This window comes from Scardinius erythrophthalmus, assembly GCF_964197995.2.
Source record: "Scardinius erythrophthalmus genome assembly, chromosome: 4".
Taxonomy (NCBI): domain Eukaryota; kingdom Metazoa; phylum Chordata; class Actinopteri; order Cypriniformes; family Leuciscidae; genus Scardinius; species Scardinius erythrophthalmus.
Genome location: NC_138224.1, coordinates 22,785,282 through 22,857,370, shown reverse-complemented (window position 1 = coordinate 22,857,370; position 72,089 = coordinate 22,785,282). Strand labels below are relative to the sequence as shown.

Below are 72,089 nucleotides of genomic sequence, written 5' to 3'. Positions count from 1 at the left end.
CACCTTGGTGAACACTTGCTGGGACCCGGGGGGTATATATGCCTCTTGCAAAAGCTTCAACAGATAAAATTGGGGAACAGCTTTTGACCCCATAGATGGTATATTTTTCCTTCAGATTTAGTCACAGAAAATCACTGGAACAGAACAATACATCCACACAGAGCAAACTTGAACTAATATAAACTTCTTCTTACGATTAATTTTCACACTTTTATCATATAGTGAGCAGTGGTGTAGTAAATACCTAAAGAGTTACATATGCCAAATAAGCATACATGTAAGTGACTACATGTAGTGTGATAGAACTTCAAGACCCTAGGCATAGTTGTCTATAGTAACATGAAAGCAAATAAGAAGAACCTGTCAAAGTCTAGAATTCTTGATTAGTTTGATTCCTTAATAACCCAATGTAAGAAATGCTAAGCAAGTGCATATTGATTATCTGGAGGGCAGGCTAAACGAATAAACAAGGTATGCAAAGGGGCAAAATGGATCGCTGGGTCCTACCACCTTGGTGAAAACTTGCTGGGACTCGAGGGGTATATATGCCTCTTGCAACAGCTTCAGCAGATACCATTGGGGAACAGGCTTTGACCCCATAGGTGATATCTTTTTCCTTCAGAATTAGTCACAGAACATCACTGGAACAGAACAATACATCCACACAGAGCAAACTTGAACTAATATAAACTTATCCTTACGATTAATTTTCACACTTTTATCATATAGTGACCAGTGGTGTTTTAAATACCTAAAGAGTTACATATGCCATGTAAGAATACATGTAAGTGACTACATGTGGTGTGATAGAACTTCAAAACCCTTGGCATAGTTGTCTATAGTAACATGAAAGCAAATAAGAAGAACCTGTCAAAGTCTAGAACTCTTGATTAGTTTGATTCCATAATAACCCAATGGAAAAACTGCTAAGCAAGTACATATTGATTATCTGGAAGGCAGGCTACACGAATAAACAAGATAAGCAAAGGGGCGAAATGGATCGCTGGGTCCTACCACCTTGGTGAAAACTTGCTGGGACCCGAGGGGTATATATGCCTCTTACAAAAGTTTCAGCAGGTGCCATTGGGGAACAGGCTTTGACCCCATAGGTGGTATCTTTTTCCTTCAAATTTAGTCACAGAACATCACTGGAACAGAACAATATATAAACAGAGAGCAAACTTAAACTGATATAAACTTCTTCTTACGATTAATTTTCACACTTTTATCATGTAGTGACCAGTGGTGTTGTAAATACCTAAAGAGTTACATATGCCAAGTAAGCATACATGTAAGTGACTAAATGTGGTGTGATAGAACTTCAAAACCCTAGGCGTAGTTGTCTATAGTAACATGAAAGCAAATAAGAAGAATCTGTCAAAGTCTAGAACTCTTGATTAGTTTGATTCCATAATAACCCAATGGAAAAAATGCTAAGCAAGTGCATATTGATTGTCTGGAGGGCTGGCTACACGAATAAACAAGGTATGCAAAGGGGAAAAAAGGATCGCTGGGTCCTACCACCTTGGTGAAAACTTGCTGGGACCCGAGGGGTATATATGCCTCTTGCAAAAGCTTCAGCAGATACCACTGGGGAACAGGCTTTGACCCCATAGGTGGTATCTTTTTCCTTCAAATTTAGTCACAGAAAATCACTGGAACAGAACAATACATACACAGAGAGCAAACTTGAACTGATATAAACTACTTCTTACGATTAATTTTCACACTTTTATCATATAGTGACCAGTGGTGTTGTAAATACATAAAGAATTACATATGCCAAGTAAGCATACATGTAAGTGACTACATGTGGTGTGATAGAACTTCAAAACCCTAGGCATAGTTGTCTATAGTAACATGAAAGCAAATAAGAAGAACCTGTCAAAGTCTAGAACTCTTGATTAGTTTGATTCTATAATAACCCAATGTAAGAAATGCTAAGCAAGTGCATATTGATTATCTGGAGGGCTGGCAAAAACCCGAAAAAACAAGGTAAGCAAAGGGGCGAAATGGATCGCTGGGTCCTACCACCTTGGTGAAAACTTGCTGGGACCCGAGGGGTATATATGCCTTTTGCAAAAGCTTTAGCACATACCATTGAGGGACAGGCTTTGACCCCACAGGTGATATCTTTTCCCTTCAGATTTAGTCGCAGAACATCACTGGAACAGAACAATACATCCACACAGAGCAAACTTGAACTAATATAAACTTCTTCTTACGATTAATTTTCACACTTTTATCATATAGTGAGCAGTGGTGTAGTAAATACCTAAAGAGTTACATATGCCAAATAAGCATACATGTAAGTGACTACATGTGGTGTGATAGAACTTCAAAACCCTAGGCATAGTTGTCTATAGTAACATGAAAGCAAATAAGAAGAACCTGTCAAAGTCTAGAACTCTTGATTTGTTTGATTCCATAATAACCCAATGGAAAAACTGCTAAGCAAGTGCATATTGATTATCTGGAAGGCAGGCTACACGAATAAACAAGGTAAACAAAGGGGCGAAATGGATCGCTGGGTCCTACCACCTTGGTGAACACTTGCTGGGACCCGGGGGGTATATATGCCTCTTGCAAAAGCTTCAACAGATAAAATTGGGGAACAGCTTTTGACCCAATAGATGGTATATTTTTCCTTCAGATTTAGTCACAGAATATCACTGGAACAGAACAATACATCCACACAGAGCAAACTTGAACTAATATAAACTTCTTCTTACGATTAATTTTCACGCTTTTATCATATAGTGAGCAGTGGTGTAGTAAATACCTAAAGAGTTATATATGCCAAATAAGCATACATGTAAGTGACTGCATGTGGTGTGATAGAACTTCAAAACCCTAGGCATAGTTGTCTACAGTAACATGAAAGCAAATAAGAAGAACCTGTCAAAGTCTATAACTCTTGATTTGTTTGATTCCATAATAACCCAATGGAAAAAAATGCTAAGCATGTGCATATTGATTATCTGGAAGGCAGGCTACACAAATAAACAAGTTATGCAAAGGGAAAAAAATGGATCACTGGGTCCTACCACCTTGGTGAAAACTTGCTGGGCCCCTTGGGGTATATATGCCTCTTGCAAAAGCTTCAGCAGATACCATTGAGGAACAAGCTTTGACCCCATAGGTGATATCTTTTCCCTTCAGATTTAGTCACAGAACATCACTGGAACAGAACAATACATACACAGAGAGTAAACTTGAACTAATATAAACTTCTTCTTACGATTAATTTTCACACTTTTATCATATAGTGACCAGTGGTTTTGTAAATACCTAAAGAGTTACATATGCCAAGTAAGAATACATGTAAGTGACTACATGTGGTGTGATAGAACTTCAAGACCCTAGGCATAGTTGTCTATAGTAACATGAAAGCAAATAAGAAGAACCTGTCAAAGTCTATAACTCTTGATTAGTTTGATTCCATAATAACCCAATGGAAAAACTGCTAAGCAAGTTCATATTGATTATCTGGAAGGCAGGCTACACGAATAAACAAGTTATGCAAAGGGGCGAAATGGATCGTTGGGCCCTACCACCTTGGTGAAAACTTGCTGGGACCCGAGGGGTATATATGCCTCTTACAAAAGTTTCAGCAGGTGCCATTGGGGAACAGGCTTTGACCCCATAGGTGGTATCTTTTTCCTTCAAATTTAGTCACAGAACATAACTGGAACAGAACAATACATACACAGAGAGCAAACTTGAACTAATATAAACTTCTTCTTACGATTAATTTTCACACTTTTATCATACAGTGACCAGTGGTGTTGTAAATACCTAAAGAGTTACATATGCCAAGTAAGAATACATGTAAGTGACTACATGTGGTGTGATAGAACTTCAAGACCCTAGGCATAGTTGTCTATAGTAACATGAAAGCAAATAAGAAGAACCTGTCAAAGTCTAGAATTCTTGATTAGTTTGATTCCTTAATAACCCAATGTAAGAAATGCTAAGCAAGTGCATATTGATTATCTGGAGGGCAGGCTAAACGAATAAACAAGGTATGCAAAGGGGCAAAATGGATCGCTGGGTCCTACCACCTTGGTGAAAACTTGCTGGGACTCGAGGGGTATATATGCCTCTTGCAAAAGCTTCAGCAGATACCATTGGGGAACAGGCTTTGACCCCATAGGTGATATCTTTTTCCTTCAGATTTAGTCACAGAACATCACTGGAACAGAACAATACATCCACACAGAGCAAACTTGAACTAATATAAACTTATCCTTACGATTAATTTTCACACTTTTATCATATAGTGACCAGTGGTGTTTTAAATACCTAAAGAGTTACATATGCCATGTAAGAATACATGTAAGTGACTACATGTTGTGTGATAGAACTTCAAAACCCTAGGCATAGTTGTCTAAAGTAACATGAAAGCAAATAAGAAGAACCTGTCAAAGTCTAGAACTCTTGATTAGTTTGATTCCATAATAACCCAATGGAAAAACTGCTAAGCAATTGCATATTGATTATCTGGAAGGCAGGCTACACGAATAAACAAGGTAAGCAAAGGGGCGAAATGGATCGCTGGGTCCTACCACCTTGGTGAACACTTGCTGGGACCCGGGGGGTATATATGCCTCTTGCAAAATCTTCTACAGATAAAATTGGGGAACAGCTTTTGACCCCATAGATGGTATATTTTTCCTTCAGATTTAGTCACAGAACATCACTGGAACAGAACAATACATCCACACAGAGCAAACTTGAACTAATATAAACTTCTTCTTACGATTAATTTTCACACTTTTATCATATAGTGAACAGTGGTGTAGTAAATACCTAAAGAGTTACATATGCCAAATAAGCATACATGTAAGTGACTACATGTGGTGTGATAGAACTTCAAAACCCTAGGCATAGTGGTCTATAGTAACATGAAAGCAAATAAGAAGAACCTGTCAAAGTCTAGAACTCTTTATTTGTTTTATTCCATAATAACCCAATGGAAAAACTGCTAAGCAAGTGCATATTAATTATCTGGAAGGCAGGCTACACGAATAAACAAGGTAAGCAAAGGGGCGAAATGGATCGCTGGGTCCTACCACCTTGGTGAACACTTGCTGGGACCCGGGGGGTATATATGCCTCTTGCAAAAGCTTCAACAGATAAAATTGGGGAACAGCTTTTGACCCCATAGGTGGTATCTTTTTCCTTCAGATTTAGTCACAGAACATCACTGGAACAGAACAATACATACACAGAGAGTAAACTTGAACTAATATAAACTTCTTCTTACGATTAATTTTCACACTTTTATCATATAGTGACCAGTGGTTTTGTAAATACCTAAAGAGTTACATATACCAAGTAAGCATACATGTAAGTGACTACATGTGGTGTGATAGAACTTCAAGACCATAGGCATAGTTGTCTATAGTAACATGAAAGCAAATAAGAAGAACCTGTCAAAGTCTATAACTCTTGATTAGTTTGATTCCATAATAACCCAATGGAAAAAATGCTAAGCAAGTGCATATTGATTATCTGGAAGGCAGGCTACACGAATAAACAAGTTATGCAAAGGGGCGAAATGGATCGTTGGGCCCTACCACCTTGGTGAAAACTTGCTGGGACCCGAGGGGTTCTTAAAAAATGCCTCTTACAAAAACTTTAGCAGATACCATTGGGGAACAGGCTTTGACCCCATAGGTGGTATCTTTTTCCTTCAAATTTAGTCACAGAACATCACTGGAACAGAACAATACATACACAGAGAGCAAACTTGAACTAATATAAACTTCTTCTTACGATTAATTTTCACACTTTTATCATACAGTGACCAGTGGTGTTGTAAATACCTAAAGAGTTACATATGCCAAGTAAGAATACATGTAAGTGACTACATGTGGTGTGATAGAACTTCAAGACCCTAGGCATAGTTGTCTATAGTAACATGAAAAGCAAATAAGAAGAACCTGTCAAAGTCTATAACTCTTGATTAGTTTGATTCCATAATAACCCAATGGAAAAACTGCTAAGCAAGTACATATTGATTATCTGCAGGCTACACGAATAAACAAGATAAGCAAAGGGGCGAAATGGATCGCTGGGTCCTACCACCTTGGTGAAAACTTGCTGGGACCCGGGGGGTATATATGCCTCTTGCAAAAGCTTCAGCAGATAAAATTGGGAACAGCTTTTGACCCCATAGGTGGTATATTTTTCCTTCAGATTTAGTCACAGAACATCACTGGAACAGAACAATACATCCACACAGAGCAAACTTGAACTAATATAAACTTCTTCTTACGATTAATTTTCACAATTTTATCATATAGTGACCAGTGGTGTTGTAAATACCTAAAGAGTTACATATGCCAAGTAAGCATACATGTAAGTGACTACATGTGGTGTCATAGAACTTCAAAACCCTAGGCATAGTTGTCTATAGTAACATTAAAGCAAATAAGAAGAACCTATCAAAGTCTAGAACTCTTGATTCATTTGATTCCATAATAACCCAATGGAAAAAATGCTAAGCAAGTGCATATTGATTATCTGGAGGGCTGGCTACACGAATAAACAAGGTAAGCAAAGGGGTGAAATGGATCGCTGGGTCCTACCACCTTGGTGAAAACTTGCTGGGACCCGAGGGGTATATATGCCTCTTGCAAGAACTCCAGCAGAGACCATTGGGGAACAGGCTTTTACCCCATAGGTGATATCTTTTCTCTTCAGATTTAGTCACAGAACATCACTGGAACAGAACAATACATCCACACAGAGCAAACTTTAACTAATATAACCTTCTTCTTACAATTAAATTTCTCACTTTTATCATATAGTGAACAATGGTGTTGTAAATACCTAAAGAGTTACAAATGCCAAGTAAGCATACATGTAAGTGACTACATGTGGTGTGATGGAACTTCAAAACCCTAGGCATAGTTGTCTATAGTAACATGAAAGCAAATAAGAAGAACCTGTCAAAGTCTAGAACTCTTGATTAGTTTGATTCCATAATAACCAACTGGAAAAAAATGCTAAGCAAGTGCATATTGATTGTCTGGAGGGCTGGCTACACGAATAAACAAGGTATGCAAAGGGGTGAAATGGATCGCTGGGTCCTACCACCTTGGTGAAAACTTGCTGGGACCCGAGGGGTATATATGCCTCTTGCAAGAACTCCAGCAGAGACCATTGGGGAACAGGCTTTTACCCCATAGGTGATATCTTTTCTCTTCAGATTTAGTCACAGAACATCACTGGAACAGAACAATACATCCACACAGAGCAAACTTTAACTAATATAACCTTCTTCTTACAATTAAATTTCTCACTTTTATCATATAGTGAACAATGGTGTTGTAAATACATAAAGAATTACATATGCCAAGTAAGCATACATGTAAGTGACTACATGTGGTGTGATAGAACTTCAAAACCCTAGGCATAGTTGTCTATAGTAACATGAAAGCAAATAAGAAGAACCTGTCAAAGTCTAGAACTCTTGATTAGTTTGATTCTATAATAACCCAATGTAAGAAATGCTAAGCAAGTGCATATTGATTATCTGGAGGGCTGGCAAAAACCCGAAAAAACAAGGTAAGCAAAGGGGCGAAATGGATCGCTGGGTCCTACCACCTTGGTGAAAACTTGCTGGGACCCGAGGGGTATATATGCCTTTTGCAAAAGCTTTAGCACATACCATTGAGGGACAGGCTTTGACCCCACAGGTGATATCTTTTCCCTTCAGATTTAGTCAAAGAACATCACTGGAACAGAACAATACATCCACACAGAGCAAACTTGAACTAATATAAACTTCTTCTTACGATTAATTTTCACAATTATTTCATTTAGTGACCGGTGGTGTTGTAAATACCTAAAGAGTTACATATGCCAAGTAAGAATACATGTAAGTGACTACATGTGGTGTGATAGAACTTCAAAACCCTAGGCATAGTTGTCTATAGTAACATGAAAGCAAATAAGAAGAACCTGTCAAAGTCTAGAACTCTTGATTAGTTTGATTCCATAATAACCCAATGGAAAAACTGCTAAGCAATTGCATATTGATTATCTGGAAGGCAGGCTACACGAATAAACAAGGTAAGCAAAGGGGCGAAATGGATTGCTGGGTCCTACCACCTTGGTGAACACTTGCTGGGACCCGGGGGGTATATATGCCTCTTGCAAAAGCTTCAACAGATAAAATTGGGGAACAGCTTTTGACCCCATAGATGGTATATTTTTCCTTCAGATTTAGTCACAGAAAATCACTGGAACAGAACAATACATCCACACAGAGCAAACTTGAACTAATATAAACTTCTTCTTACGATTAATTTTCACACTTTTATCATATAGTGAGCAGTGGTGTAGTAAATACCTAAAGAGTTACATATGCCAAATAAGCATACATGTAAGTGACTACATGTAGTGTGATAGAACTTCAAGACCCTAGGCATAGTTGTCTATAGTAACATGAAAGCAAATAAGAAGAACCTGTCAAAGTCTAGAATTCTTGATTAGTTTGATTCCTTAATAACCCAATGTAAGAAATGCTAAGCAAGTGCATATTGATTATCTGGAGGGCAGGCTAAACGAATAAACAAGGTATGCAAAGGGGCAAAATGGATCGCTGGGTCCTACCACCTTGGTGAAAACTTGCTGGGACTCGAGGGGTATATATGCCTCTTGCAACAGCTTCAGCAGATACCATTGGGGAACAGGCTTTGACCCCATAGGTGATATCTTTTTCCTTCAGAATTAGTCACAGAACATCACTGGAACAGAACAATACATCCACACAGAGCAAACTTGAACTAATATAAACTTATCCTTACGATTAATTTTCACACTTTTATCATATAGTGACCAGTGGTGTTTTAAATACCTAAAGAGTTACATATGCCATGTAAGAATACATGTAAGTGACTACATGTGGTGTGATAGAACTTCAAAACCCTTGGCATAGTTGTCTATAGTAACATGAAAGCAAATAAGAAGAACCTGTCAAAGTCTAGAACTCTTGATTAGTTTGATTCCATAATAACCCAATGGAAAAACTGCTAAGCAAGTACATATTGATTATCTGGAAGGCAGGCTACACGAATAAACAAGATAAGCAAAGGGGCGAAATGGATCGCTGGGTCCTACCACCTTGGTGAAAACTTGCTGGGACCCGGGGGGTATATATGCCTCTTGCAAAAGCTTCAACAGATAAAATTGGAAACAGCTTTTGACCCCATAGGTGGTATCTTTTTCCTTCAGATTTAGTCACAGAACATCACTGGAACAGAACAATACATACACAGAGAGTAAACTTGAACTAATATAAACTTCTTCTTACGATTAATTTTCACACTTTTATCATATAGTGACCAGTGGTTTTGTAAATACCTAAAGAGTTACATATGCCAAGTAAGCATACATGTAAGTGACTACATGTGGTGTGATAGAACTTCAAGACCATAGGCATAGTTGTCTATAGTAACATGAAAGCAAATAAGAAGAACCTGTCAAAGTCTATAACTCTTGATTAGTTTGATTCCATAATAACCCAATGGAAAAAATGCTAAGCAACTGCATATTGATTATCTGGAGGGCTGGCTACACGAATAAACAAGGTATGCAAAGGGGAAAAAAGGATCGCTGGGTCCTACCACCTTGGTGAAAACTTGCTGGGACCCGAGGGGTATATATGCCTCTTGCAAAAGCTTCAGCAGATACCACTGGGGAACAGGCTTTGACCCCATAGGTGGTATCTTTTTCCTTCAAATTTAGTCACAGAAAATCACTGGAACAGAACAATACATACACAGAGAGCAAACTTGAACTGATATAAACTACTTCTTACGATTAATTTTCACACTTTTATCATATAGTGACCAGTGGTGTTGTAAATACATAAAGAATTACATATGCCAAGTAAGCATACATGTAAGTGACTACATGTGGTGTGATAGAACTTCAAAACCCTAGGCATAGTTGTCTATAGTAACATGAAAGCAAATAAGAAGAACCTGTCAAAGTCTAGAACTCTTGATTAGTTTGATTCTATAATAACCCAATGTAAGAAATGCTAAGCAAGTGCATATTGATTATCTGGAGGGCTGGCAAAAACCCGAAAAAACAAGGTAAGCAAAGGGGCGAAATGGATCGCTGGGTCCTACCACCTTGGTGAAAACTTGCTGGGACCCGAGGGGTATATATGCCTTTTGCAAAAGCTTTAGCACATACCATTGAGGGACAGGCTTTGACCCCACAGGTGATATCTTTTCCCTTCAGATTTAGTCGCAGAACATCACTGGAACAGAACAATACATCCACACAGAGCAAACTTGAACTAATATAAACTTCTTCTTACGATTAATTTTCACACTTTTATCATATAGTGAGCAGTGGTGTAGTAAATACCTAAAGAGTTACATATGCCAAATAAGCATACATGTAAGTGACTACATGTGGTGTGATAGAACTTCAAAACCCTAGGCATAGTTGTCTATAGTAACATGAAAGCAAATAAGAAGAACCTGTCAAAGTCTAGAACTCTTGATTTGTTTGATTCCATAATAACCCAATGGAAAAACTGCTAAGCAAGTGCATATTGATTATCTGGAAGGCAGGCTACACGAATAAACAAGGTAAACAAAGGGGCGAAATGGATCGCTGGGTCCTACCACCTTGGTGAACACTTGCTGGGACCCGGGGGGTATATATGCCTCTTGCAAAAGCTTCAACAGATAAAATTGGGGAACAGCTTTTGACCCAATAGATGGTATATTTTTCCTTCAGATTTAGTCACAGAACATCACTGGAACAGAACAATACATCCACACAGAGCAAACTTGAACTAATATAAACTTCTTCTTACGATTAATTTTCACGCTTTTATCATATAGTGAGCAGTGGTGTAGTAAATACCTAAAGAGTTATATATGCCAAATAAGCATACATGTAAGTGACTGCATGTGGTGTGATAGAACTTCAAAACCCTAGGCATAGTTGTCTACAGTAACATGAAAGCAAATAAGAAGAACCTGTCAAAGTCTATAACTCTTGATTTGTTTGATTCCATAATAACCCAATGGAAAAAAATGCTAAGCATGTGCATATTGATTATCTGGAAGGCAGGCTACACAAATAAACAAGTTATGCAAAGGGAAAAAAATGGATCACTGGGTCCTACCACCTTGGTGAAAACTTGCTGGGCCCCTTGGGGTATATATGCCTCTTGCAAAAGCTTCAGCAGATACCATTGAGGAACAAGCTTTGACCCCATAGGTGATATCTTTTCCCTTCAGATTTAGTCACAGAACATCACTGGAACAGAACAATACATACACAGAGAGTAAACTTGAACTAATATAAACTTCTTCTTACGATTAATTTTCACACTTTTATCATATAGTGACCAGTGGTTTTGTAAATACCTAAAGAGTTACATATGCCAAGTAAGAATACATGTAAGTGACTACATGTGGTGTGATAGAACTTCAAGACCCTAGGCATAGTTGTCTATAGTAACATGAAAGCAAATAAGAAGAACCTGTCAAAGTCTATAACTCTTGATTAGTTTGATTCCATAATAACCCAATGGAAAAACTGCTAAGCAAGTTCATATTGATTATCTGGAAGGCAGGCTACACGAATAAACAAGTTATGCAAAGGGGCGAAATGGATCGTTGGGCCCTACCACCTTGGTGAAAACTTGCTGGGACCCGAGGGGTATATATGCCTCTTACAAAAGTTTCAGCAGGTGCCATTGGGGAACAGGCTTTGACCCCATAGGTGGTATCTTTTTCCTTCAAATTTAGTCACAGAACATAACTGGAACAGAACAATACATACACAGAGAGCAAACTTGAACTAATATAAACTTCTTCTTACGATTAATTTTCACACTTTTATCATACAGTGACCAGTGGTGTTGTAAATACCTAAAGAGTTACATATGCCAAGTAAGAATACATGTAAGTGACTACATGTGGTGTGATAGAACTTCAAGACCCTAGGCATAGTTGTCTATAGTAACATGAAAGCAAATAAGAAGAACCTGTCAAAGTCTAGAATTCTTGATTAGTTTGATTCCTTAATAACCCAATGTAAGAAATGCTAAGCAAGTGCATATTGATTATCTGGAGGGCAGGCTAAACGAATAAACAAGGTATGCAAAGGGGCAAAATGGATCGCTGGGTCCTACCACCTTGGTGAAAACTTGCTGGGACTCGAGGGGTATATATGCCTCTTGCAAAAGCTTCAGCAGATACCATTGGGGAACAGGCTTTGACCCCATAGGTGATATCTTTTTCCTTCAGATTTAGTCACAGAACATCACTGGAACAGAACAATACATCCACACAGAGCAAACTTGAACTAATATAAACTTATCCTTACGATTAATTTTCACACTTTTATCATATAGTGACCAGTGGTGTTTTAAATACCTAAAGAGTTACATATGCCATGTAAGAATACATGTAAGTGACTACATGTTGTGTGATAGAACTTCAAAACCCTAGGCATAGTTGTCTAAAGTAACATGAAAGCAAATAAGAAGAACCTGTCAAAGTCTAGAACTCTTGATTAGTTTGATTCCATAATAACCCAATGGAAAAACTGCTAAGCAATTGCATATTGATTATCTGGAAGGCAGGCTACACGAATAAACAAGGTAAGCAAAGGGGCGAAATGGATCGCTGGGTCCTACCACCTTGGTGAACACTTGCTGGGACCCGGGGGGTATATATGCCTCTTGCAAAATCTTCTACAGATAAAATTGGGGAACAGCTTTTGACCCCATAGATGGTATATTTTTCCTTCAGATTTAGTCACAGAACATCACTGGAACAGAACAATACATCCACACAGAGCAAACTTGAACTAATATAAACTTCTTCTTACGATTAATTTTCACACTTTTATCATATAGTGAACAGTGGTGTAGTAAATACCTAAAGAGTTACATATGCCAAATAAGCATACATGTAAGTGACTACATGTGGTGTGATAGAACTTCAAAACCCTAGGCATAGTGGTCTATAGTAACATGAAAGCAAATAAGAAGAACCTGTCAAAGTCTAGAACTCTTTATTTGTTTTATTCCATAATAACCCAATGGAAAAACTGCTAAGCAAGTGCATATTAATTATCTGGAAGGCAGGCTACACGAATAAACAAGGTAAGCAAAGGGGCGAAATGGATCGCTGGGTCCTACCACCTTGGTGAACACTTGCTGGGACCCGGGGGGTATATATGCCTCTTGCAAAAGCTTCAACAGATAAAATTGGGGAACAGCTTTTGACCCCATAGGTGGTATCTTTTTCCTTCAGATTTAGTCACAGAACATCACTGGAACAGAACAATACATACACAGAGAGTAAACTTGAACTAATATAAACTTCTTCTTACGATTAATTTTCACACTTTTATCATATAGTGACCAGTGGTTTTGTAAATACCTAAAGAGTTACATATACCAAGTAAGCATACATGTAAGTGACTACATCTGGTGTGATAGAACTTCAAGACCATAGGCATAGTTGTCTATAGTAACATGAAAGCAAATAAGAAGAACCTGTCAAAGTCTATAACTCTTGATTAGTTTGATTCCATAATAACCCAATGGAAAAAATGCTAAGCAAGTGCATATTGATTATCTGGAAGGCAGGCTACACGAATAAACAAGTTATGCAAAGGGGCGAAATGGATCGTTGGGCCCTACCACCTTGGTGAAAACTTGCTGGGACCCGAGGGGTTCTTAAAAAATGCCTCTTACAAAAACTTTAGCAGATACCATTGGGGAACAGGCTTTGACCCCATAGGTGGTATCTTTTTCCTTCAAATTTAGTCACAGAACATCACTGGAACAGAACAATACATACACAGAGAGCAAACTTGAACTAATATAAACTTCTTCTTACGATTAATTTTCACACTTTTATCATACAGTGACCAGTGGTGTTGTAAATACCTAAAGAGTTACATATGCCAAGTAAGAATACATGTAAGTGACTACATGTGGTGTGATAGAACTTCAAGACCCTAGGCATAGTTGTCTATAGTAACATGAAAAGCAAATAAGAAGAACCTGTCAAAGTCTATAACTCTTGATTAGTTTGATTCCATAATAACCCAATGGAAAAACTGCTAAGCAAGTACATATTGATTATCTGCAGGCTACACGAATAAACAAGATAAGCAAAGGGGCGAAATGGATCGCTGGGTCCTACCACCTTGGTGAAAACTTGCTGGGACCCGGGGGGTATATATGCCTCTTGCAAAAGCTTCAGCAGATAAAATTGGGAACAGCTTTTGACCCCATAGGTGGTATATTTTTCCTTCAGATTTAGTCACAGAACATCACTGGAACAGAACAATACATCCACACAGAGCAAACTTGAACTAATATAAACTTCTTCTTACGATTAATTTTCACAATTTTATCATATAGTGACCAGTGGTGTTGTAAATACCTAAAGAGTTACATATGCCAAGTAAGCATACATGTAAGTGACTACATGTGGTGTCATAGAACTTCAAAACCCTAGGCATAGTTGTCTATAGTAACATTAAAGCAAATAAGAAGAACCTATCAAAGTCTAGAACTCTTGATTCATTTGATTCCATAATAACCCAATGGAAAAAATGCTAAGCAAGTGCATATTGATTATCTGGAGGGCTGGCTACACGAATAAACAAGGTAAGCAAAGGGGTGAAATGGATCGCTGGGTCCTACCACCTTGGTGAAAACTTGCTGGGACCCGAGGGGTATATATGCCTCTTGCAAGAACTCCAGCAGAGACCATTGGGGAACAGGCTTTTACCCCATAGGTGATATCTTTTCTCTTCAGATTTAGTCACAGAACATCACTGGAACAGAACAATACATCCACACAGAGCAAACTTTAACTAATATAACCTTCTTCTTACAATTAAATTTCTCACTTTTATCATATAGTGAACAATGGTGTTGTAAATACCTAAAGAGTTACAAATGCCAAGTAAGCATACATGTAAGTGACTACATGTGGTGTGATGGAACTTCAAAACCCTAGGCATAGTTGTCTATAGTAACATGAAAGCAAATAAGAAGAACCTGTCAAAGTCTAGAACTCTTGATTAGTTTGATTCCATAATAACCAACTGGAAAAAAATGCTAAGCAAGTGCATATTGATTGTCTGGAGGGCTGGCTACACGAATAAACAAGGTATGCAAAGGGGTGAAATGGATCGCTGGGTCCTACCACCTTGGTGAAAACTTGCTGGGACCCGAGGGGTATATATGCCTCTTGCAAGAACTCCAGCAGAGACCATTGGGGAACAGGCTTTTACCCCATAGGTGATATCTTTTCTCTTCAGATTTAGTCACAGAACATCACTGGAACAGAACAATACATCCACACAGAGCAAACTTTAACTAATATAACCTTCTTCTTACAATTAAATTTCTCACTTTTATCATATAGTGAACAATGGTGTTGTAAATACATAAAGAATTACATATGCCAAGTAAGCATACATGTAAGTGACTACATGTGGTGTGATAGAACTTCAAAACCCTAGGCATAGTTGTCTATAGTAACATGAAAGCAAATAAGAAGAACCTGTCAAAGTCTAGAACTCTTGATTAGTTTGATTCTATAATAACCCAATGTAAGAAATGCTAAGCAAGTGCATATTGATTATCTGGAGGGCTGGCAAAAACCCGAAAAAACAAGGTAAGCAAAGGGGCGAAATGGATCGCTGGGTCCTACCACCTTGGTGAAAACTTGCTGGGACCCGAGGGGTATATATGCCTTTTGCAAAAGCTTTAGCACATACCATTGAGGGACAGGCTTTGACCCCACAGGTGATATCTTTTCCCTTCAGATTTAGTCAAAGAACATCACTGGAACAGAACAATACATCCACACAGAGCAAACTTGAACTAATATAAACTTCTTCTTACGATTAATTTTCACAATTATTTCATTTAGTGACCGGTGGTGTTGTAAATACCTAAAGAGTTACATATGCCAAGTAAGAATACATGTAAGTGACTACATGTGGTGTGATAGAACTTCAAAACCCTAGGCATAGTTGTCTATAGTAACATGAAAGCAAATAAGAAGAACCTGTCAAAGTCTAGAACTCTTGATTAGTTTGATTCCATAATAACCCAATGGAAAAACTGCTAAGCAATTGCATATTGATTATCTGGAAGGCAGGCTACACGAATAAACAAGGTAAGCAAAGGGGCGAAATGGATTGCTGGGTCCTACCACCTTGGTGAACACTTGCTGGGACCCGGGGGGTATATATGCCTCTTGCAAAAGCTTCAACAGATAAAATTGGGGAACAGCTTTTGACCCCATAGATGGTATATTTTTCCTTCAGATTTAGTCACAGAAAATCACTGGAACAGAACAATACATCCACACAGAGCAAACTTGAACTAATATAAACTTCTTCTTACGATTAATTTTCACACTTTTATCATATAGTGAGCAGTGGTGTAGTAAATACCTAAAGAGTTACATATGCCAAATAAGCATACATGTAAGTGACTACATGTAGTGTGATAGAACTTCAAGACCCTAGGCATAGTTGTCTATAGTAACATGAAAGCAAATAAGAAGAACCTGTCAAAGTCTAGAATTCTTGATTAGTTTGATTCCTTAATAACCCAATGTAAGAAATGCTAAGCAAGTGCATATTGATTATCTGGAGGGCAGGCTAAACGAATAAACAAGGTATGCAAAGGGGCAAAATGGATCGCTGGGTCCTACCACCTTGGTGAAAACTTGCTGGGACTCGAGGGGTATATATGCCTCTTGCAACAGCTTCAGCAGATACCATTGGGGAACAGGCTTTGACCCCATAGGTGATATCTTTTTCCTTCAGAATTAGTCACAGAACATCACTGGAACAGAACAATACATCCACACAGAGCAAACTTGAACTAATATAAACTTATCCTTACGATTAATTTTCACACTTTTATCATATAGTGACCAGTGGTGTTTTAAATACCTAAAGAGTTACATATGCCATGTAAGAATACATGTAAGTGACTACATGTGGTGTGATAGAACTTCAAAACCCTTGGCATAGTTGTCTATAGTAACATGAAAGCAAATAAGAAGAACCTGTCAAAGTCTAGAACTCTTGATTAGTTTGATTCCATAATAACCCAATGGAAAAACTGCTAAGCAAGTACATATTGATTATCTGGAAGGCAGGCTACACGAATAAACAAGATAAGCAAAGGGGCGAAATGGATCGCTGGGTCCTACCACCTTGGTGAAAACTTGCTGGGACCCGGGGGGTATATATGCCTCTTGCAAAAGCTTCAACAGATAAAATTGGAAACAGCTTTTGACCCCATAGGTGGTATCTTTTTCCTTCAGATTTAGTCACAGAACATCACTGGAACAGAACAATACATACACAGAGAGTAAACTTGAACTAATATAAACTTCTTCTTACGATTAATTTTCACACTTTTATCATATAGTGACCAGTGGTTTTGTAAATACCTAAAGAGTTACATATGCCAAGTAAGCATACATGTAAGTGACTACATGTGGTGTGATAGAACTTCAAGACCATAGGCATAGTTGTCTATAGTAACATGAAAGCAAATAAGAAGAACCTGTCAAAGTCTATAACTCTTGATTAGTTTGATTCCATAATAACCCAATGGAAAAAATGCTAAGCAAGTGCATATTGATTATCTGGAAGGCAGACTACACGAATAAACAAGTTATGCAAAGGGGCGAAATGGATCGTTGGGCCCTACCACCTTGGTGAAAACTTGCTGGGACCCGAGGGGTATATATGCCTCTTACAAAAACTTTAGCAGATACCATTGGGGAACAGGCTTTGACGCCATAGGTGGTATCTTTTTCCTTCAAATTTAGTCACAGAACATCACTGGAACAGAACAATACATACACAGAGAGCAAACTTGAACTAATATAAACTTCTTCTTACGATTAATTTTCACACTTTTATCATACAGTGACCAGTGGTGTTGTAAATACCTAAAGAGTTACATATGCCAAGTAAGAATACATGTAAGTGACTACATGTGGTGTGATAGAACTTCAAGACCCTAGGCATAGTTGTCTATAGTAACATGAAAGCAAATAAGAAGAACCTGTCAAAGTCTATAACTCTTGATTAGTTTGATTCCATAATAACCCAATGATAAAACTGCTAAGCAAGTACATATTGATTATCTGCAGGCTACACGAATAAACAAGATAAGCAAAGGGGCGAAATGGATCGCTGGGTCCTACCACCTTGGTGAAAACTTGCTGGGACCCGGGGGGTATATATGCCTCTTGCAAAAGCTTCAGCAGATAAAATTGGGAACAGCTTTTGACCCCATAGGTGGTATATTTTTCCTTCAGATTTAGTCACAGAACATCACTGGAACAGAACAATACATACACAGAGAGCAAACTTGAACTAATATAAACTTCTTCTTACGATTAATTTTCACACTTTTATCATATAGTGACCAGTGGTGTTGTAAATACCTAAAGAGTTACATATGCCAAGTAAGCATACATGTAAGTGACTACATGTGGTGTCATAGAACTTCAAAACCCTAGGCATAGTTGTCTATAGTAACATTAAAGCAAATAAGAAGAACCTATCAAAGTCTAGAACTCTTGATTCATTTGATTCCATAATAACCCAATGGAAAAAATGCTAAGCAAGTGCATATTGATTATCTGGAGGGCTGGCTACACGAATAAACAAGGTAAGCAAAGGGGTGAAATGGATCGCTGGGTCCTACCACCTTGGTGAAAACTTGCTGGGACCCGAGGGGTATATATGCCTCTTGCAAAAACTCCAGCAGAGACCATTGGGGAACAGGCTTTTACCCCATAGGTGATATCTTTTCTCTTCAGATTTAGTCACAGAACATCACTGGAACAGAACAATACATCCACACAGAGCAAACTTGAACTAATATAACCTTCTTCTTACAATTAAATTTCTCACTTTTATCATATAGTGAACAATGGTGTTGTAAATACCTAAAGAGTTACATATGCCAAGTAAGCATACATGTAAGTGACTACATGTGGTGTGATAGAACTTCAAAACCTTAGGCATAGTTGTCTATAGTAACATGAAAGCAAATAAGAAGAACCTGTCAAAGTCTAGAACTCTTGATTAGTTTGATTCCATAATAACCAACTGGAAAAAAATGCTAAGCAAGTGCATATTGATTACCTGGAGGGATGGCTACACGAATAAACAAGGTAAGAAAAGTGGCGAAATGGATCGCTGGGTCCCACCACCTTGGTGAAAACTTGCTGGGATCCGAGGGGTATATATGCCTCTTGCAAAAGCTTCAGCAGATAACATTGGGGAACAGCCTTTGACCTCATAGGTGGTATCTTTTCCCTTCAGATTTAGTCAGAGAACATCACTGGAACAGAACAATATATCAACACAGAGCAAACTTGAACTAATATAAACTTTTTCTTACGATTAATTTTCACAATTTTATCATGTAGTGACCGGTGGTGTTGTAAATACCTAAAGAGTTACATATGGCGAGTAAGAATACATGTAAGTGACTACATGTGGTGTGATAGAACTTCAAAACCCTAGGCATAGTTGTCTATAGTAACATGAAAGCAAATAAGAAGAACCTGTCAAAGTCTAGAACTCTTGATTAGTTTGATTCTATAATAACCCAATGGAAAAAATGCTAAACAAGTGCATATTGATTATCTGGAGGGCTGGCTACACGAATAAACAAGGTAAGCAAAGGGGCGAAATGGATCGCTGGGCCCTACCACCTTGGTGAAAACTTGCTGGGACCTGAGGGGTGTATATGCCTCTTGCAAAAGCTTCAGCAGATACCATTGGGGAACAGGCTTTGACCCCATAGGTGGTATCTTTTTCCTTCAAATTTAGTCACAGAACATCACTGGAACAGAAAAATACATACACAGAGAGCAAACTTGAACTAATATAAACTTCTTCTTACGATTAATTTTCACACTTTTATCATATAGTGACCAGTGGTGTTGTAAATACCTAAAGAGTTACATATGCCAAGTAAGCATACATGTTAGGCCCCGTTCACACCGCAAGTCTTAATGCTCAATTCTGATTTTTTGCTCAGATCCGATTTTTTGATTGGCTGTTCACATTACCTTTTAAAATGTGACCTATATCTGATTGCAGTGTGAACTGTTTGAGGTTTCAAACTAACCCGCATGCGCAAAAGAACAATAACAATGACATCAGACGCAGCACGCGGTTGCATTAAAGTTCGGGAGGTTATGGAGGAAGTAAGCATATTCGCATTTATTTCAAAATGTTTGTGTAATGGAAGCCGTGAAATTAATGAGCAGGTGCTGAGGAGGAGAAGAACGAGGAGAAAGAGAGCAAAATTGGCTATTTTTGCCTTTTGCGGGTTTATGGCTGTAAATTCACTACAGAGGTCTGTGTGGATGCGTAGTTTGACACTGCAACCACGTTCTCCTGTGTCCCCGTTCTTCCATTTCGTGTGCAATTTTTTCAAAAACGGAGCGGTTACGGTAGGATCCTTCTAGTTTAGCTTGAATTGATGTATCTCCCCATATACTAATTAGGTCTAACACCTCACTCTCCCTCCATTGACTCACTCCATCACTGTTTTCCATATCTAGTCAAGTTTTTAATGTTAGGCTACTGTCTGTGTCTGTTGTGTCTAGGGCTCCGTCGCATAATTGTGTCAAATGTCGACGTAGATTGACGTAAAAGTCGCATCAAATCCGCCGTGGTTGTTCACACTGCGGCCGCATTGAAAAAAATCAGATCTGGGTCTGATTCAGGACCACATATGTATGTGGTCCAAATCTGATTTGAAAAAATCAGATCTGGGCTAGATTTGAGTGTTCACACTACCTCTGAAGAAGTCTGACCTGGTCACTTGACCCCAAAAAAATCAGATTTGGGCCACTTTTGCCTGCAGTGTGAACGGGGCCTAAGTGACTACATGTGGTGTCATAGAACTTCAAAACCCTAGGCATAGTTGTCTATAGTAACATTAAAGCAAATAAGAAGAACCTATCAAAGTCTAGAACTCTTGATTCATTTGATTCCATAATAACCCAATGGAAAAAATGTTAAGCAAGTGCATATTGATTATCTGGAGGGCTGGCTACACGAATAAACAAGGTAAGCAAAAGGGTGAAATGGATCGCTGGGTCCTACCACCTTGGTGAAAACTTGCTGGGACCCGAGGGGTATATATGCCTCTTGCAAAAACTCCAGCAGAGACCATTGGGGAACAGGCTTTTACTCCATAGGTGATATCTTTTCTCTTCAGATTTAGTCACAGAACATCACTGGAACAGAACAATACATCCACACAGAGCAAACTTGAACTAATATAACCTTCTTCTTACAATTAAATTTCTCACTTTTATCATATAGTGAACAATGGTGTTGTAAATACCTAAAGAGTTACATATGCCAAGTAAGCATACATGTAAGTGACTACATGTGGTGTGATAGAACTTCAAAACCCTAGACATAGTTGTCTATAGTAACATGAAAGCAAATAAGAAGAATCTGTCAAAGTCTAGAACTCTTGATTAGTTTGATTCTATAATAACCCAATGGAAAAAATGCTAAGCAACTGCATATTGATTATCTTCACCAAGGTGGTAGGAATCAGCGATCCATTTCGCCCCTTTGCTTACCTTGTTTATTCGTGTAGCCAGCCCTCCAGATAATCAATATGCAGTTGCTTAGCATTTTTTCCATTGGGTTATTATGGAATCAAACTAATCAAGAGTTCTAGACTTTGACAGGTTCTTCTTATTTGCTTTCATGTTACTATAGACAACTATGCCTAACTAACTAAGCCAGTGATGTTCTCTGACTAAATATGAAGGGAAAAGATACCACCTATGAGGTCAAAGGCTGTTCCCCAATGTTATCTGCTGAAGCTTTTGCAAGAGGCATATAGTTTTAAATATTTTTATTAAAGCACATTTTCACAATGTTATATTATCTACATTATACACAGGAGTATAATGTATATCCACATAGAAATGTGTGCATTTTGTTCTTAGAACATACAACAATGGTAAAAGAAGAACAGAATCAACAGATAGACATACAGAGAACAAAGAGCCATTCCACTGCCAGGTGTGAGATAGTGAATGAGAGGTGACCACACTTTTTCAAAGTGTGGGAGTTTATCCATAAGAATATATTTTATTCTCTCCAAGTAGAGAGTGTTAGTAAGATCACTAAGCCATATCTTCGTGGTGGGTGTTTCTTTATTTTTCCAATGCATGAGAAGTAGCTTCTTTGCGGTGATGAGACTATAGGACAGGAAGCATTGTTGGTAGTTGTTGGTACCTTTTAACATCGTCTGAAATTCCTAAAATAATAATGAGTAGATTAGGCTCCAATTGTATGTTAAGTATCCTGGAAATTAAACTGAAGATATTAAAGCAAAAGATCTTAACCTTGGGACACAGAACAAAGCTGTGAAGCAACGTGTCTTCTGCAACCAAGCATCTGTCACATAGAGGGGATATCTCAGGGTATATTTTGTGTAACCTCTCCTTAGAATAGTGAAGACGATGTAGAATCTTAAAGTGAATTAGGCAGTGCCTAGCATTATTAGAACATTGATGAGTATGTTCCAAACTCTTTTCCCATAGAGGGTCTGGGATCACAGTGCCCATTTCTTCCTCCCATTTTGTTTTTATTGAAGTGGAGATCACTGGACTGATAGACTGTAAAGTGTCATAAATATAAGATATCGATTTTTCTGAGCAGGACGTGGGACGGAGGCATCGATCAAGACAAGAGCCTGAGAAGGTCTCAAAATTTTGCAAATATTTTCTTACATAGTTTCTAATTTGCAAGTATCTAAAGAAACTAGTACCCGGTATATTATATTTACTCTGTAATTGTGCAAAAGATGCAAAAATGCCATTAATGTATAACTCTCCTATTGTATGGATGCCTCTGTTCATCCAGAGATTAAAAGTATTATCAAGAATGGATGGAGGAAATGTGGGGTTTCCAGTGATAGGTAATGCATAAAATATGGGTTTCAACTTAAAGTGTGATTTGATTTGTTTCCAAATACGCACTGTACTATGGATCATCACATTGCTATTGTACAAAGACTTCTCAATAGTGTAAGGTGCCAGAAGGATGGCACCTATAGAGTTAGGCCGGCATGCCTCTTGTTCTAATTCGAGCCAGTTTGGTGGGGTAGCAGTGTTATCTAGCCAGTACGCCATAATCTTGATATGTGAGGCCCAGTAATATGATAAAAAATTCGGGAGTGCCAAGCCTCCCTCTATTTTAGATATGCAGAGGTGTTTCTTGCCTATTCTGTGGGTTTTGTAGTCCCATAAGAAAGGGAGCACAATCGAGTCAATTTTTTTAAAGAAAGATTTGGGGAGAAATACTGGAATGTTCTGAAATAAATATAGTAGTTGGGGCAAGAAAATCATTTTGATAGCATTCACTCTGCCAAGTAATGATATTGGCAAGGTCTTCCAGAACTGTATATTTAATTGTAATTTAGACAACAGTGGTGGGAAATTCTCCTTAAATAAATTAGAGTGGCATTTTGTAATCTGAATTCCTAAATACGTGAATTTTTCTGAAGATACGCTAAAAGGGAGGTTCTGTAACCAGGCAATATTCCGCACCTGCATGGGCATTAGCTCGCTTTTATTCCAGTTTATCCTGTAACCAGAAAAGGTCCCAAATGAATTTATTTTATCGAGTAACTGTGAGATTGTGACTTGGGGTTGAGAGATAAATAATAAAACATCATCGGCATATAATGAAATTTTATTTATAGATTTTTGTGTATTATAACCATGAATTAAAGGGTCTGAGCGGATACTCTCGGCAAGGGGTTCGATTGCTAGAGCAAAAATTAAGGGGGAAAGAGGGCACCCTTGTCTCGTTCCTCTATGTAGTCTGAAACGGGGGGACAATGTTTGATTAGTCAGTATCTGTGCACAGGGGTTGTTGTAAAGAAGCTTTACCATTGATATGAATTTTTCTCCAAAATTAAATCTCTTTAAAATTTCAAATAGATACGGCCACTCGACTTGGTCGAATGCCTTCTCAGCATCGAGTGAAGGGATGGCTAGCTCTTCTTGTGGTCTATTAGTAGCATAAATGATATTAAATAAACGTCTAAGATTGAAGATATGTATCGTGCGATCATTTTCCTGTTTTCTGAGTTGCCGGGCTAAGAGTCTATGTGGCTTGTCATTAAACTCAAAATGTTTTTGTTTTGTATATAAAAATGCCTTACTAATCTTTGCCGAGAGTATCTTGTTATATTCATATTTTAAGGCAGATATCTTTTTGTGCAAGTCACTGGAGGGAGTTTTGGCATTCTCTTTATCCAGGATGTTAATTTGGTTGTCTAATTCGAGTAATCTAGCTTTGTTCAATTTCCTTCTAGATGCTTCAAATGAAATTATAGAGCCTCTAATAAATGCTTTGAATGCCTCCCATAGAACAGTAGGGGTGGTTTCTGAATTATCATTAGTATCAAAATAAAGGGATATCTGAGATTTTAAATAATCACAGAACTCTTTTTCGGTTAATAAAAGAGCAGTTCGTAAAACCTCCAGTTCGTCTGTGGCTTCACAATGTTTTGAATATTCAGAGTACACGTAAGGGGACTGTGATCTGAGATCAAAATGTTGTGGTATTTCGGATTTACAGCATAAGGTGTTAGTTTTGCATCTATGAGAAAATAATCTATCCTGCTGTAAGAGTTATGTGTTGCAGAATAAAAGGAGTAATCTCTGCCAGTCGGGTTGGCTATTCTCCAAATGTCAGACAGATTAGTATTGTTGATAAATGTATTAAGAAAGACACTTGAATTACTCTTCTCTGCTCTGCGAGTGGAAGATCTGTCTAAATACGGATCTAATACGCAATTGAAGTCCCCTGCAATAATCAAGTTCGTCTGAGATAAATCTGGTATAAGAGACATTGCCTTCTGAAAAAATGATGGATTGTCTATATTTGGAGCATATATGTTCATCAAGGTGAGAGGTGTAGAATATATTTCCCCAGTTACAATCAGAAATCGACCTTCCTTATCAGATATTGTATCTTTGTGAATGAAGGGAACGCCTTTCCTTATCAAAATTGCAGTACCTCTTGCTTTAAAATTAAATGATGAGTGGTATACATTATTAATCCATTTACACCTTAATCTGATATGAGAGTATTTTTTCAAGTGGGTTTCCTGTAAGAATATTAGATCCGGTGCCAATGATTTAAGATGGGCAAAGATTTTACCTCTTTTAATTAGGTTGTTAAGTCCACGCACATTCCAGCTAGCTAAGGTTACACCCCTCCTTCCTTCTCTTGTATTCAGATCATTTTGTATTGGCATATCAGAAAAAAAGTAGAGTGAATAACTGTTCCAATTAGTACACTTTCAAATTGTGATTTTATAGTAGTAAGACGGCTAAGTCAGATTAATTTGAATAAAACAAAAACATTTATGCTGTAAGGTATAAAACGATGTGTGGCCTAACGCACAGTCTCACCATATTTTGATGGTTTGAACCCGTAACTGCTCTGTCAATTTAGCTGGGCCACCTGGTGTGTCACTTCCTTTGTAAATGTCTATTGTGGCTGTCCAAAGTGTTTCTCAGCGTAATCTTGAGCTTCCTTCGGGTCGGTGAATGACATTTTCACTCCTCCGTGTGTCACCATCAGCCTGGCAGGATAAATCAGTCCGTATCTGACGTCCGATCTTCCTCGTAACATTTCTCTAACTTTAGTGAACGCCGCTCTCTGTTTGACCACAGAGGGAGGGAAATCTGGAAATATGTGTATTTTCTACCCTTGGTATTCCAGCGTATTCTTTTCTATGGCCCTACGTAGTATTTCCTCACGGACGTGGTGGTAGTGAAGTCTTAAGATGAAGGGTCGTGGGGGGTCTGCTCTGTTTTCACCAAGGTGGTAGGACCCAGCGATCCATTTCGCCCCTTTGCTTACCTTGTTTATTCGTGTAGCCAGCCATTCAGATAATCAATATGCACTTGCTTAGTATTTTTTTTTGCCATTGGGTTATTATGGAATCAAACTAATCAAGAGTTCTAGACTTTGACATGTTCTTCTTATTTGCTTTCATTTTACTATAGACAACATGCCTAGGGTTCTGAAGTTCTATCACACCAGATGTAGTCACTTACATGTATTCTTACTTGGCATATGTAACTCTTTAGGTATTTACAACACCCCTGGTCACTATATGATAAAAGTGTGAAAATTAATTGTAAGAAGAAGTTTATATTAGTTCAAGTTTGCTCTCTGTGTATGTATTGTTCTGTTCCAGTGATGTTCTGTGACTAAATCTGAAGGGAAAAGATATCACCTATGGGGTAAAAGCCTGTTCCCCAATGGTCTCTGCTGGAGTTTTTGCAAGAGGCATATATACCCCTCGGGTCCCAGCAAGTTTTCACCAAGGTGGTAGAACCCAGCGATCCATTTCACCCCTTTGCTTACCTTGTTGCTTGTTTATAGGACCCAGCGATCCATTTTTTCCCCTTTGCATAACTTGTTTTTTTGTGTAGCCTGCCTTCCAGATAATCAATATGCACTTGCTTAGCATTTTTTCCATTGGGTTATTATGGAATCAAACTAATCAAGAGTTCTAGACTTTGACAGGTTCTTCTTATTTGCTTTCATGTTACTATAGACAACTATGCCTAGGGTCTTGAAGTTCTATCACACCACATGTAGTCACTGACATGTATGCTTACTTGGTATATGTAACTCTTTAGGTATTTACAAAACCACTGGTCACTATATGATAAAAGTGTGAAAATTAATCATAAGAAGAAGTTTATATTAGTTCAAGTTTGCTCTGTGTGGATGTATTGTTCTGTTCCAGTGATGTTCTTTGACTAAATCTGAAGGAAAAAGATACCACCTATGGCGTCAAAGCCTGTCCTCCAATGTTATCTGCTGAATCTTTTGCAAGAGGAATATATACCCCTCGGGTCCCAGCAAGTTTTCACCAAGGTGGTAGGACCCAGCGATCCATTTTGCCCCTTTGCATACCTTGTTTATTCGTGTAGCCAGCCCTCCAGACAATCAATATGCACTTGCTTAGCATTTTTTCCATTGGGTTATTATGGAATCAAATGAATCAAGAGTTCTAGACTTTGACAGGTTCTTCTTATTTGCTTTAATGTTACTATAGACAACTATGCCTAGGGTTTTGAAGTTCTATCACACCACATGTAGTCACTTACATGTATGCTTACTTGGCATATGTAACTCTTCAAGTTTGCTCTGTGTGTATGTATTGTTCTGTTCCAGTGATGTTCTGTGACTAAATTTGAAGGAAAAAGATACCACCTATGGGGTCAAAGCCTGTTCCCCAATGGTATCTGCTGAAGCTTTTGCAAGAGGCATATATACCCTTCGAGTCCCAGCAAGTTTTCACCAAGGTGGTAGGACCCAGCGATCCATTTTGCCTCTTTGCATACCTTGTTTATTCGTGTAGCCAGCCCTCCAGACAATCAATATGCACTTGCTTAGCATTTTTTTTTTCCATTGGGTTATTATGGAATCAAACTAATCAAGAGTTCTAGACTTTGACAGGTTCTTCTTATTTGCTTTCATGTTACTATAGACAACTATGCCTTGGGTCTTGAAGTTCTATCACACCACATGTAGTCAATTACATGTATTCTTACTTGGCATATGTAACTCTTTAGGTATTTACAACATCACTGGTCACTATATGATAAAAGTGTGAAAATTAATCGTAAGAAGAAGTTTACATTAGTTCAAGTTTGCTCTCTGTGTATGTATTGTTCTGTTCCAGTGATGTTCTGTGACTAAATTTGAAGGAAAAAGATACCACCTATGGGGTCAAAGCCTGTTCCCCAATGGTACCTGCTGAAGCTTTTGTAAGAGGCATATATACCCCTCGGGTCCCAGCAAGTTTTCACCAAGGTGGTAGGACCCAGCGATCCATTTCACCCCTTTGCTTACCTTGTTTATTCGTGTAGCCAGCCCTCCAGATAATCAATATGCACTTGCTTAGCATTTTTTTCCAGTTGGTTAGAAAAAACCAACTGGAAACCCAGCGATCCATTTCGCCCCTTTGCTTACCTTGTTTATTCGTGTAGCCAGCCCTCCAGATAATCAATATGCACTTGCTTAGCATTTTTTTTTTCATTGGGTTATTATGGAATCAAACTAATCAAGAGTTCTAGACTTTGACAGGTTCTTCTTATTTGCTTTCATGTTACTATAGACAACTATGCCTAGGGTCTTGAAGTTCTATCACACCACATGTAGTCACTTACATGTATTCTTACTTGGCATATGTAACTCTTTAGGTATTTACAACACCACTGGTCACTATATGATAAAAGTGTGAAAATCAATCGTAAGGAGAAGTTTATATTAGTTCAAGTTTGCTCTGTGTGGATGTATTGTTCTGTTCCAGTGATGTTCTGTGACTAAATCTGAAGGAAAAAGATATCACCTATGGGGTCAAAGCCTGTTCCCCAATGGTATATGCTGAAGCTTTTTCAAGAGGCATATATACCCCCCGGGTCCCAGCAAGTTTTCACCAAGGTGGTAGGACCCAGCGATCCATTTCGCCCCTTTGCTTACCTTGTTTATTCGTGTAGCCAGCCCTCCAGATAATCAATATGCACTTGCTTAGCATTTTTTTTTTCCATTGGGTTATTATGGAATCAAACTAATCAAGAGTTCTAGACTTTGACATGTTCTTCTTATTTGCTTTCATTTTACTATAGACAACATGCCTAGGGTTCTGAAGTTCTATCACACCAGATGTAGTCACTTACATGTATGCTTACTCGCCATATGTAACTCTTTAGGTATTTACAACACCACCGGTCACTACATGAAATAATTGTGAAAATTAATCGTAAGAAGAAGTTTATATTAGTTCAAGTTTGCTCTGTGTGGATGTATTGTTCTGTTCCAGTGATTTTTTGTGACTAAATTTGAAGGAAAAAGATGCCACCTATGGGGTCAAAGCCTGTTCCCCAATGGTATCTGCTGAAGCTTTTGCAAGAGGCATATATACCCCTCGAGTCCCAGCAAGTTTTCACCAAGGTGGTAGGACCCAGCGATCCATTTTGCCTCTTTGCATACCTTGTTTATTCGTGTAGCCAGCCCTCCAGACAATCAATATGCACTTGCTTAGCATTTTTTTTTTTCCATTGGGTTATTATGGAATCAAACTAATCAAGAGTTCTAGACTTTGACAGGTTCTTCTTATTTGCTTTCATGTTACTATAGACAACTATGCCTTGGGTCTTGAAGTTCTATCACACCACATGTAGTCAATTACATGTATTCTTACTTGGCATATGTAACTCTTTACGTATTTACAACATCACTGGTCACTATATGATAAAAGTGTGAAAATTAATCGTAAGAAGAAGTTTATATTAGTTCAAGTTTGCTCTCTGTGTATGTATTGTTCTGTTCCAGTGATGTTCTGTGACTAAATTTGAAGGAAAAAGATACCACCTATGGGGTCAAAGCCTGTTCCCCAATGGTACCTGCTGAAGCTTTTGTAAGAGGCATATATACCCCTCGGGTCCCAGCAAGTTTTCACCAAGGTGGTAGGACCCAGCGATCCATTTCACCCCTTTGCTTACCTTGTTGCTTGTTTATAGGACCCAGCGATCCATTTTTTCCCCTTTGCATAACTTGTTTTTTTGTGTAGCCTGCCTTCCAGATAATCAATATGCACTTGCTTAGCATTTTTTCCATTGGGTTATTATGGAATCAAACTAATCAAGAGTTCTAGACTTTGACAGGTTCTTCTTATTTGCTTTCATGTTACTATAGACAACTATGCCTAGGGTCTTGAAGTTCTATCACACCACATGTAGTCACTGACATGTATGCTTACTTGGCATATGTAACTCTTTAGGTATTTACAAAACCACTGGTCACTATATGATAAAAGTGTGAAAATTAATCATAAGAAGAAGTTTATATTAGTTCAAGTTTGCTCTGTGTGGATGTATTGTTCTGTTCCAGTGATGTTCTTTGACTAAATCTGAAGGAAAAAGATACCACCTATGGCGTCAAAGCCTGTCCTCCAATGTTATCTGCTGAATCTTTTGCAAGAGGAATATATACCCCTCGGGTCCCAGCAAGTTTTCACCAAGGTGGTAGGAATCAGCGATCCATTTCGCCCCTTTGCATACCTTGTTTATTCGTGTAGCCAGCCCTCCAGACAATCAATATGCACTTGCTTAGCATTTTTTCCATTGGGTTATTATGGAATCAAATGAATCAAGAGTTCTAGACTTTGACAGGTTCTTCTTATTTGCTTTAATGTTACTATAGACAACTATGCCTAGGGTTTTGAAGTTCTATCACACCACATGTAGTCACTTACATGTATTCTTACTCGCCATATGTAACTCTTTAGGTATTTACAACACCACCGGTCACTACATGATAAAATTGTGAAAATTAATCGAAAGAAAAAGTTTATATTAGTTCAAGTTTGCTCTGTGTGGATGTATTGTTCTGTTCCAGTGATGTTCTCTGACTGAATATGAAGGGAAAAGATACCACCTATGAGGTCAAAGGCTGTTCCCCAGTGTTATCTGCTGAAGCTTTTGCAAGAGGCATATATACCCCTCGGGTCCCAGCAAGTTTTCACCAAGGTGGTAGGACCCAGCGATCCATTTCACCCCTTTGCTTACCTTGTTTATTCGTGTAGCCAGCTCTCCAGATAATCAATATGCACTTGCTTAGCATTTTTTTCCAGTTGGTTATTATGGAATCAAACTAATCAAGAGTTCTAGACTTTGACAGGTTCTTCTTATTTGCTTTCATGTTACTATAGACAACTATGCCTAGGGTTTTGAAGTTCTATCACACCACATGTAGTCACTTACATGTATGCTTATTTGGCATATGTAACTCTTTAGGTATTTACTACACCACTGCTCACTATATGATAAAAGTGTGAAAATTAATCGTAAGAAGAAGTTTATATTAGTTCAAGTTTGCTCTGTGTGGATGTATTGTTCTGTTCCAGTGATGTTCTGTGACTAAGTCTGAAGGAAAAATATACCACCTATGGGGTCAAAAGCTGTTCCCCAATTTTATCTGTTGAAGCTTTTGCAAGAGGCATATATACCCCCCGGGTCCCAGCAAGTTTTCACCAAGGTGGTAGGACCCAGCGATCCATTTCGCCCCTTTGCTTACCTTGTTTATTCTTGTAGCCAGCCCTCCAGATAATCAATATGCACTTGCTTAGCATTTTTTTTTTCCATTGGGTTATTATGGAATCAAACTAATCAAGAGTTCTAGACTTTGACATGTTCTTCTTATTTGCTTTCATTTTACTATAGACAACATGCCTAGGGTTCTGAAGTTCTATCACACCAGATGTAGTCACTTACATGTATGCTTACTCGCCATATGTAACTCTTTAGGTATTTACAACACCACCGGTCACTACATGAAATAATTGTGAAAATTATTCTTAAGAAGTTTATATTAGTTCAAGTTTGCTCTGTGTGGATGTATTGTTCTGTTCCAGTGATTTTCTGTGACTAAATTTGAAGGAAAAAGATGCCACCTATGGGGTCAAAGCCTGTTCCCCAATGGTATTTGCTGAAGCTTTTGTAAGAGGCATATATACCCCTCGAGTCCCAGCAAGTTTTCACCAAGGTGGTAGGACCCAGCGATCCATTTTGCCTCTTTGCATAACTTGTTTATTCGTGTAGCCAGCCCTCCAGACAATCAATATGCACTTGCTTAGCATTTTTTTTTTCCATTGGGTTATTATGGATTTAAACTAATCAAGAGTTCTAGACTTTGACAGGTTCTTCTTATTTACTTTCATGTTACTATAGACAACTATGCCTAGGGTCTTGAAGTTCTATCACACCACATGTAGCCAATTACATGTATTCTTACTTGGCATATGTAACTCTTTAGGTATTTACAACATCACTGGTCACTATATGATAAAAGTGTGAAAATTAATCGTAAGAAGAAGTTTATATTAGTTCAAGTTTGCTCTCTGTGTATGTATTGTTCTGTTCCAGTGATGTTCTGTGACTAAATTTGAAGGAAAAAGATACCACCTATGGGGTCAAAGCCTGTTCCCCAATGGCACCTGCTGAAGCTTTTGTAAGAGGCATATATACCCCTCGGGTCCCAGCAAGTTTTCACCAAGGTGGTAGGACCCAGCGATCCATTTCACCCCTTTGCTTACCTTGTTTATTCGTGTAGCCAGCCCACCAGATAATCAATATGCACTTGCTTAGCATTTTTTTTTCCATTGGGTTATTATGGAATCAAACTAATCAAGAGTTCTAGACTTTGACATGTTCTTCTTATTTGCTTTCATTTTACTATAGACAACATGCCTAGGGTCTTGAAGTTCTATCACACCACATGTAGTCACTTACATGTATTCTTACTTGGCATATGTAACTCTTTAGGTATTTACAACAGCACTGGTCACTATATGATAAAAGTGTGAAAATTAATCGTAAGAAGAAGTTTATATTAGTTCAAGTTTGCTCTCTGTGTATGTATTGTTCTGTTCCAGTGATGTTCTGTGACTAAATCTGAAGGAAAAAGATACCACCTATGGGGTCAAAGCCTGTCCTCCAATGTTATCTGCTGAACCTTTTGCAAGAGGCATATATACTCCTCGGGTCCCAGCAAGTTTGGGCTGGCTACACGACTACACGGCTGGCTACACGAATAAACAAGGTAAGCAAAGGGGCGAAATGGATCGCTGGGCCCTACCACCTTGGTGAAAACTTGCTGGGACCCGAGGGTATATGCCTCTTGCAAAAGGTTCAGCAGATAACATTGGAGGACAGGCTTTGACCCCATAGGTGGTATCTTTTTCCTTCAGATTTAGTCAAAGAACATCACTGGAACAGAACAATACATCCACACAGAGCAAACTTGAACTAATATAACCTTCTTCTTACAATTAATTTTCTCACTTTTATCATATAGTGAACAATGGTGTTGTAAATACCTAGAGTTACATATGCCAAGTAAACATACATGTAAGTGACTACATGTGGTGTGATAGAACTTCAAAACCCTAGGCATAGTTGTCTATAGTAACATGAAAGCAAATAAGAAGAACCTGTCAAAGTCTAGAACTCTTGATTAGTTTGATTCCATAATAACCAACTGGAAAAAAATGCTAAGCAAGTGCATATTGATTATCTGGAGGGCTGGCTACACGAATAAACAAGGTAAGAAAAGTGGCGGAATGGATCGCTGGGTCCTACCACCTTGGTGAAAACTTGCTGGGACCCGAGGGGTATATATGCCTCTTGCAAAAGCTTCAGCAGATAACATTGGGGAACAGCCTTTGACCTCATAGGTGGTATCTTTTCCCTTCAGATTTAGTCAGAGAACATCACTGGAACAGAACAATATATCCACACAGAGCAAACTTGAACTAATATAAACTTTTTCTTATGATTAATTTTCACAATTTTATCATGTAGTGACCGGTGGTGTTGTAAATACCTAAAGAGTTACATATGGCGAGTAAGAATACATGTAAGTGACTACATGTGGTGTGATAGAACTTCAAAACCCTAGGCATAGTTGTCTATAGTAACATGAAAGCAAATAAGAAGAACCTGTCAAAGTCTAGAACTCTTGATTAGTTTGATTCTATAATAACCCAATGGAAAAAATGCTAAACAAGTGCATATTGATTATCTAGAAGGCAGGCTACACAAATAAACAAGTTATGCAAAGGGAAAAAAATGGATCGCTGGGTCCTACCACCTTGGTGAAAACTTGCTGGGCCCCTTGGGGTATATATGCCTCCAGCAAAAGCTTCAGCAGATACCATTGGGGAACAGGCTTTGACCCCATAGGTGGTATCTTTTTCCTTCAAATTTAGTCACAGAACATCACTGGAACAGAACAATACATACACAGAGAGCAAACTTGAACTAATATAAACTTATTCTTACGATTAATTTTCACACTTTTATCATATAGTGACCAGTGGTGTTGTAAATACCTAAATAGTTGCATATGCCAAGTAAGAATACATGTAAGTGACTACATGTGGTGTGATAGAACTTCAAAACCCTAGGCATAGTTGTCTATAGTAACATGAAAGCAAATAAGAAGAACCTGTCAAAGTCTAGAACTCTTGATTAGTTTGATTCCATAATAATCCAATGGAAAAAATGCTAAGCAATGCTATAACGACCCACATCGGCGAAAGCTGTAACGAGACGAAACCCACCATTAGGTTTTTTGATAAGAAATGATGGGTTGACATATTCAACGTCGATGTCAATGTCTTCAGGCTTTCGAAAAACGCCTAGTGATTCTAGCTCGTCGAATTGAGCCTGCAGCTCCTGTAACTGGCCCCTGGAGTACTGCGGATCTCTTCCCTTCCGTTGCGGTGGCTGGACAGGTCCCATGTTTACCCTCGCCTGGAAGGGGCCAGCAGCGCCATTATAGCCTCCAAACTGCGGATTGAAGACCTCATCAAATTTCCTATGAATCTCGTGAAATTTTTCTCTGATGTCTGCCGTCATAATACCATTGGGGTTTAATGAGATAAGGTCAGAGAATAGTGTTAAACTGGGCGAGCTGGACTTGCAAACAGTGGCCTGAGAAGTCTCCATTGGGGCCTGTTCAGTTAGGGACTCCGGAACGTAGGTCATGCGAACACGGCATACATGGTCATGTTTCTTAATCCCCTGCGGTACGTCAGTCAAATTGGGAATCCTGATTTTTCCGGATACCCCTACGACCAACGATGGGGCAAACCAGTGTGTACGGCCCTCGTGCGGCTCAACAGCAAGCTTGTCGCTAATGTTTGCTAGTTCTGCTGGAAGCTCAAGTTCGACAAAATCCCCCGGCCACACAGTATGTGATGAGGTGGCACGGAGTACGTGAGCTCGCCGAATGGCATGTCTGTCTCCATACGTTTGACTGGCACCATACTCGTATGTGTCAGACCCCACACTGACCTGATGTCGAGCAGGGCGGATGGAGATGTCATTACATTCCATAAAGGGGATGCCAGCGAGAATGTCAGAATCCAGGTTCTCTACCACAAGTCCGTCAAAAAAGAGCTTGTGACCATCTCTCTGTAAGTGTGTGCGTGTCTCCCCCACTACCTTCAACGGTGAGGAGCCATCTGCCTGACGAGCTGACTGTGTACTACTGGAGACTTTAAGGCCCAGTCTGCTCGCACATGCTGCCCTTATCATGTTTCCTGTCGCCCCACTGTCAATGGTCAGCCTTATGGGGATGTGGCCATGGAAGGCTTCGATGCATGGTGACTGCATAATATGAACGCGCTGTACAGCCTTAAGGTTGGATGTACTGTCCTCGTCGTCGTCCTCAGACTCGCTGTCAGAGTGACTCAGTGAGCCAGCAACTTGCCGCGCCTTAGCAATGAAAGCTCTGTCAGGAGGGGGTAGAAAGGGGCACTTACTGAGAAAGTGATTGTCTGGTCTGCGAGCCTCTTTACAAAGTGGGCAGGATTTCTTTAGTCGACCCAGTGAAGCCAGCTTCTGTCTTGGGGGGTTAGACACAGCCAAGCGCATTGCTCTAGCATCCTCTGAGGACTGCAGCTCGTCTAGTAATGAGCACAGGGCTTGAGATATCTCTGGTTTAATGGACGCCAGAGTGCGTGAACGTAACTGGGCAGTAGTTAGCGATCTGCCCCAGCATAAGCTCAAGCATGCTGACCTTTTGTTGGCGCGTGCGCCGTTGCGCCGTGGGAACATCTGCGTCATCATCGGTAAAACCTCTGAATGGTGAAGCCCTCGTCTTTTTTTCCCAGCGCGCGCCGTCGACTAGAAACGGAGCAAACTCTGTGTCCAGAGATAAAGTGTAGACGAGGTTCTGAAGCCAGTTCTCAAATGAATTTACAGTCTCAACTTTTGTGAGGCACCATTGTTTCGGTGCTCTGTGTGTATTCGCCATGGCTTAAGTCTCGCGTTACACCAGCAAAGATAATCCACAACGCGGCTCGTTTATGCGCGTCGATAGTGTGAATTAATCTCGCATGAACTCACCAGGCTGTTTGGGGAGTGAATGCGTTAAAGCTGCCACCACGCCAGTGTATAATAAGGTACAGAGAACCGCTGACACGAGAGACTGGTTGGTCAAGCCTTTAATGGCGAAGGAAGTTAAACAACAACCAAAACTTCACGCGCATGCGCCGCCTGGGTCTGCGCATCTGCACTCCACGTCACAGAACACGTCACGATCCACATAACACTCCACATCCTGGCGCATAATAAAAACAATGTGAATATTTGTCTGCTGAATTACTACTGTACCTTTACAATCGATAATAATGATGTCCTTTGAGTGATAATAGTAATTGACTGCTACTGCTATCAGCTGCTAGCAGCTTAATGCTTACCTAAGAAAACAAAGAAAAAAAAATTTGTCCTGATTGGCTTATGATATGATCTGCTTGATCATATCATGGTGATCGCATGTTAATGCCAAGTGTAAATGCAGCCTTAGAGTTAAAGTGATCAATTGAGGGATGATTGAACATTAGTGATGAACATTTGCTGTTAACAAGCAGAATCACAGAAAGAAAGATTCACTATTTCAGTGTTTGATGAGGTTGGGCTCTTGAACCTTGACTTTCAAACATTATTATTATTATTATTATTATTATTATTATGGTTTGTGTAATTGTGTGTTTGTAAGGCATGTTTATTATGGCAAAAAAGCAACATGTAAGCAACAGCCAAAAAATTTAATCAGGTGTTGATTATGTTTTGATGGGTGAAAATCACCATGTATTGGCCTGAATCAATGATCTCACTCAAAGTATTTGATTATATGTGTGATGTGTTGTTTTTACATTATTACTTATAACAGCCCTTTGACTTTTTAAAGAGACTATGTGTAGCTTTTTAGGTATTTTATTTAGGGCTGGGCGATTTAAATCGCGATATTGTTATGCGCGTCTCATCAGTAAAGCCGGTTCCTTGATTAGTAGTAAATCACCATCACCTGCTTTCAGATGGAGCGGCATTTAGGGCTGAGGAGATAATTAAGTGATTAATTTAGTGATGATTGAGCATTATTGAAGACACCTGATGTTAACAAGCAGAATCACAAAAGGAGCAAATCACAAATTGTAAGTTACCATTAAGGTGATGGGTGTTTGCTTTAGTTAGTCTCTAGACCATTATATGTTTACTTTAATATTTACTGTTGTTCGTCTGCTGTCATTGACTTATAGCAGTCAAATGAACAAAGTAAAATGTTATCTTATAGTGTTGGTTATGTTTTGACATAATCATGCTGTGATCTGAAAAAATGAAACATATTGAGATAGTTTGGTTTAACTTGTTAGCAGCAGTTTTGTGATTCTTCAGCCTATGATTATCAGTATTTTACTTATAATTCAAAATATTTAATAAACATTGTTCTGATAAAAAAGACATTCAGACATGTTCAATTAAAACACAGACATCAATAATCAGCCTGTGAATCTCAACAATGGTGACAATAATAAAGCATGTTGCAGTGGCTGCCACCAATCACAACTCATTAATGGCTCCCATCATGCATTGCGGTATGAATAAATTATGATCTGAATTGTCTATGTCAGTGGTTCCCAAACCTGTCCTGGAGTACCCCCAACACTGCACGTTTTCTTTGTCTCCCTAATCAAACACACCTGATTCGACTCATCAGCTCATTATCACATGGGTTAATGAGCCGATGAGTTGAATCAGGTGTGTTTGATTAGGGAGACAAAGAAAACGTGCAGTTTTGGGGGTACTCCAGGACAGGTTTGGGAACCACTGGTCTATGTAATTTACTTTTCCTCATTGAATATTATGCTCCTCACCATTGTTGAGATGCATAGACTGAATCTTGACATATGTGTGTGCCTAAAAGAATGATTTTTTTTTGAACAACTTTAAAGAAATCCTTTATATTATATAAAAAATTCTGGCCATTTCTTCAGATTCACAGTTATGCTTTAACCAACAACATAAATCGAAATCAGAAAGAAGAATTTTAATGAGTTCAGTGATCAAGTTCAAATGATGATTGTCATAATATAACCAACACCATCAGATCACTTTTTATTCTTTGTTCAACTGGCTGTTTTAACTCAGATACAACCACCAAACAAAATCTAAAGTACACATAAAAGGGTCAGAGCCCGTATACCCATCACAATAATGGTAACTTACAATTTGCAATTTTCTCCTTCAGCGATTCTACTTGTTAACATCAGGTGTCTTCAATAATGTTCAATCATCACTAAATGAATCACTTAGTTATCTCATTAACTTAAACACTCTTGAGTGTGGACTCATACACTTCCAGGAGTGTTAATTTAACACTGGAGGTTTTGCTGTGTACAAAGAGCCGTAGTTAACTGACAAGCTGAGCCATATCGCATTAAATATCGCTGGCGATACGTCCGCGATATTGATGCGATATGGCTCAGCTTGTCAGTTAACTACGGCTCTTTGTAGTGAATGCCACTCCATCTGAAAGCAGGTGATGGTGATTTACTACTAATCAAGGAACCGGCTTTACTGATGAGATGCGCATAACAATATCGCGATTTAAATCGCCCAGCCCTAATTTTATTATCTAAAATCTATATTTTTATTCATAAATATGCCCTCAATGGTGTACAAATACCTATGCCAATGATCAGACTAATCCTCGTAAACGAAGAATTTATTATCTTTATATACATCGGACGGGTAGGTCCCATGTAGTTCCGCCATCTTGAAAAACTAAAATAGCAGAGAGGGACAAAAAGTACTAGGCCAACGCGTTTCCACAACGCGTTTTCGTTCAGAACCAGCGTCACGTGACTGAAGCTAGCAGAAGCGGAGGCGCAGAGCAGTGAGCGGCGTCACTGCCCCGGCAAGTTTAAAAGGATGCACACTGCACGGTTATTTATACACCGTTCATTCATACATATGCTGAGTCACAGGATAAGGAGTCCTCGTCGTCGAAAAAGTCCAAAATAGACCGTAAAAGGAAACGTGACTGGAGATTACAAAAACAAGGGTTAATGTGGGGATAGCTAATGCAGGAGAAAGCTTTCAAAAGAGAAGCTGAAGTTGCCTGCTTTCTTCTCGACAGGTAAGTCAATGTTACGGTCTTTATTACAAGCTTTTTTTTCATTGCTTGGTTGTGTACTTTATTATATAGACAGTAGAACATTTATAGTTAAAAGTTAAACAGGCTCTTTGATGAATAGCAGCTACTGAGTAAAGTAACATTAGAGAAGGCTCTGATGATGATGATATCTAACAATGCACGTACTTCAAAAAGTATAACGAGTAAAGAAGGCATTACTACTAATTACCATAGTTAATGTTTTTCACAGTCATTAATTGATAACTGTAACATTCTTTTTTTCGTTGTTTCAAGTTTCAGTTTGTTTTAAATAACAAACCTGTTCACCCGAAGAAAAACTCGAAGGGCTATTATAAGACATCCTGTCATAGCTTTTTGGTACATAACGGCTACCGTAGATGCAACGCGCATTTGAAAAAGTGAGGCGCTGGAGAAAATTATTCGTTTGAATGCAAAATACAATTTCACCACTAGATGGGAGTAATTCCTACACACAGTCCCTTTAAGCGTTTAGCCCTGGTAACTATTTTATCATTCAGACACACACACACACACACATCAAGAATCAACATATGAATCTCAACAATGCTGACAATCAAACAGAAAAACAGAGCTTTGAACATCACAAAGCAAGCTACTAAAAAGTCCCATCAAAAGAGCAGAAAGAAAAAAGAAAATAGTAAAATTAACAGAAATTACTAAATCATAATTTATTCATGCCGCAATGCATGCTGAGAGCCATGGATTAATTTTGATTGGTGCACCCAGAAGGCATCGCAGCATACTTTTTTATTGTCACCATTGTTGAGATTCATACACTGTAAGTGATAGAGTAGCTCAAACAATTTTGAACAGAACAACTTTTGAAAATCTTTCAGATTAAGATTTCCAGGGCTGTTACAATCAACAAGATAATTTAAACTCACCTCTATAATAATGGCTTTAACACTGAAAAACATTTAATGAGGTCAAACCATAGCCACAAACACATGACCAGATTTTTTTCTTGGCTTTCTTTGCAAATGTGCATAACAATTGTGCCTTATAAACACAGAATTATAACAGGCAGAGAAAAGCTATGTGAAGTAATCAATGGTCAAGAGCCAAACTAAAGCAAACACTGATCTCCATAATGGCAACATAAAAAGTGACTCTTGACTCTTTCCTTCAGTGATTCTGCTTGTTAACATCAGGTGTTCATCACTAATTGTTAATCAGCACTCAATTGATCACTTAATTATCTCATTAACTTTAACACTACTTCTTGAGTGTGGACTCAAAGGCTACATTCAGACTGTCAGTCCAAATTTGATTATTTGTGTTTCCGATTGGATCAATCGGATATGCACAAAAATCGGATTTGGACGATTTTTTCCATCCAAATTTCGTACTGGGGCGTTGGCAATATGTGCCACAGGGACTATTTTATTCAAATTATATTTTAAAATTTCCCTTTATACAGTTAAGCTTATTGCAACTGTATTGGGCCGTTAGAACACTCTCAGGCCTCAAGTTGATCAGACCTGCTGGCTTCTCTAACACCTCTTCCAGCAGCTACCCAGTCTTCCGGAGATCTTCCATCCCCATGAAGACTGGACTCATGATCTCTGAGTTTCGGTGGAAGTGCAGACAAAAGCTTCAGGTTGATAACGGCTGGCTGGTGATGGTTGCAACAATGGTGACAATAAAAACAAAAAAGCTTCGGAATCAAGGATGAGTTTTGTATTATCTATGAAGCCACCCATCATGCATTGCAGCATGAAGCTTTTTTTGTTTTGACTGGCACTGTTGTTGTGATTCATATGCAAAATATTGATGTCTGAGTGTGACTGCATGATCAAAATATTTTATGGCCATGATTTTTATTCACTTTCAGAATTACTGATTTTTAAAGCGCATGCACGGTTTTCTGTGACAATGTATTACTGCCTCAGCAACTACACATTTACTGTCTTTTAAATAAAGCAACATGCAGCATCAGTGATTCTCTGCTCATCCTGGAAAACAGGCTCAACTCTCCAGCACAATGGTGACCCACAAAATTCGACAGAAAAACGCTTTAAATCCCAACAGAACATTGAACACTAACAGATCTCTCAAGATCTCAGCATTTTCACTTACTACAATCCAGAATTTCTTTCTTTCATAAAAGAAATAAACTTTTAAGGTTTAAAAGTTGATGTTGTATTTAAAATAATAAAGTTTGATGATCAGTGTTTGCTGTAGATGGGATCTTGACCCTTCAGTGTTAAACATTAGTTTTTCTCTGGCTGCTTTAATGGTAGGAATCCAAGAGAAACTCAGATCAGATGATGTTGGTCACTTTTTAGTGATGATAGTCATCACGTAGTGGCCTCATTTATTGACACCACCTGAAATCTAATATCTGATTAAGTTGTTAAATATTTGTAATAAATGTTGCATATCAATACTGTGCTGTGATACGCTGAAAGATTTAATGAAGTTTTTATACAGAAGTGTTTTTGACATGATCATATAGACTCACACAGACATCAAAAATCAGCGAATGAATCAGAACAATGGTGACAATGAAAAAAAAAATCAGATCAACTCTGAACTCATCAGAAAATAAGCTACCAAAGTCACAAAAAAGCTTTGTTGATTGTCACCATTGTTGAGATTCGTATGTTGATTCTTGATTTCTCTATACTCCAAAAAAAAATATGTTTTGGCTTTATAGCGGTTCTTTAATAAAGTTATTATCCAGCTAAAGTTAGTTCTCTTACGAGAGGTTCTCTCGTATTGCGTAGTTGCTTACGCTACGGGAAAGCCTTTCTTTCTCGAGATACTGAAGCCAAAAATTATCCTTAATTTTTATAATCTTGTCAACGCAGTGCGGCAGCCTGCAGACCTAGGGCAAGCTAACTAGCGTGCCCATTGGCTGCCCTGCGGCAACTGCAGCAGCCTACCGCTGAGCCCTTGGCGTGACGTCACGACCAATGAGCGCACTTGGCGCGCTTAATGCGTCACAGCCCGCGAAAAGGGGTGTGGCTTAGCGTATATAAACAGGGCTCGGAGGCTGCTTCTCTGATTTCTGTCTTTTCAGCGAAGCTCTTCGCATCGCTGCTCTCTGAGGAAGCCGCCGTCGAAACAAGCGACCAGCACGCCGAGGATCTCAGCCTGAGGACGCCGGCCGCCTTCGCCGCCTTCAGCTTTCCCTGCCTGCTTCGCTATCCGGCGATCATATCCTTTACTGCTCTGTGTTGTATGTGTTTGTGTGTTCGCCCCGCGACACACTTTTGCATCTAAAAGAGCGCGAGGCGTTGTTGCAAATGCCTCGCTCATCCTGTGGCTCGTGCAGAGCCCCGCTCAGCGATGGAGACCGCCACGTGGTTTGCGCTCTCTGCCTGGGCTTCGACCACGCAGCCCGCGCCCTCTCCTCGGGCGGCTGCGAACAGTGTGAGGACTTGCCGATGTCGACCCTGCGGGCTCGACTCGCCATGTTTGACGATCCTCCACCTTCCCCGGCTGCCTCTTCAGGGCCGCGTAAGAAGAAACGCCGCTCTCAAAGGCCTCCCGAGCCGGTGGTTATAGCTGAGCGCTCGCCGGAGCCCCTCCCGCGAGCCTCGCTTTCTCCTTCTCCCCCGCCCTTCACCGACGCGCAGCGGCTGGCTACTGCCCGCACTGCCGTCGCCTCAGGGGATGAAGCAGATGACGCCGCTGACAGCTGCTCTCTGCTTGCTTCGGACAGCGAGGAGTGGTCGGGCTCTCACCGCTCCGCCTCCTCGACTCCTGAGTCTGGCAGGTCCCGCTCCAGTGTCGACGCGGAGCTTTTCCGCCTCCTCACCAAAGCGGTCGACCGACTGGGATTGGACTGGTCCCCACCCAAGGAGCCCGCGCCTAACCGACTCGACGGGTGTTTTCTGCCTAGCCGCCGCCAAGCGCCAGCCTCTAGGTCAGCACCCTTCCTGCCTGAGCTCCACCAGGAGCTATCGAAGTCGTGGAACGCGCCCTTCTCCGCTAGACTCCGCTCGTCTGTCTCCTCGGCTCTCTCCCAGGTGGACGGGGCCGCCGAGAAAGGCTATACCGGCATCCCTTCCGTTGAGGAAGCGGTGGCAACGCACCTTTGCCCGCCGTCTGCTAGATGGCGCTCAAAGTCTGCCCTGCCGTCTAAAGCCTGCAGGACCACATCAGCTCTCGCCGGCCGCGCATTCGCCGCCTCCGGTCAAGCTGCTTCTGCCCTGCACTCGATGGCTGTTCTTCAGATCCTGCAAGCCGACCTCCTCCGCGAATTGGACGAGAAGGGCTCGGATCATACAGCCTTAACAGATCTGCGCAGCGCGACGGACCTTTCGCTCCGTGCTACCAAGACCGCTGCACAAGCCATCGGCAGATCTATGGCCGCGCTCACCGTCATCGACAGACACTTATGGTTGACGCTGGCGGATATGAGTGAGTCAGAACGCGCTGTTTTCCTCAACGCCCCGCTCTCGCCCACCGGCCTCTTCGGCCCTGCGGTCAGCGGGATTGTGGACCGCTTCTCTGAAGTGCAGAAGGCGTCGCAGGCTATGAATCTCTTCCTGCCTCCTGCCCAGCCGCAGGCCGCTCTCAAGCTCAGCCTCCTGCGCGCAGCTCCACACAGCGCTCGTCTCGGCCACCAACCACTTCGCAGCGACGCCAGGGCGGCCGCCCTAGGTCGCGCTCGACCAGCCGTCACAGACCGCCGCCCCCCCGGGGTCCGCGTCCCAAGATAACGCTGAAGTCTGAGCCCGCGAAGTCCTCCTAGCACCCGCAGGGAGGAAGAGATGGCTGAGTCCCGCTGCGGCCGGACCGCCATCAAAACGCCCAGCTCTGTCAGTCCCCTCAGTGCAGGCTACTGCAGCAGCTTACACCGCAGCCAACGAGCCAGTAATACCACTCGCTCGCCTGCACACAAACGCCGTTTTTACGGCGGCCCAAATAAATCTCAGAAAGAGTGTAAATTCGGGCTTTCCGGCTCCGGCCGAAGGTGTTGTAAGTGTAGAAAATGTGCCCACTCCCACGTGCTCACTGCTTCACACAAACACGGTCCCCATGGTAACGCGTTCAGAGCGCTCTCTCATAAAGCGGTCACACGCCGCTCGAGTAATAAGTGTAGTAAATGTGCCCACAACTCTGTGCTCACATCTACCTGTAACTCGCTCTGCCACTCGGTTACCCCGGGCAACAGCGGCTCAAGCCGAGGGTGTTATAAGTGTAGAAAATGTGCCCACTCCCATGTGCTCACTGCTTCACACAAACAGGGTCCCCATAGTAACGCGTACAGAGCGCTCTCTCATGAAGCGGTCGCAAGCCGCTCGAGTATTAAATGTAGGAAATGTGCCCACAACCTTGTGCTCACACCTACCCGCTGCTCGCTCTGCCAGCCAGTTACCTTGGGTCACGGACCCTCTAAAGCTCCCAAACACTGGCCGTGTCATAAGTGTAAACCCTGCGCCCGCTCACGAGCACGCGCACTCACTTGTAGACATTATAATCCCCACGCCTCTCTCGCGCCTGGGATGTTTGACAGCAAATCACGCTCCGTCCGATGGGACCGAGCTACTGAACGCTGTACAGTCGGCCAATACTGTTTACCAGCCCCCGTGTTCGAGCACCAGCGGCGCGCGCGCCGCGCCTTTCTCTCTGATACAGGCTCCCCATCCCGCGCAGCGCGGCGATCTGAGCCCAGAGACCATTCGACCCCTAGCTATGCATGCGGAAGCATGGGAAGCGATTCAGGGCGCGTCAGAATGGGTGCTGAAAACTATAAAACACGGCTATTCGCTTCAATTCGCTCGTCGCCCTCCGCGCTATACAGCACAGACGGAGACGAGAGTGAGTTCAGAAGCTGCGCACTTGCTTCAAGCAGAAATAGCGAAGCTGCTGCGCAAAGGGGCTATAGAACAGGTTCATCCTTCTTTGAGCGAGTCGGGCTTTTACAGCCGCTACTTCCTCGTGCCCAAGAAGGACGGAGCGTTCAGACCTATTTTAGATCTGAGACATCTGAACAAAGCCCTCATGAGACGGCCGTTCAAAATGATCACAACCAGAAAAATCCTCGCGCAGATTCGCCCAGGAGACTGGTTTATCTCTCTCGATCTAAAAGACGCATACTTTCAGATCCAGATAACTCCCCGTCACAGGCCATTCTTGAGATTCGCCTTCGAGGGTCGAGTATATCAGTACACAGTCCTGCCGTTCGGCCTGTCTTTGGCACCCCGTACATTTACGAAATGCATGGACACGGCCCTCGCTCCCCTGAGGAAACAGGGAATGCGAATACTGAATTATCTGGACGATTGGCTTATTCTAGCGCAGTCAGAGACGGAACTTGTGTCTCACAGAACAGCGCTTCTCAGCCATCTGGAGGAGCTGGGTCTCTCGGTCAACTGGACCAAGAGCTCGCTATCACCCCGTCAGTCAATTTCCTTTCTTGGAATAGAACTGGACTCGGTGGCTATGACGGCCAGACTGTCGGAGCAGCGCGCGCGCCGCATCCGCCTCCTCGCCGCATCCCTCCAAATAGGCAGCCGGGTTCCGCTGAGGACATTCCAGCGTATCCTGGGGCATATGGCCTCAGCTGCAGCAGTGCTCCAGCTGGGTTTACTGCACATGCGCCCGCTCCAACGCTGGCTGAAAATGCGCGTGCCCCACCGAGCCTGGGCGGCCGGCGGCTTGCGAGTCAGAGTGAATCAGGGATGCATTTCAGCCCTGCAGCCCTGGCTGGCAGCCGAATGGTATCACACAGGAGTGACTATGGGAGTGATTTCACACCGGAAAGTTGTCTCGACAGACGCTTCCAACCTAGGTTGGGGAGCGCTCTTCGAAGGCAGACCGGTCTATGGCCGCTGGTCAGACCAGGAGAATCTCCTACACATAAACTGTCTAGAGATGCTCGCGGTCGAGAAAGCGCTCAAACACTTCCTCCCATTCCTCCACGGTCACCATGTTCTAGTCCGCACGGACAATACATCGGTAGTGGCCTACGTGAATCACCAGGGCGGTGTCAGATCAAAGATGCTCTGCACCCTGGCGGAACGCCTCCTCGTGTGGGCTCAGCACTCTCTGCGCTCGCTGAGAGCCGCGCATGTGCCTGGCCACCTGAACGAGGGCCCCGACAGACTGTCCAGGGACAACGTTCCCCCTGGGGAGTGGTCTCTACACCCCCAAACAGTCCAGTCACTGTGGCGACGGTTCGGCAAAGCGAAAGTCGACCTTTTTGCGTCAAAAGACAACGCTCACTGCCCAGAGTTCTTCTCGAAGAACGAGGACGCGCTGGCCCCCCGGTACGCTTTTCCCCCGGTCTCTCTGCTGCCTCAGGTCATCGAGAGAATCAGGGAAGCGCGCCACTCAGTGCTCCTCATAGCCCCATGCTGGGAGAACCAAGCTTGGTTCCCGGATCTAATACAGCTGGCAGACTCAGCCCCCTGGCCGAAACCGGTGAGGAGAGACCTCCTCTCTCAAGCACGCGGATCGATATGGCATCCCCATCCAGAGCGCTGGTCTCTGCATGCGTGGAGCCTCAACGATTACACGCTAATCTGCCAGACGGGGTCATGAACACGATCATACAATCTAGAGCCCCCTCTACGAGGCGGCTCTACATGTCGAAATGGTCAGTGTTTAACACATGGTGCACTGCTAAGGGGCTCGATCCACAGACATGTGGGGTATCGCGAGTACTGTGTTTCCTTCAAGAGCTACTGGACGCGGGCAGGTCCCCCTCCACGCTCAAAGTCTATGTTGCGGCCATTTCAGCGCTCTCGGTTTCTGAGCAGGGCCGCGCATTAGGAAGGAACGAGCTCGTCATCCGCTTCCTTAGGGGAGCCAGGAGGATGAACCCCCCGCGACCCCCCTCGGTTCCTATGTGGGATCTCTCTCTGGTCTTGGAGGCCCTGAGAGCGCATCCCTTCGAACCCTTGGAAACTGTGGATATGAAATACCTCACGCTCAAAACCGTTTTTCTGATAGCTCTGTCGTCAGTCAAACGAGTGGGAGACCGTCACGCGTTATCTGTTAACGCCGCGTGCCTCGAGTTCGGACCTAATGACTCCAAAGTCATTCTCAGACCGAGGCATGGGTACGTTCCAAAAATTTTGGGCACTCCCTTCAGAGCACAGGTCATTTCCCTCTCAGCCCTGCCGACGCACGGCAGCGAGGCCGATAGTAATCTCCTCTGCCCGGTCAGGGCGTTGAGAAACTACATTTCACGGTCCGCCGCTTTCAGGCGCTCGGATCAGCTCTTTGTTTCGTTTGGTGGGCGCACCAAGGGTCTCGCCGCCTCGAAACACAGCCTGTCCAGATGGATAGTGGACGCTATTGCTGCTGCTTATGCGTCTAAAGACCTGCAGTGCCCATTGGGCGTTCGAGCTCATTCCACTAGAGGCATGGCCTCGTCGTGGGCATGGTCCAGCGGGATTCCCATTCATGACATTTGTGCAGCGGCAGGCTGGGCCTCCCCCTCCACGTTTGTTAGGTTTTACAACCTGGATGTTCCCGCCTTGCAGGCGAAAGTCTTATCAGTCTAAGTCTCGCGTATGCCAGCCCACTATCTGTGCGCGGGCTACGTTGTGTGATTTAGCTCTACTGGTTGAGCTGCACTATGCAGGGAATTGTCAGTTAGGACCGGCCGTGCCGCTCCTAACCCCCTAGTGTGTGCTTATGTACGGCGCTAGCCCTCTTCGGGCTGCCCGGCTCTCCCTGGGACTTATTCAGTGGATGCTGGGCGCGCACGGCGTTGACAAGGGCGTTCCCGTAGCGTAAGCAACTACGCAATACGAGAGAACCTCTCGTAAGAGAACGTTTCGGTTACTCACTTAACCTCTGTTCTCTCTAGAAGAGGGAACGAGTATTGCGTAGCCCGCCGTGCTCGCGCCACGAGCTCATTTCGCTTCATGCGACAGAAACCAGAGAAGCAGCCTCCGAGCCCTGTTTATATACGCTAAGCCACACCCCTTTTCGCGGGCTGTGACGCATTAAGCGCGCCAAGCGCGCTCATTGGTCGTGATGTCACGCCAAGGGCTCAGCGGTAGGCTGCTGCAGTTGCCGCAGGGCAGCCAATGGGCACGCTAGTTAGCTTGCCCTAGGTCTGCAGGCTGCCGCACTGCGTTGACAAGATTATAAAAATTAAGGATAATTTTTGGCTTCAGTATCTCGAGAAAGAAAGGCTTTCCCGTAGCGTAAGCAACTACGCAATACTCGTTCCCTCTTCTAGAGAGAACAGAGGTTACGTGAGTAACCGAAACGTTTTGATTGATTCGCTTCCATGGCAACAATCATTTGTTATTAAATTAGGGGCCACTAAGACGACACCATTCTCTCTACATAGACTTTAAACGCGAACCTGTGAGAAACGCTGATGGCGTTCACATGCGCATTAAGAATTGGTTCTATAGTTATGTGCGTTGGAATATATACGTCCGCAGGTTTGGAATTCCCTACAAACCAAGCCTAAACGAAGTACTGGTGTTTCCTTATAATTTTTGATACAAAATTTTATTTTATTTTATCAATTCGGGGTAGATACGCAAATTGAGTTTACCGACGACGCTTTATCTGTAGAGTGGTAAAGGGATCCTCCATAGGGAGAGACTAGTTGGTACTTCAGCACTGCATTGTCATGGTCCAGGCGCAGGTCCTTCATCAGATCTGGTTACGGCCTGGATCCGGCAGGCTGCGGGAAAACCATGGTATAAACAAAGACACTAAAATTAGCGTAAATGCCATTCTTCTTATGATGTAACGAGTACGTCAGGATTTATGGGAAGTGTTCCCGGTTCCAGCTGACCTAATCTATGCAGCCTAACATTGAATTATAGAAGTCTATAATGTATTATGTGAATGCTAGGTCAAAGAGATGTGTTTTTAGTCTAGCTTTGAACTGACAGAGTGTGTCTGCTTCCCGGACAATGTTAGGAAGACTGTTCCAAAGTTTTGGTGCTAAATAGGAAAAGGATCTACCGCCAGCAGTCGATTTTGATATTCTAGGTATTATCAACTGGCCGGAATTTTGAGATCGCAATAGACGTGAAGGACTATAATGCGTTAAGAGCTCGCTCAAGTACTGCGGAGCTAAACATTTTAGTGCTTTGTAAGTGATCAGCAATATTTTAAAATTGATGCGATGTTTAATAGGGAGCCAGTGCAGTTTGGACAGAACCGGGCTAATATGGTCATACTTCCTGGTTCTGGTAAGAACTCGAGCTGCTGCGTTTTGAACTAGCTGTAGTTTGTTTATTAAGTTCAGGACAACCACCCAGTAGAGCATTACAATAATCTAGCCTTGAGGTCATGAACGCATGAACTAACTGTTCCACATTTGTCAATGAGAGCATATGGCGTAATTTAGATATATTTTTAAGATGGAAAAATGCAGTTTTACAGATACTAGACACGTGACTTTCAAATGAAAGATTGGTATCAAAGAGCACACCCAGGTTCCTAACCGACTACGAAGACTTAACAGAGCAGCCATCAAGTGTTAGACAGTATTCTAGGTTATTACGTGAGGAAGTTTTGTGTCCAATAATTAGAATCTCTGTTTTTTCAGAATTTAGAAGTAGGAAATTACGAGTCATCCAATTTTTTATATCAGCTATGCATTCCGTTAATTTTGTGAATTGGTAAGTTTCGTTAGGTTTTGAAGAAATATACAGCTGAGTAGAAAGAGTAGAAATTAGAAAGCTAATGCCATGCTTCCTAATGATATCTCCTAATGGTAGCATGTACAGAGTGAACAGCAGCGGTTCTAGTACTGAGCCTTGTGGTACACCATACTGAACTTGTGATCAATAAGACATCTCTTCATTTACTGCTACAAACTGATAACGGTCAGATAAGTATGATTTAAGCCATGCTAGTGCAATTCCAGTAATGCCAACATAATTTTTGAGTCTATTTAAAAGAATGTTGTGGTCGATAGTGTCAAATGCAGCACTAAGATCGAGTAACACTAATAGAGAGACACAACCACGATCGGATGATAAGAGCAAATCATTTGTGACTCTAATGAGAGCTGTCTCAGTACTATGGTACGGTCTGAATCCTGACTGGAAATCCTCACAGATATCATTTCTTTCAAGAAAGGAACACAGTTGTGAAGACACTGCTTTTTCTAATATCTTTGACAGATAAGGTAGATTCGAAATCGGCCTGTAATTGACTAATTCTGTCGGATTAAGTTGTGTTTTTTTAACAAGCGGTTTAATCATAGCCAGCTTAAAGGTTTTTGGTACGTATCCTAGAGACAAAGATGAATTAATGATATTAAGAAGAGGATCTATAACCTCTGGAAGCATCGCTTTCAGTAGCTTAGTCGGTATAGGGTCTAACATACATGTTGTAGATTTAGATGATTTAACTAGTTTAGAAAATTCTTCCTCTCCTATAGCAACGAATGAATCAAATTTTTCCTCAGGGAGACTACAATGCACTGCCTGAAACTTCGGTGCTTGAAGCTTTCTTTTTTGTAAGCAGATCTATAAAAATAAGCAGATCTATATATATATATATATATATATATATATATATATATATATATATGCTTATTTTTATAGATCTGCTTATTTTTATATATATATATATATGTTTTAATTTAGATTATCATAATGCTGATACAAGTATTACATTAAACATACTCTATGTACATCACATAAACTCAAATTGTATACTCAGAGATTTGACTCAAAGTCATATCAGTGAATCAGGTCACCATATGATGACTATTACATCACCAATAAGTGACCAACATCAATCTCATCATCATGAGATTTTTTGTATTTATTGCCATAATAAACGTGTATGACTCAAGGGTCATGAGCCCAACTAAACCAAACACTGACCTCCATCATGGTGACATCAAATTTCTAGGAAAGTTTTTTGCACTTTATTTAAATTTGCACTTGATTTCATCTAAGGCTGTGGCTGAAGTCAGTTGTAGTTCTTGTGTTTCTGCTCGGCTCTATTTCTGTTCTCTTTTTTCTTCAGTGATTCTGCTTGTTAACAGGCTTAGTAAGGCTGAGATGACTCCATATTTAATATGCACAGGTTTTGTGGCTCAGATAAGGTCCAGTTCTGTTTTTATTTCTTTTGCTCTTGGCTGACATGTGGCCAGAGGTGTAAAGTCCAGGTTCAGAAAGTAAAAGTCCTCCTTAGTATTTTGCTCCAATCACCTGGATTTGTTAATTCAGACAGGAGATAGAACTAATTAGTGAAATCAGCTGGCTGAGTTCATGGGTGGAATAAACATATGGCAGGACTTCTACTTTTTGACCCCTGGACTATACACTGGACTGTTTAAGGCCCTGTTTACACGATGGGAAAACGCAGATATTTCCCTGCGTTTTGGCCTGTCATTTACACGAAAACGCCGTTTTTATCCCAGAAAACGATTATTTCTAAAAACTCCGGCCAAAGTGGAGATTTCTGAAAACGCCGGTTATGTGTTGCCGTGTCAACTGGGAGAAACGGGGTTTTAGGTTCTCAAACGTCACATTATGCGCCAGAAAATGCTTACGTCATGTGAGCGCCCTATGTTTAGAGTTTGTTTTGCTGTTAAAGTGATACTCATTTTTACTTTTGTGCAAACGCTTTTGGCCTGTTTGCATTTGCTTCGCTGTCTGTCCACACGAACGAACCTCACGCCATGTCTGTTGTTTTGAAAGGAACAGGAAGTCGCTCGTGCTATTCGTTGTTGTCGATTTTGAGGATTCTGATTGGCTTGCATGGCTTTATCCTTCTCCCTACACTGCCGCCCATTGTATTTATGCGGGTTGATGTAAACGACAACTTTTTTTGAAAACGATGTTGTGTGCACGATGTTATTTTTGAAAACGGAGGGGGAGAAATATTTGCTTCTCTAAATACCCGGCTATGTGTAAATGTGGCCTAGATTAGCATATTTTACTTACATTTTACGATTTAGTTTGTCAGCCGTAGCTGCCAGTCAATTGACCCTTTTTTATGCTTTTTTTTACAATTAAGGTATTTGTTTGTAATAATTCAGAAAATACCTGTGAAATAACAGTGTTTTTCGGTTTATTTAAATTAGAATATTTTACTTTCATTTTATGGTTTAGTTTGGCAGCCGTAGCTGCCAGTCATTTGACCATTTTTTTAATGATTTTTTTTAGAATGAAGGTATATTGTGACAATTCAGGAAATACCTGTAAAATAACAGTGTTTTTCAGTTTATTTAATTTAGGATGTTTTAATTTAATGTTGCAGGGTTTTTTTATCATTAATTAAACGTTTTATTACAGATTATATTAGTAATTTTAAATATATTTTTATGTAATTTAAGAATACGAAAAAATACTGTATGAAAAACACAGTAGCTATATTTTCTGTATAAAAAATGTGAATTACTGCAATTTTTCATTAATGTCCCAATAGGCCTACCTAAAATAACAGCTGAATTTTTAATTTACAGATATTATTTGTAATTTGACAGAGTTTTGAGTACAATTTACAATTAAAGAAAATGATCATCAAAAAATCTGTTATTTTCTGTAAAATTAGGGGGGGGGGGGGAATTACAGTGTATGGTCACAACATTAGTGACCATTAGTGACAACAACACAAATGTTTGGAAATGTTCAATAGGGGTGCCATCCCTGTAAAGTTTTATACATTTGTATACATTTTTAATGAGGCATTTGTGTAATTAAATAATAGTTAACAGTGTCTGATAGACCTGTTTAGACAAGCTAAATCAAGCATACATTCAATAGGGTGTACCATCTCTGTAAAATTTTATACAGCTTTATAAATTTGTAGACATTTTTAATGAGACATTTGTGTAATTAAATAATAGTTAATAGTGTCTGATAGACCTGTTTAGACAAGCTATCCATAAATCAAGCAAAGCCTTGCAAATTAGCCCTGCAACTTGATAAAAGAACACATGCACAGACACTTCATATTGTTATTTGATGATTTGATAACTGCATTTAATATATTATACTTTTAATAATAGCCTACATTTGCAATGGGTTTGTAAAATAAGTTTTTATGCATGTTTTGGTTTGTGCATGTTTTTATGCATGTCTTTCTTGCATTTACACAGTTTTGTCACAGCGTGTGTCCCGAGCGCTTCGAAACAGTGAATTATTTTGCGAAGCATTTGGTTCAATTGATTCAATGCTTAGGAAAGGTTCGTTTCTACCAGCATAGCTTCATATTGATTCGTATCTGCTCTCTATCCCGTCCCTTCGTCGTAGCAGACGAAAATCAAATGCATTGTGTAGCTCCTCCTCGTCACGTTGCAGATCAACGTGACTGGAGTTCCTGGTCGCGCGCCTTAGCTGAACGTGACTCGAGAAAAACACTGAATGTGTGTCAAGCGCGCGCGGGTGTTGTGGTGGGGGATTTGACCTACTTTCCACATGTGTATGACGATACATTACGTTAAGACGTGGATAAGGTAAGTCAATTTTACAAATATATTTAGACTATTTTGTGTTGTTAGCAATGCATTAAGTAGATAATTTCTTGTTTTTGACTTTGCGTTACATAAATGTTCTTATTGAATGCAGTATTGAGTGCGTGTCACGTGACTGTGGGCAGTCCTGCCATCATAACAAACAACTTACTAGCAGTCAGATGAGTTTGAGAGCTTCGCTTCTCCTGTCGTGTTTGTAGTTCAGGTCGTTAGTTTCTGTCATTGATCAGAAAGTGCATTAGTAACGGTAGCTGTGGATTTAATCTCCCTCATCCAGAGCTCTGCTTTTACTCGAATGGTGAGTGCGTTTATATATATATATATATATATATATATATATATATATATATATATATATATATATATATATATATATATATAGTATTATCATTATTATTATTATTATTATTATTTATTTATTTATTTTTTACATTGATATATATCTATATAGAGCGGGATTTGAAATACTTGTCCTCTGTTTTATTGGTAACGATTTTTAAAGGTATTTGGTAATGAGTGACGGAACAGGAGGTGTCAGTCATTCCTGTTGTGTTTTCTATCCTCTCGTGCGCGCGTGCTTGTGAGGAGTAGTAGTGTAGTGTACTAGTAATTTAATAGGCGTGCCGCGCCTACTTTTTCGATGTAAACAAGTCTCACTCACAATTTTCTCCTTCAGTGGTTTATAATAGTGCGATCGTATAGAGTAAATTTAATTAAAATGACTGATTTTATTCATGTAGGACTCTTTGAAGCACACTGTAAAAGTGGAGCGTCAGTAAAAAAAGAAATAACACAAGACAAAGTTCGTCATTCGATTATTATATTTATAATTTGATATTAGCTAATTATTTATATGTCGCTTATTTTTTTACATTCATTTAAAAACACAATACAGCTTTTAGTTCAGTTTCTGAATTTATATTTGGGGGGGGGGGGTATACCATCCTGAGGAAATCATGATCCTGAACAGGGAAAGCCTAAAAGGATTCTTTAAGTAGTTTTGCATAATGATATTATTGCTAAAATACATTTTTTAATTGATATTAATGTTTTTTAACCCTCAACCAAAACAAGTCATTCAAAATTTTGTTTATGATCTTTGTTTTTGTATTGCCATTTTTAAAATCATTTAATCAAAATATTAGTTGCCACAAAGGTTTTTGAAAACCATATTAAACCAACATATTCTTGTTGTGTAAAAAACTATTGTTGGTTTAACTTGAAAAAGTAAGTTACCTGGTTGCCTTAAAATTTGAGTGCATTGAAATAAAATAAAAAATAGTTAATACAATGAAGGAAATTGGTTTAATTAATAGAAACTCAAAATATGATGTTATCTGAACCACATTAATCATCTAAGTTGATTTGACAAAAGATAAAAAGTTGTGATAACAAATCATGAAAATTGTTTTTTACAGTGTAAGAACTTGGTATTGTAAACAGCATCTTTATGTTGGACAGTTATATTTATCATTTACCCATATACACAGTGAGTGCAAAAAGTAACTTGACACTTAAATCACACTTAAAATGTCTGAATGCCTTTGCATTACACACACAAATGTGTGGATGAGGATAACTGACTTCATGCAATCACCAAAATGCCATTTGATTCAAATACATTGAGTGAAAATTATGTAGAAAAGTGTTGTGCTGGTAACACTGGACAAATTTACTCTTAATACCTATACTTTTGGGGCATTTCTCTCCTTTTTCCATGTTTGACAGGAACATGTCCGTGACACCAGCTGCATGTGATTTTGGGCTGCTGGCCAGGCAGGAGGAGGACATAAAACCTCAGGCAGCAGTAATTCGGCGGAACCTCTTTGGCCCTGTGGACCACCAGCAGTTGCAGCAGGACTTCCAGAGGCTCTTCTGCATGAGCGTGGAGAACGCCAAACAACGCTGGAACTTTGACTTTCAGAGGGACCAGCCTGTCCCTGGCTGCATTGAGTGGGAGGAGCTGCGGTGCCAGGACGTGCCAGCGTTCTACCATAGCTGTGTGGTCAGGCCCGGTATGGCAAAGCAAATGGTGGAAGCAGCTGTCGGAGGAGGATCCTGCGCTTGTTCATCTCCAGCAAAGGCCACAGAGAAATATCTGGAGCTTTGGACCAGAGGAACTTTGAGGGGAACCAAGCCAGAGAAGAGAAAGGCTGCATTGCTGGGGGTCAAACGCAGACAAGCAAACATCACAGGTATACAGTCGCACACTTTACATTCTCAGTTTCATTTAGTCAGGTCCCAAAATAGATAAATAGCCCTGGATAAGATGCAGTAGGCATTTTTGAGGAAAAGTACTTCAAGTGTTGTTTCTATATGATTTTTAGGTGCTGAATCCATTTCTGCCGTATAACAAGTTGTAAACATCACTGTTTTGACATAAACCATAAAAACAAAATGGCTACCAAAAAAAAAAGTTTTAATGCATTTATTGCAGTTTAAACATTAAACATTAGAACTAAAACTATGCATTCTCAGAATATTTAAACATGTAAACAATGAAAAAACAACATTAACATGAAAGGTATAGTTTTTAATGGCTGCTGGAATTATGCCAAGGTACACTGGGAAGCATATATCAGTGGAAATATGCAATTATGCCCAGCCCGAAGGGGGGGGGACTTGGAATACACATGACCCCAGGGGGCTGCATATTGAGAATCACTGGGGTGTCCAGCTGCAGGTGGAATATTTCAAACCCAGGGGTGGCAAGGTAGCTTGCCGAGGGAAAGACACATGCTCAGAGAGGCTTACAGTGGACTACACACGTGGGGGTTGCCCAGAGGCCGTGTTAGGTGTCGCCCAGCCTGCAGATCTACATATGTCTGTTAGCGAGGCGCCATGCGCTAGAGCCCAAGAGGATGCCACACTCCGGGTGGAGCAGGCCGTCACATCAAGGGGGCATGGTCGACCTTGCTGCTGGTAAGCCAAAGCAATGGCGTCCACTATCCAGTGAGACAACCTTTGCTTGGAGAGAGCCTTTCCCTTCAGCTTCCCACCATGACAGACAAAGAGCTGGTCTGAAGTCCTGAAACAATGCATCCTGTCTACGTAAGTATGGAGGGTGCGTACTGGACAGAGCAGTGCCAAGGCTGGGTCTGCCTCCTCCAAGGGCAGCGCTTGCAGGTTCACCACCTGGTCTCGAAAGGGTGTGGTGGGAACCTTGGGCACATATCCAGGCCGGGGTCTCAGGATCACGTAAGAGTTAGCCGGTCCAAATTCCAGGCACGCTTCGTCACCCGAAAATGCCTGCAGGTCCCCTACCCTCTTGATGGAGGCCAATGCAAGCAGGAGCACTGTCTTCATTGACAGGAACTTAAGCTCCACTGATTGCAAAGGCTCAAAGGGAGCACTCTGCAGAGCAGTTAAAACCACTGAGAGGTCCCAAGAGGGAACGAGAGGAGGGCGAGGAGGATGTAGTCTCCTTGCTCCTCTCAGGAAACTGATGATCAGGTCGTGCTTTCCAATGCACTTACCATCAACTGCATCATGATGTGTGGCAATGGCGGCACCATACACTTACAGGGTGGAGGGAGACAACCTTCTCTCCAACCCTTCTTGCAAGAAGGAAAGCACGACACTGATCGGGCCTTTCGTGGGTTCTTTAAGTTTAGAAGAACACCAGTTGACAAAGAGGTTCCACTTCAACGCATAGGCATGTCTCGTGGACGATGCTCTAGTCTAGCAGAAGTGATGGTAGCCACCACCGCTGGTGGTAGGGTACTCAAACCTGCCTCGTCCCGTCCAGGAACCACACATGGAGGTTTCAAAGATCGGGACGAGGGTGCCATAGGGTGCCCCGTCCCTGAGAAAGCAGGTTCTTTCTCAGAGGAATTGGCCAGGGAGGTGCTGTCACGAAGAGTACTAGTTCTTGGAACCAGGAGCGGTTGAGCTAATACGGGGCAACCAAAATTACCTGCTCCTCGTCCTCCCTGATCTTGCGCAAAGTCTACGTAAGAAGGCTCACTGGGGGAAAACGCATACTTGCAGAGGCCCCGCGGCCAGCTGTGCGCCAGTGCATCCGTGCCGAGCGTGCCCTCGGTCAGAGAATAAAACAGGTCGCAGTGGCAAGAGTCGTGGGAGGCAAACAGATCTACCTGTGCGTCCCCGAACTGATCCCAAATCAGATGAACCGACTGGGAATGGAGTCCCCATTCTCCAGCGAGAGGCCGAAACCGAGACATATCAGCTGCACGGTTCAGGTCTCCCAGGATATAAATGGCTCGAAGCGACCTCAGATGCTTCTGACTCAATATGAGGAGGTGGCAGGCGAGTTGCGACATACGGCGGGAGCGCAGACCACCTTGTCGGTTGATGTACGCTACTGTGGCGGTATTGTCTGATCGGACTAATACATGCTGACCCCTGAGCAACGCACAGAAGCGGTGCAGGGTGAGACGTACAGCCAGCAACTTGAGGCCATTGACATGCCAAAGGCGCTGGGGTCTTGTCCAGGAGCCTGCGGCAGCATGTCCATTGCACATGGCGCCCTAGCCCATTATGGAGGCATCTGTTGATACAACAACATGCCAGGAAACTCGTTCTAAGGGCACTCCAGCCCATAGAAAACTGAGGTTCGTCCACGGGGTGAAGGTCTGACGGCAGTCACTGGGACTCGGAGCGTGCCGTGTTGCCATGCCCACCTCGGGACTTGATCGCAAAGCCAAAGCTGAAGCGGTCTCATATGAAGCAAGCCGAGCGACGTTACTGCGGCTGCGGATGCCATATGCCCCAGGAGCCTCTGAAATAGTTTCAGTGGAACCGCACTCTTGCCCTCGAACTGACGAAGGCAAATTAGCAGTGACTGCGACTGGCACGCTCATAAGCTGCACGCACATGGCGACCGAGTCGATTTCCATACCGAGAAAAGAGATCCTCTGCACGGAGCAGAGTTTGCTCTTCTCCCAGTTGACCCGAAGGCCCAGACAAGCTAGGTGCCACAGCACTAGGTCCCTGTGTTCGCAAACCTTGTCTCGAGAGTGAGCTAGGATCAGCCAGTCGTCGAGAGGAACAAGGGCTGCCTCGACAACCTTTGTGAAGACGCGAAGAGACAGGGCTAGCCCGAAAGGGAGAACCGCGCACTGGTATGCCTGCCCCTCGAATTATATATATATATATATACTGGTATGCCTCATTTGCATATGTAAACATGACATTTCAGAAAACTTGTAATGCAAAAAATGTCTGTCTCTATGTAAGTGAAAAACTGGAAAGGTTTTATGGTGATATCTATAACTTAAAATTTTTACCCTATCCACCTGTAGTGTTTTGGCTGTGAATAATGCACCTATTGTTTCAATGACAATTACAAGAAAATGGGACCCTTATTTCAATGTTATATGGTGGATCCTTATTCAGGAGACATTGAACTTTCTAAAAATGTGGTATAACAACTTTTCCTCAAAAATGCCTACAGGGTTACACAATCTTGAAGATTCGGACCTGACTAATTGGGTTAAAGCCAGACTGATGTGAACAAGGACATTGTTAAAAAAACGAATAATGTTATTGTTAGTTGTATAGCCACTAATATTAATATTAAAAATGCTAAAATGCTTTTCTCTCTTTCAGACTTTTTCAGAGTGTCAAAAAGAAGATTTCTTCATCACAAAGCTTCACCAGGACAGTAAACATTACTTGGAATTTTTTTGTATAAATGTACATACAATATTTGCTCATGTAGCTCTTCTAACTGACCAGCAAATAAGGCTTAATAGGCTATATATATATATATATATATATATATATATATATATATATATATATATATATATATATATATATATATATATATATATATATGCTGCACCTATTAAAAATCTTAACGTCTTGTACTTTTTCAGATTTTATTGTTACAACATGGAATCATGACTATTATAAATTAGATCCAAATTCAGATTTTATCGTACATTTGAATAATTAGAAGCAATTGAATTCCAGTCATTGAATAAGCGTTCACTCTCTTGCTAAATCAATCAAATGCATTTTAAATGCATTACTAAACTAAAAACTAAATGACTTTTTATATTTTGTTCCATGCTGTTACACAGTCAAATTTGAAAATGTTATGGATTTTTTATTTTTTTTGCACTGAATATACATACATACATTTATTTATATATAAGCAAGTACTGTGAACGTTTACAAAAATGCACTACAAAAGGACTGTTTGGTAACATCATAAACTTTTGCATTCCTCAGATTCAAAATGCATTGATCCTTTTAAGTGGCATGAGTGCTGGCTAACAATGTCTAACAATGTCTTGTCATTCTGTCCCAATTTTGTTATTTATATTCCTGTTTTTACATATTACAAAAAAAGGTATGTTTAACCTGAGCCATTCATGTTTTTTCTTGAAGCAAATCAATTTGGGTATAAAATAAAAGTGACTATTATTACAGAGTTACAAGCAAACACAAGGTATGCTTCAATATCATTGAAGTTATGTAAAAAGAGATTTTGTAAATGTTTTTAAATGGATATTGCCCTTGAAATATTGTTTGAGGAGTGACCACGTTTCCTATGATTGTGCACGAGGCTTCGTCTTGCAAAATTTGGGAAAAATGTCATATGTTGAAAAGCTACATTTGTCTTAAGTTTGAATCTTACCTGTAGAGTATTAGCAAAAATTGCAAGGACGTTTTCCATCAATCATTTGTACCATACTTTTTACAATACTGTATTTTTGTCCTGTGCATGTGTGATATACTCAAAAATGTGTGTTAAATTTGTTCAGTTAGCTATTTGTTTGAAATTATTTGGTATTAAAGAGGCAGCTAATGCAGTTTTAACCAAAATAATTGCTCTACAATAAATAGAAAGCCTTAAAACCCATTGAACTAGAACTTGAAGATCGAATTAAGCCACTAAACCAAACCCACATGCTGAAATATTAAACTGCAATTTAAACAGAATTTTTTAAGTAGAATTCCAGTTTCAACTTTTTAAAGACAGATTTGTCAACTAGTTGTTCAGGCAATCTATTATTATTTTATATTATTTTTTATTTTTATTATTTGCATTCACTGCAAACACACATGTTAAACATTTCTGATACAGTGACTTCCTCTCAAAACAGTGCATACATTTGAATATTTTTAAAATGCAGTAATAGAAAACATTAGTACTCTACCTCATGAAATGACAATGACCTTCATTTTGTACACACTTAGACATGTATAAGAAAACAAATATGTAAGATGTAGCATTTGTTTTTTGTTTTCTCAGAAGTACAGCAAAATGTCAATGAATTTTCTTGTACTTCACTTCAGGTTTACAGGACGTTGTGTGTACTTTCATTGTTCCAGTTATGTTTTTGAACAACTTTTTGAAAAAACTCACGTTCACTTTGTTCTGTCATTCTGTGTTTTCAAGTGCCTCTTGATATCACCAATTGACTATTGTATTTTGCACTATATGTTGTCATAAGATGTGATGCCAGCTGACTTTTACCCCGCAGCTTTTGTTGCAGATATGTCAGATATAACAGTGTTGTATTCAGTGCATGATACTTCTTGTGAATTTGTAGTCATGTATACTCCTATATGATTGAATGTTACTTATGGTAAAACATGTTAATACTAGCTGATTTTATATGACTGATGTACGAGTTTGTCTTCAAAAATCACTGATAAAATGTTTGTTTATAATATTTTTGGAAGTATGTCTTTATTTGATTGTAATACACTATATATATCAGAATACAAATTAACATAATACAGTTTTTTAAAACACTTTGGTACTGTTTTGACAAGTGCTACGTTTTCACAGTTCACAACTCCAAACTAATCACTTGAAGGCAGTTCATTCAAAACCTTCTATGTGCCTTTATTAAGGTCTACGTATTTCTTTAAATATAATTACTTCACAATAAGTTTAATAAACTAAACACAACAGATTTGTCTTTGAATTGAATTGAATTTGTCTTTAATTTCAGACCGGTTTCAAATTTACCTTTTTTAGCCAAGGTTTTAGAAAAAGTGTTTTTTAAACAATTCCAAACTTATATTACATTGAATTCAATAGTTGAGCCTCTTCTATCAGGATTTAAGTCATGCCATAGCACTGAGACAGTGTTGGTCAAGGTGTTAAATTACATTTTTCTATCATTGGACAATGGAAACCTAAAGGGTCAGTCCTTACTCCGTTACTTTTGGGGGCTATCTTCCGAAAATACAATGTTGTATTTCATTGCCAGCGGATGATACTTAGATTTATGTATCTTATACTTAGATTTATGCAGCGGATGATACTTAGATTTATGTATTTAAGGTAACAATCTCTGTTACCTTAAATTATACGCTTATCTCTGTAAAGCTGCTTTGAAACAATCTACATTGTTAAAAGCGCTATATAAATGAAGATGACTTGACTTGACATGTGCCAGTAAGACAGTCAAATACAAATTAAATGATGTCTACAAGACATCAAAGGCCTGGATGGCTGCAATTTTTTTTAAAGCTTAACGAAGACAAAAGCGAGATAATTGTGTTCGGCTCTGACAGTGATGTTGTGAGTCAATGTTTGAAATCAACCCCCTCTCTGGTTTTAGGATAATCCAGTGTGAAATATCAGGGTTTTGTTTTGGACAGTAACTTAAAAATGGAGTCAAATAAACTGTTATGAGAAGCAGGTTTTTTTTATTTTTTTTTACGTCTTTTTGCTGAGACTTGAGAAAGCAATTACAGCTTTGGTCTTCACATGAATGGGCTATTGTAACTTTCTTTTTTATGGAATTGATGCTATATCACTTGCCCGCTTACAGAAAGTCCAAAACGCAGTGGCTAGGGTGATCAAGTCTGCCAAAAAATATGACTTATGCCATTATTAATTTCATTGAAATGGCTGCCTGAATGGTACAGAATTCGGTATACAATTCTCATACTTGTTTTTAAGGCTCTTCACAATCAGGCACCCGGGTCTGTCCAACTTGTTGTCAATATATGAAGAGTTTAGATGCAAAAGCCTCTAAGTGCCATCTGAAATTTTCTTCTAGAATGATCATTTTTATCAAGCTTGTATATTTAAGTTCAGTAATTTCACTTAAATGACAATTCATAGGTAATTTTCAGTAATTTCAAAATTACTTCTGAACCTGGACTTTACACCTCCAGAAGCACTCCATTCTGTGGTTATGCTCAAATCCTCAAAGCGTTACAGTTGATGCATTAACAGAGTTCAAGTGGTAAATTTAAAATAGCAAGGCTAAAGAGCCATGAGCCAAACATTGTTCCTGCTGTTCAGAAAGTAATTCTTGAGGAACATAATGTGAACATAAAATCTGTTGGTTATGAACAGTTTGAATTACCTGAGCAATCATCAATTTTATCCTTGTCTTGTGTAATCTTCATTGATAGCTGTTTAAGAATGAACTTTTCGCAACAATGCTCGACCACGCGCACTCCTTTCAGTGACTGAATGTTATGTTATGTGTATGTGCATGCAAAAACTTGAGAGCGGTGGAATAAGGTCATCACACGTGATCGCATGCTCATACACATCAATGTAGCGTATGGACAAAATCATGATGACTTATTCTAAAATTCAGAAAGCTTTTAACCTATAGACTCGTAAATCACAGCTTAGCGCCAATGAGTCTGGATCGAACTGCCCCTTTGACACATTTGTGGCCTGGTGGAAATTTAACAGAAACACCTCCAAACTCCGTCGTGAGCTTCAAACAGATCATAATCAGTTCAACTCCCCTTTCTCGGCAAGCCAGTACTACACATACTCAAACATTATTTGCATCTAACTCAGAATATAAGTAATTCTGAAATGTATATGATATATTCCTGTATGCATGTATGTTTCCTCCCTCATATTAGCCTAGTTATGACTTTCTTGTTGTGTTAGTTGAACTCTAAGTGCTTATTTTAAAGAATAATGCATCTCTATGTTTGTATCTTCCAGACATATCGATCTTGGTACCGAATTAAACCTCTCGGTTTGCCTAAGCTAAATATATATAGTAGGGTCAGTCAACCCATGCAGGAACATGTCCCACTGTGCTTCCTCATTCCAAAGGCACTCGGCAGCAAGAGTACCAAACTCAATCAAGTAATCAGAGACAGGTCTGTTACCTTGGTGAAGATCCGCGAGTTGTCGCGCCGCCTCTCGACCCGCATGGTGGAGACTAAGATGAGACAGACCCCAAAAAATTCTAAATTTAAAGGCTTCTAAATGTATAAAATCTTAACTGCCTGAAGCATGATTTCTTTTAACATCTCTGTGTCGATGATTTTCAACTGAAACACTGTGCTTCACTATAAATAGCATATCACTTATGGCACAGGCTTAGATAGCAGCTTTTAACTGACTTTGAATGAGAGAGAGACTCTGAGGCATTCAGGACTGGTACACTGTATTTTCATAAACTTGTAACATCAGACTTTATGTCTACTATCTTTTGACTCTAGCCCAGCTTAAGACATCTTTGCCAGAAATGACATGCGTTTTCAAATAAACATCTTTGTATATTTTTGCAACTCATATGTGTTGGAGTCATTGGGCCCTATCTTGCAACCAGCGCAATTGACTTTGTACACCGACGCATGTATCATTCCTATTTTGCACCCGCGCACAGCGGACATTTCCCTCCACAGACGCACATCAGTAAACTAGGAAATACATTTGCGCTCCCAGGGGGCAGTTCAGCGCAAAGAGGCGGCGTGTTCCGGCGCAAATGTTCCCTGATGCTATTTTGCAGGTTTAGAAAACAATTCCGCCACTGACCAGGAAAAACCTAGTCTAAAGTCAGTGGCGCGTGTTTCGCATGTTATTCATATGCTATTTTAAGGGCGCATGCTTGGCCATAATCAATGTAGCATGTGCACAACGCGCATGCACTTTGATTCTCTCATCTACACAGAAGCAGCAGTTTCCATTTTTGCAAATCATACATTATTACAATAGATAGATAGATAGATAGATAGATAGATAGATAGATAGATAGATAGATAGATAGATAGATAGATAGATAGATAGATAGATAGATAGATAGATAGATAGATAGATAGATAGATAGATAGAGAGTTTATTATAAAAGCATAAATCTAGCTTACACAAATTTACCCAAATCATACGCCTGTTTAACTGAAGTTAATTTGGGTGGGTTTCTCCCATCCCCAATGTCACTTCTCTGGGTTTTACGGCCCTGATGAGAACGTCTGTCTCCTCGGCTTTGAACCGCTGCTGGCACGCTCCTGCCTGGCAAATCCGCCGTTATAATAGCAATCCGCTATAGAACAAGCGTGCCTGCTCTTAAAGGGAATGTGAGATGTCGCTCTGATTGGTTTATTTCACGTTACGCCCAAACCACACCTATGAATAATGAAGCTACTTCAGACCAACCCATTTTAGATTTGCGTCGGGCGCAAGAGTCATTTATCCCGCCAGTATAATAGCAACAGCGCCCAAGACCCGCCCACAAAGTTACTTGCGTTTTGCGCTTGATATTTGCGTTTCAGATTGTTAAAATAGGGCCCCTAGTCTGTAATTTTACATCAACTTGTATTTATCCATTCACAAAAAAAGTATAGATCTTTCCTTCAAAAGGATTCTTAATCTTCTGACCTTATTTTTATCTCTTGTTTTTTCTCAGACGAAAACTTTAATATCGTCATATTAAACACTGATCTTCTTTCAAACCCACATTAACACCAGAAATTTGTTACTATAACTGTTTTTTTTTTTTGTTTGTTTGTTTTTTACACCTTCTGATTGAGTATTTACAATTACAGGCTAAATGGCCCTGCTGACCACAATTAAAACACTCTCTGTCATCTGGTGGATTTGTGTCAGCCTCAACTACAGCAGCAGACACCTTGCCTATAGTTTGATCACTGAAACAGCTTCAACTTACTGCACACCATTGAAGCAGTGTCCCAATCAGGAATGTATGTCTCTGTATTATTTAGATTCCATTTGATTCAGTCACAATAGCCGAATCGTAATCTTCATCATTATCATCATTGGCAGCACATTGATTTTCATAAGCTGCACGGAAACGATATTTTGAGGGGTTTTCACAATATCAACACCAGTTATCGTGCCTACAGTGTTTACCCCAGCCCATTCAGTCCAATAAGCATTGCCAGAGTTTTACAAAAGTTAGAGGGACAGGAACAGACTTTTGAAACTATTTATGAATGAAAGGACCAAGATCAGTGTTATCACAGGAACCGGAGGCTGCTGACCCCTATAATCCTCACCTAATGGTTTTCTCAGTTGACAGGTTAATCATTTTTTCAGACAGAATGGAATCTCTTTTCTTTAGTTTCTTTCTTCCCTTTACAATATTTGCAAATATGGCCAAGTTTCCCACACTCGTGGCATTTTAACATCTTCTTGTAGCAGTCACGAGCCATATGCCCTTTCTTACCATGGGTAACATTCTATGTTATTCAGCACCCTACGTGCTTCAGTCTTTGGGGTGGTGCCCAAAACGGCAGCTGTTTGAAAAGTCTGAGAAGAGAGCTTGGGGGCAGATATAACAGGCAATGACTTACAATTCATGGTGCTATCTGCTTTTTCAAAAACATCACATTTGGTAATCAAATTGTACCATCCCTCTGTCACTTCTGGTATTTTTCCTTTGTGGGTTAATGGTACCCCACCCATTTTACAAATTCATTAATAAGCACAAACGGCTAGAAATTATAATTTTTTCTTAAATATAAGAAATATTTCTAAAATATAAACTTTGTTCTTTGTTTGTAGCCAGTCAAGTTGTTGTTTAACTTTCCAATCAGAATCAAAACTCATTTGTCAGCCATATCTTATTCACGGTTAAAACTCACCTGAAGTTATAACAGCAGAGATGGAGGCGTCGAACTCTGAACACAGCTTGGCTTCTGCGTGATGAAACTGCAAAGTATACTTAAAATCACAGCGTTACATATACTGGTCCAAGCCAATTTTGGGTCACAACTTTTATTTTTCTCAGGATCATTCCAGATACATCCCTGGCAAACAACCCTATTTCTATTTATTTTATTTAGCTCATCTAATACCTAAATCCCTACCTGCCTGAATCTCTAAGTTCAGGGTACCACTATCTGAAAGGGGAGAGAAATCGAAAGAGTCAGGTTCACGATTTTACACTAAGGCTATTACACTGATTTTACTTTTACTCTAAGTGTCTTTACACTCTGCTCTAGTGGGGGTGCCTACACCCTATGCATGGCCTGTACTCACTAGAGGCCCTTCGTTCTTCCACTCAGTGTGTCTGTTGTGCTACAAACGACTTTAGTACATCATTACCCAATGCCACCCAGCACCCCGCTGGTCCTTGTGTATATCCACTCACTTCTGAGTGAAACTATTGTAGCAAATTAGCTCTGTGAAATATTAATAATCAAAAATAACTGGTTATAATTGATTATGAATATTTGGATCAGTTAATATAATTAACTTACTGTCGTAAATTAATATTACAATCAATTAGCCTGTTTGTCCCGTGAACACTCAGGATTAATTGTTTATTAACTCTAAGAAATTTACATTTCCGGGGCATGGGAAATGTCTTTCTTAATTTACAGTACTACTAAGAGCAGTAGCAAAAATCTAAATGATTAGTGACTCCAGTTATTGTTTTGTTTAATTATCTTTTAATTAAACAATCTGCAATGCAGTAACTGTTATGGTGATGCAAGGATGAACCCAATTGCAGACGGTTTGCAGGAAACAAGGTTTATTCTTTACAAATAACAGGGAAAACACAACCCACGAGGGGGCAAAACAAGACAGGATAGACTAACAAGACTAGACTAAGACTGACAGAAAACAGAACAATAAACTAACAGCTAAGACAGGATCAAACACTTCACAAGACTTCTCAACAGGTTACTCACGAATGAATCTTCACATAAAGATTGGCAATGAACCGGCACAGGACAGCAAACACAAGGGGATTAAATAGGGAGCAAACTAATCAGGAACACAGGTGATAATGGGTAAAGCAATCAAGACAAAACGAGGATAACAAGGGGGCGGGGCAGAGAACGAGACAACAAGCACATGGCCCAAACAAATGGCCATGTGCTTGTACACAAAACATGGGTCTGTCATGATCCTGCCTCAAAACAAGAAAGATCTAGGACATGAAGGCAGAATCATGACAGAACCCTCCCCCCAAGGAGCGGCTTCCAGACGCTCCCTAGAGGGAACATGAAACACGGGACAAGACCGACTGAGACATTGACACAAACCAACAATACATGACAAAAACTAATAAAGGCAGACATGAATACACAATGACAGGATTGGGGTGACATAATAAAAATAAAAAACAAGGAAGAGGAGGCGGAGACAACACAGAGTTCATAGGGGAATGTCCAGGGTGGATGGGAGGACTGGGGGGGAAACACAAAGTCCTTAGGGGGCAGTCCAGGGTGGATGGGTGGACTAGGGGTCTTGGGTGGACAGGACGAGGGCTGACGGCGAGGGGTCCGGGCAGACATGGATGGGGACACACGAGGGACAGTCTTGGGGGAAACAGTCCGGGGTGAAGTGGTGACAGAGGGAACAGCTACAGCCGGCAGCGGAGCGAAGACAATGGGTGAGGCAGGTGGTAAGGGAGTGGAGAAAGATGTAGACTGTGATGCTGGGACAGGGCTGGACACAAAATTAGGGACAGGGCTGAACACAGACATCCTCCTGTCAGCTGGGACAGGACTGGACACGTCTGCTGGGACAGGGCTGGACACATTAGCTGGGACAGGGCTGGACACATCAGCTGGGACAGGGCTGGACACATTAGCTGGGACAGGGCTGGACACATCAGCTGGGACAGGGCTGGACACAATAGCTGTGACAGGACTGGACACATCAGCTGGGACAGGCATCTCCAGAATCTTGGCTAGACTGGACAGATACTCGGACAAGGCTCTTGCAGCGATGACAATCGGCATCTCGTGGCTCGCCGAAACCGACCGCAAAACAGCCTTAGCAGCTGAATCGGCCGCTGCTCGCTCTGCAGCCCTCATGACTGCTGGCTCTGGAACAGCGCTTGCAGAAGCTGGCTCTGGAACAGCGCTTGCAGAAGCTGGCTCTGGAACAGCGCTTGCAGAAGCTGGCTCTGGAACAGCGCTTGCAGAAGCTGGCTCTGGAACAGCGCTTGCAGAAGCTGGCTCTGGAACAGCGCTTGCAGAAGCTGGCTCTGGAACAGCGCTTGCAGAAGCTGGCTCTGGAACAGCGCTTGCAGAAGCTGGCTCTGGAACAGCGCTTGCAGAAGCTGGCTCTGGAACAGCGCTTGCAGAAGCTGGCTCTGGAACAGCGCTTGCAGAAGCTGGCTCTGGAACAGCGCTTGCAGAAGCTGGCTCTGGAACAGCGCTTGCAGAAGCTGGCTCTGGAACAGCGCTTGCAGAAGCTGGCTCTGGAACAGCGCTTGCAGAAGCTGGCTCTGGAACAGCGCTTGCAGAAGCTGGCTCTGGAACAGCGCTTGCAGAAGCTGGCTCTGGAACAGCGCTTGCAGAAGCTGGCTCTGGAACAGCGCTTGCAGAAGCTGGCTCTGGAACAGCGCTTGCAGAAGCTGGCTCTGGAACAGCGCTTGCAGAAGCTGGCTCTGGAACAGCGCTTGCAGAAGCTGGCTCTGGAACAGCGCTTGCAGAAGCTGGCTCTGGAACAGCGCTTGCAGAAGCTGGCTCTGGAACAGCGCTTGCAGAAGCTGGCTCTGGAACAGCGCTTGCAGAAGCTGGCTCTGGAACAGCGCTTGCAGAAGCTGGCTCTGGAACAGCGCTTGCAGAAGCTGGCTCTGGAACAGCGCTTGCCGCCGCGGGCTCAGGAACAGCGCTTGCCGCCGCGGGCTCAGGAACAGCGCTTGCCGCCGCGGGCTCAGGAACAGCGCTTGCCGCCGCGGGCTCAGGAACAGCGCTTGCCGCCGCGGGCTCAGGAACAGCGCTTGCCGCCGCGGGCTCAGGAACAGCGCTTGCCGCCGCGGGCTCAGGAACAGCGCTTGCCGCCGCGGGCTCAGGAACAGCGCTTGCCGCCGCGGGCTCAGGAACAGCGCTTGCCGCCGCGGGCTCAGGAACAGCGCTTGCCGCCGCGGGCTCAGGAACAGCGCTTGCCGCCGCGGGCTCAGGAACAGCGCTTGCCGCCGCGGGCTCAGGAACAGCGCTTGCCGCCGCGGGCTCAGGAACAGCGCTTGCCGCCGCGGGCTCAGGAACAGCGCTTGCCGCCGCGGGCTCAGGAACAGCGCTAGGGACAGCCTGAGATGAAGAGCGAGAGGCTCCCTTTCTCCTCTTCTTTCTCCTTGGTCGCGAAGCGGAATCCGTAGCCGGACTAGCGACCAGTTGGAGATGTTCAGCAGGGATCGTAACTGGAGCTGGGAGGGCGTTCTCGGGCAACGCTGACTCTGTAGAAGATGACTCCGAAGGAGAATCCCATGAAGTTCGCCTCCCTCGTTTGCCACAGAGATTAGCAGGTGTGGGTAAAACCTCGGGAGACGAAACCGTACCAGCCTGAACACCCTGGGCAACAACAGCCAGGACACGACCCTCCGGGATCACAGGCAGCGAGACGGATGGAGAGAAGACAGAGCCCCGCAACTCCCTTCGTGACAGGCCGTCCACCATGTCAGAAAACGGGCGATCTATCAACCTCTCCCGTTCAGCCAGAGGAGGAGGAGCGTTGAGACCCGCTATGAAGTAGCGGTTGAGAAGGATATCAGGGAGGAAGAGCTGCTTCTCATTCGCGACCCGGGCATACTCCCTTATCGAAAGCTCTCCCTGGGAGGGGATCGGGAGTTTGCCCCTCTTCGAGTCGGCGATGGTCCTGTGCCACCACTCCTTAAGAAGGTCCGACTGAGACTCGACGGGCGAGGACCTTCTGTCTGCTGGGTTCGAAGATGGCCGGTTCATTCTGTTATGGTGATGCAAGGATGAACCCAATTGCAGACGGTTTGCAGGAAACAAGGTTTATTCTTTACAAATAACAGGGAAAACAAAACCCACGAGGGGGCAAAACAAGACAGGATAGACTAACAAGACTAGACTAAGACTGACAGAAAACAGAACAATAAACTAACAGCTAAGACAGGATCAAACACTTCACAAGACTTCTCAACAGGTTACTCACAAATGAATCTTCACATAAAGATTGGCAATGAACCGGCACAGGACAGCAAACACAAGGGGATTAAATAGGGAGCAAACTAATCAGGAACACAGGTGATAATGGGTAAAGCAATCAAGACAAAACGAGGATAACAAGGGGGCGGGGCAGAGAACGAGACAACACAAGCACATGGCCCAAACAAATGGCCATGTGCTTGTACACAAAACATGGGTCTGTCATGATCCTGCCTCAAAACAAGAAAGATCTAGGACATGAAGGCAGAATCATGACAGTAACAACAAGTGTTTCTTTATTTCTCCATGTGCCTTGTTTCTTCTGCATACATCACGTTATATCCCAACCCCATCACTTCACCACAGTGACCTCTAGTGGTTTTCTCAGGTAACAACATAAACTGATATCATTACATCCCCCTTTCTTTAAAGAAAACATTAAACAGTAAACATCAGGTTATACTATATATCTAACTTTGCATTCTATATAAATTCTTAACTCAATGTTTGTATACCCGTATAAAACTAATAATATAATGTTCAACTAAAACAAAATTACTTTTTCATTGCTATAACTTTTAAGCAATTTCTCACAAATTCAGTCTCTCAGGTTTTCTAATCTGTCTTGCAGATCTCCTAAGTGTAACTGTATGACTGTTTGATGTTTGACTGTCTGTGTTTGAATTAGTGTCACATTCTTCTTTTGCAGACAATGCAGTTGACTCAGAATCAGGATTGCTTTGATTCAGGACTTGTGACTCTTTCTCAGTCTTTAACAAATCACGTCTGTTTCTTCTGAGAATTTGTCCATCATCTGTTTTCACCTGAAAATATCTCGGAGCTACCTCTTGCATGACTACAGCTTTCTTGCTCCAGTTCTCATCATTTCTGATTCTCACGACATCATCCATCATCAATGGTTGCAAATGTTTTGCAGATCTGTCATAATAGAATTTCTGCTTTTCTTTCAGTTGGTTGAACTTCTGCTTTAACTTCAGTTGTCTTCTTTGCTGTGAACAACATGGCATTGTAGTACGAAGTTTTCGATTCATCAGCATTTCCGCTGGAGCCATACCACATTCCAATGGAGATGTTCTATAGTTGAGCAAAGCGAGGTACGGATCAGACTCACTATCCGCAGCTTTTTTTAAAAGTTGCTTGAGAATATGAACACCTTTCTCCGCCTTACCATTCGACTGAGCATATTCTGGACTCGAGGTAACATGTTTGAAGTCATATTGCACTGAAAAATCTTGCCACTCTTTGCTACTAAAACATGGACCATTGTCACTCATGACGGTGTGTGGTATTCCATGTCTTGCAAAGATTGACTTTGCATGTGTAATCACACACTTTGTAGACATGTTAGAAAGTAAGGCTAGTTCAGGATAGTTTGAGTAATAATCAATCACCACTAAATAATTATTACCTTTCAGATGGAAGAGATCCATTCCAA

At 41.0% G+C, this 72,089-nt stretch overlaps 1 protein-coding gene across 2 annotated transcripts; it reads left to right on the top strand.

Moving 5' to 3' along the window:
* The first annotated feature begins 53,496 nt into the window (after nt 1-53,496).
* Nucleotides 53,497-59,275, top strand: cdkn1d (cyclin-dependent kinase inhibitor 1D). Of its 2 annotated transcripts, none has more exons than XM_081363015.1 (3): nt 53,497-53,545; nt 55,292-55,758; nt 59,135-59,275. In XM_081363015.1, the coding sequence occupies exons 1-3, from the start codon at nt 53,508-53,510 to the stop codon at nt 59,191-59,193; spliced, it is 564 nt and encodes a 187-aa protein (XP_081219141.1). In that variant the 5' UTR covers nt 53,497-53,507; the 3' UTR covers nt 59,194-59,275. The 2 variants fall into 2 exon arrangements, with proteins under 2 accessions (XP_081219141.1, XP_081219142.1); XM_081363016.1 differs by lacking the exon at nt 53,497-53,545 and adding an exon at nt 53,716-53,861.
* Nucleotides 59,276-72,089: the final 12,814 nt, after the last annotated feature.

Excerpts from the sequence above, each read along its gene's own strand:
- cdkn1d (XM_081363015.1), top strand. The coding sequence starts at position 53,508 with ATGTGTATGACGATACATTACGTTAAGACGTGGATAAG. Across the intron at positions 53,546-55,291 it reads TACGTTAAGACGTGGATAAG|GAACATGTCCGTGACACCAG; the intron begins GTAAGTCAATTT and ends CATGTTTGACAG. Across the intron at positions 55,759-59,134 it reads CAGACAAGCAAACATCACAG|ACTTTTTCAGAGTGTCAAAA; the intron begins GTATACAGTCGC and ends TCTCTCTTTCAG.